Source organism: Papio anubis, chromosome 4 (assembly GCF_008728515.1).
Source record: "Papio anubis isolate 15944 chromosome 4, Panubis1.0, whole genome shotgun sequence".
NCBI classification, from domain to species: domain Eukaryota; kingdom Metazoa; phylum Chordata; class Mammalia; order Primates; family Cercopithecidae; genus Papio; species Papio anubis.
The window spans coordinates 44,893,391-44,958,119 of NC_044979.1; the positions used below are offsets into that span (position 1 = coordinate 44,893,391).

A 64,729-nucleotide genomic window follows, 5' to 3' on the forward strand; every position below is an offset into this window, starting at 1 on the left:
ATTGAGTACACATGGACACAAAGAAGGGAACAACAGACACCGGTGCCTACTTGAGGGTGGAGGGTAGGAGGAGAGAGAGAATCTAAAAACTACTGGCAGGGCACGGTGGCTCACGCCTGTAATCCAGCACTTTGGGAGACTGAGGTGAGCAGATCATGAGGTCAGGAGTTTGAGAACAACCTGGACAACATAGGGAAACTCCATCTCTACTTAAAAAAAAAAAAAAAAAAAAAAATTAGCTGGGTATGGTGACAGATGCCTGTAGTCCCAGCTACTTGGAGTTGAGGTAAAGAATCACTTGAACCTGGGAGGTGGAGGTTGTAGTGAGCCAAGATTGTGCCACTGCATTCCAGCCTGGGTGACAGAGTGAGACTCCATCTCAAAACAAACAAACAAATAAACAAACAAACAAACACAAAAAACTGCCTATCAGGTATTATGCTTATTATCTGGGTGATGAAACAATCTGTACACCAAATCCCCATGACACGCAACTTACCTATAAAACAAACCTAGACCCTTGAACCTAAAATAAAAGTTTAAAGAAAGAAAAAACCTCACATTCCTGACCACTTGCTAAACTTCCAGTTAAATGTTTAATGAAATAAATATTGTATGTAGGCTGGGCACAGTGGCTCACACCTGTAATCCCAGCACTTTGGGAGACGGAGGCAGGCTGATCACGAGGTCAGGAGATCAAGACCATCCTGGCTAACACGGTAAAACCCCGTCTCTACTAAAAGTACAAAAAATTAGCTGGGTGTGGTGGTGGGCGCCTGTAGTCCCAGCTACTCAGGAGATGGAGGCAGGAGAGTGGCGTGAACCCAGGAGGAGGAGCTTGCAGTGAGCCGAGATCACGTCACTGCACTCCAGCCTGGGCGGAAAATGCAAGACTCTGTCTCAAAAAAAAATAACAAGTATTGTGCATAAAAAATATGACATACATTGGAACAGAATGGTCAACTAGATGCAGCCAGGTGGAACAGCTGCCGCTAAGGGACTGGGACTACTGGTGCACTCCTAACAGATCTGCAGAGGGAAGGCACTGAGAGTGCAGGGAGGGAAGACACAGAAGCTGGGCTGAAGGGGAGGAAGCTGGGAACCCTGCGAGGGGCCACCTCGCACCAGGACTCCTACCTGGCCCCCACTGACTCTGGCAGAATGGGTGAGTTGAACTGGCAAGGAGCAACCTGCTCTCATTATAGAACTCTGGAATCCTGGAAGGAGGACACCCCTTGACCACAATGGACACTTCAGCTGTCAGGGAAAGCTGCTTAGAGAAGTCTTAGGGGTAGCACATCTGCCAATGCAGAGCCACGAGGGTTTGGTGTGAGAGCATCTGTAATAAAGCATGGGTAAGAATGCTCATCCCCCTAGGCTCCGCTTGCACCCATAGCAGACTTCGGTCCTAGGGAATCTGTCAGACCTAAGCTCTGCAGGGCAGTCTTGCTCATCAGACGACGCCAGTCCTACCTGAGCAATCCTTGGTCTGCTGGCCTTTCCCAGGGCCCCAGCCTGTCCATGCCTGCTTGCATTGTATCCTCAGGTGCCCTGGGGGCCCACATCATAGCTCCTAGGCTGGCAGACCATGCCTATCCAGCAGACAGCTCCAGCACGGCAGCCAGTCTACAGTGTCATGCACCAGCCTGCCTGCTCCCTCCCCAACCTGCAACTCCCTTGGGGGCCCATGGCCACCCCCCACATCACTTTGCTGGTGTGTGTGCACACACAAAATTTGCCTTCCCAGTCCTGCCAGCACATGTATGTACATACACCATGCCCTGCCACTGCTGCCAGTGGAAATGCACTCTGCCCCTCCTCTCCTGCTGTACTGCCATTGCACTTGGAGCCTTGGTGGGCACAGAGCCTGACAGACCCAGCCCCACCAGCACCTCACCTCCACCAGTGCCCCACCCATAGAGGTGAAACTAGGCACTGGAGAACAGAGGACACTCCCTCACCCTGAGTGGCCACCCCCACCTGCATTAATGCACGGAGAGGGCACACACAGGCCTGCATCTGCCACTGCTCTGCCCCTGTGCTAACACCACCACCAGTGTGACTACATGCAAAGTTACCAGTGGAGACCACCAGAGCCATGCTGTCTCCATTGTTACTGTGAATGCAGGCATGGAGGAAGGCACCCCAGCACCTGCTAGCACCCTGCCACAGCTGATGAGCATGTACCTTGCTGTGTTACCACTGCTGCTGCTGGCACATGTGAATGAGGACAGATCCTGCTGCCACCACCCCATGAAACACTTTGTCTGGATGGTACCCATCAGAGGGTAGTGGCCAGTGGTCCAGGAGCACCTTGACTCCACTGGTGCAGTGGGTTCCTAACCTCGAGGAGATGGAGAAGAAAGTCAGGCCTGTCACAAGTCCTTCAGAGTTAAAGCATGCATCCCAGGAGATGGGATCTGAGTCTTGGTCCCTAAAATCTTCCAGAAACAAAGCCAGTCAACTGAACCCATCTTATACCACAATCAAACTCTCAAGATCATCAAATAGGATAAAGTGGAAAAAAAAAAATACAAAGGACAGCAACTTCAAAGATAGAAGGAACATCAGCCCACAAAGATAAGAATGAGCCAATACAAGAACTCTGAAAACTCAAAAAGCAGACTGCATTATTTCCTCCAAATGACCACACTACCTCTTTAGCAAGCGTTCTGAACTGGGCTGAGATGTCTGAAATGACAGATAGAATTCAGAATATAGATAGGAATGAAGACATTGAGATCCAGAAGTATGTTGAAACCTGATATGGTTTGGCTCTGTGTCTCCACTCAAATATCATCTTGAATTGTAATTCCCATGGTGGGAGGTGATTGGAACATGGAGAAAGTTTCCCCTATGCTGTTCTTGTGATAGTGAGGGAGTTCTCATGAGATCTGATGGTTTTAAAAGTGTCAGTTTCCCCTGTGTGCTCTCTCTCTCCTGCTGCCATGTAAGATGTTCTTTGCTTCTGCTTTGCCTTCTGCCATGATTGTAAGTTTCCTGAGGCCTCCCTAGCCATGTGAAACTGTAAGTCAATTAACCTCTTTTCCTTATAAATTACCCAGTCTCGTGTAGTATCTTTATAGCAGTGTGAGAGCAGATTAATACAGAACACAATCCAAGGAAGCCAAGAATCATGAAAAAATGATACAGGAGATGACAAAAAAAGAATGTAACTGATCTGATAGAGCTGAAGAACACATTACAAGAATTTCATAATGCAAGTATTAATAACAGAACAGAGAAAGCTGAGAAAAGAATCTCAGAACTTAAAGACTGGCTTCCTAAAATAAGATAGCCAGACAAGAATAGAGTAAAAAGAATAAAAAGAACAAACAAAACCTCCAAGAAATATGGAATTACGTAAACAGACCAAATCTATGACTCATTGATGTCCCTGAAAGAGATGGGGAGAATAAAACCAATTTGGAAAACATATTTCAGTATATTATTCAAGAGAACTTCTCCAACTTAGATAGAGAGGCCAACATTCTAATTAAGGAAGTGTAAAAAAACCCAATAAGACCCCTCTTAAGAAGGCCATCCCCAAGACACATAATCATCAGATTCTCTAAGGTCAAAATGAAATAATAAAATGGTGAAAGCAACTAGAGGGAAAGGTCAGTTTACTGACAAAGGGAAGCCCATCAGTCTAACAGAAGACCTGACAGCAGAAACCCTACAAGGCAGAAGAGACTGGGGGCCAGTATTCATCATTCTTAAAGAAAAGAAATTCCAATGAATAACTTAATTTCCAGCCAAACTAAGCTTCATAAGCAAATGATAAATAAGATTGTTTTCAGACAATGCTCAGGGAATTTGTTACCACCAGACCTGCCTTATAAATGGTTCTGAAGAAAGCACTCAATATGGAAAGGAAAAACCATTAGCAGCCACTACAAAAACACACTTAAGTACAAGATTAGTGACACTAAAGGAACACACAATCTGCATAATAACCAAATAACATCATGATGACAGTATCAAATCCACACGTATCAAAACTAACCTTGAATTTAAATGTGCTAAATGCCCCTAATTAAAAGACATGAAGTGACAGGCTGGATGAAGAACCAAGATCCATTGGTATGCTGTGGTCAAGAAACCCATCTCACATGCAGTGACATCTGTAGGGTCAAAATAAAGGGATGAAAACAAAAATCTACCAAGCAAATGGAAAACAGAAAAAAGCATGGGTTGCAATCCTAATTTCAGACAAAATAAACATTAAACCAATAAGGATTAAAAAAAAAGAAGGCTGTTACATAATGGTAAAGGGTTCAACTCAACAAGAAGAACTAACTATCCTAAATATATATGGACACAACCCAGGAGCACCCACGTTTATAAAGCAAGTTCTTAGAGACCTTCAAAGACTTAGACTCCCACACAATAGTGGGAGATTTCAACATTCCAGTGACAGCACTAAACAGATCAAGGCAGAAAATTAACAAAGATATTTAGGACCTGAACTGAGCACTGGTTCAAATGAACCTGATAGATATCTACAGAACTCTCCATCACAAAAAAGCAGAATATACATTCTTCTCCTCACCACAGGGAACATACTCTAAAATAGAACACATAATCAGACAAAATGCTCCTCAGCAAATGCAAAAGAACTGAAATAACAACCACTCTCTGGGACCACAGCACAATAAAAGTAGAAATCAAGACTAAGAAATTCACTCAAAACTATACAATTACTTGGGATTCAATAAACTGTCCCTGAATGACTTTTGAGTACATAATGAGATTAAGAGAGAAATCAAGAAGTTCTCTGAAACTAATGAGACAGGACATACAACATGCCAGAATCTATGGGACACAGCTAAGGCAGTGTAAAAAGGGAAACTTGTAGCACTAAATATCCACATTAAAATGTTAGAAAGATCTCAATTTAACAACCTAAAATCACAACTAAAATAACTATAGAACTGATTTGATTTGGCTGTCTCCACTCCCAAATCTCATCTTGAATTGTAGCTCCAATAATTTCCATGTGTTGTAGGAGGTACCCTGTGGGAAATTCCCCCATACTGTTCTTGTGGTAGTGAATAAGTCTCACAATATTTGATGGTTTTATAAGGGGTTTCCCCTTCCACTTGGCTCCCATTCTATCTTCTCCGCCACCATGTAAGACACAACTTTTGCCTTGTGCCATGATTGTGGGGCCTCCCCAGCCATGGTTTTTATTTATAAACTACTCAGTCTCAGTTATGTCTTTATCAGCAGCATGAAAATGGACTAATACAGTAAATTGGTACCAGGAGTGGGTGCTGCTGTAAAGATACCTAAAAATGTGGAAGTGATTTGGAACTAGGAAACAGGCACAGGGTGGAAAAGTTTGGAGAGCTCAGAAGAAGACAGGAAAATGTGAAAAAGTTTGGAACTTCCTAGAGACTTATTGAATGGCTTTGATCAAAATGCTGATAATGATATGGACAATTAAATCCAGGTTCAGGTGGTCTCAGATGAAGATGAGGTACTTGTTGGGAACTGGAGTAAAAGTGACTCTTGCTATGTTTTAGCAAAGAGACTGGCAGCATTTTGCCTTTGCCCTGGAGATTTGTGGAACTTTGAACTTGAGGGAGAGGATTTAGGTTATCTGGTAGAAGAAATATTTAAGCAGCAAAGCATTCGAGAGGTGACTTTGGGGTCAGGCACGGTGACACATGCCTGTAATCCCAGCACTTTGGGAGGCTGTGGTGAGTGGATTACGAGTTCAAGAGATCAAGACCATCCTGGCCAACATGGTGAAACCCTGTCTCTACTAAAAATACAAAAATTAGCTGGTTGTGGTGGTATGCACCTGTAATCCCAGCTACTCAGGAGCCTGAGGCAGGAGAATCACTTGAACTAGGAGTCAGAGGTTGCAGTGAGCCAAGATTGCTACTGCATGCCAGCCTGGTGACAGAACGAGACTCCATCTCAAAAAAAAAAGTTCAGAAAATTTGCACCCCGATAGTGTGATAGAAAAGAAAAACACATTTCATGAAGAGAAATTCAAGCTGGCTACAGAAATTTGCATAACTAATGGGAAGCCAAATGTTAATCACTAAGACTATGGAGAAAATGTCTCCAGGGCATGTCAGAGACCTTTGTGGCAGTGCCTTCCATCATAGGCCTGGAGGCCTATGAGAAAAAAAATGATTTCATGGACCAGGGCAGTGCCCCCCTGTGGTTTGCAGCCTAGAAACTCAGTGCCCTGCATCCCAGCTGCTCTAGACATGGCTTACAAGGGGCCAAGGTACAGCTTGGTCCATGGCTTCAGAGGGTGCAAGTCTAAAGCTTTGGCATCGTCCACATGTTGTTGAGCCTGTGGGTCCACAGAAGTCAATAATTGAGGTTTGGGAACCTTTGCTAGATTTCAGAGGATGTATGGAATTGCCTGGATGTCCAGGCAGAAGTTTGCTGCAGGGGAGGGACCATCATGGAGTATCATTGCTAGAGCAGTGTGAAGGGAAATGTGGGATCAGAGCCCCCACAAAGAGTCCCCACTGGGGCACTGCCTAGTGGAGCTGTGAGAAGAGGGCTACTATCCACCAGACCCCAGAATGATAGATCCAGCAACAGCTTGCACTATGCACCTGGAAAAGCCACCGACACTCAACTCCAGCCCGTGAAAGCAGCCAGGAGGGAGGGCTATACCTTGGAAAGTCACAAGGACAGAGCTGCCCAAGACCAGGGGAATCCACCTTTTGCATCAGCATGACCTGGATGTGAGACATGGAGTCAAAGAGGATCATTTCAGAGCTTTAAGATTTAGCTGCCTCACTGGATTTTGGAATTGCATTCAGCCTGTAGTCTGTTAAATTTTGGCCAATTTCTCCCATTTGCAATGGGTGTATTTACCCATTACTTGTATCCCCATTGTATCTTGTGAGTAACTAACTCGCTTTTGATTTTACAGGCTCATAGGTGGAATGGACTTTCCTTGTCTCAGATGAGACTTTGGACTGTGGAATTTTGAGTTAATATTGAAATGAGTTAAGACTTGAAGGGAGTGTTGGGAAGGCATGACTGGTTTCGAAATGTGAGGACATGAGATTTGGGAGGGGCTGGGGCAGAATGATATGGTTTGGCTGTGTCCCTACCCAAATCTCATCTTGAATTGTAGCTGCCATAATTCACACACGTCATGGGAGGGACCCCACGGGAGATAATTGAATAATGAAGGTGATTCATTACTACTGTCCTCATATTAGTGAATTAGTCTCATTAGATCTGATGGTTTTATAAGGGGTTTCCCCTTTACTTGGCTCTCATTCTCTTTTGTTTGCCAGTGTTTAAGATGCTTTTCACCTTCCACCATGACTGTGAGGCCTAACTAGCCATGTGGAGCTGTGAGTCCATTAAACCTCTTTTTCTGAATAAATTACCCAGTCTCTGGTATGTTTTTATCAGCAACATGAAAATGGACTAATACAAGAACTAAGAGCAAACTAACTCCAAAGCTAGCAGAAGATAAAAAATGGCCAAAATCAGAGCTGAACTGAAGGAGATTGAGACATGAAAAACCGTTAGAAAGATCAACAAATCCAGTTGGATTTTTGAACAAAATAATAAAATAGACCACTATCTGGAAAAATAAAGAAGAAAAGAGAGAAGATACAAAGAAACAGAACAGAAATGATGAAGTGGATATTACCACTGACCGCACAGAAATACAAATAACCATTAGAGAATATTGTGAACACCTCTATGCCCACAAACTAGAAAACAGAGGAAACTGATAAATTCCTGGACACATGCACCCTCCCAAGACTGAATCAGGAATAAATTGAATCCCTGAATAGACCAATAATGAGCTCTAAAATTAAATCAGTAATACATAGCCTGCCAACCAAAAAAAGTCCATGTCCAGATGTGTATTAGTCAGTTTTCATGCTGATGATAAAGACATATACAACACTGAAAAGAAAAAGAGATTTAATTGGACTTACAGCTTCATATGGCTGAGGAGGTCTCAAAATCATGGAAGGAGGTGAAAGGCACTTCTTACATGGTAGCAGCATGAGAAAAATGAGGAAGAACCAAAAGCAGAAACCCCTGATATACCCATTAGATCTCGTGAGACTTATTTACTATCACGAGAATAATATTAAGACTGGCCCCCATGATTCAATAATCTCCTCCTGGGTCTGTCCCACAACACGTGGGAATTCTGGGAGATACAATTCAAGTTGAGATTTGGGTAGGGAGACAGCCAAACCATATCATTCTGCCCCTGGGCCCTCCAAATCTCATGTCTTCACATTTCAAACCAATCATGCCTTCCCAACCATCCCCCAAAGTCTTAAGTAATTTCAGCATTAACCCAAAAGTCCACAGTCCAAAGTCTCATATAAGACAAAGCAAGTCCCTCTTGCCTATGAGCCCATAAAATCAAAAGCAAGCTAGTTAGTTCCTAGATACAATGGGGATACAGGTATTGGGTAAATACTGCCATTCCAAATGGGAGAAATTGATCAAAACAAAGGAGTTACAGAGCCCATGCAAGTCTGAAATCCAGTGTGGCCATCAAATTTTAAAGCTCCAAAATGCTCTCCTTTGACTTCAGGTCTTACATCCAGGTCACGCTGATGCAAGACGTGGGTTCCCACGGTACTGGGCAGCTCTGCTGCTGTTGCTTTGCGTTGTACAGTCCCCCTCCAGGCTGCTTTCACAGGCTGGTGTTGAGTGTCTGTGGCTTTTCCAGGTGCACAGTGCAAGCTGTCAGTGGATCTATCATTCTGGGGTCTGGAGGACGGTAACCCTCTTCTCACAGCGCCACTAGGCAGTGCCCCAGTGGGGATACTGTATGGCGTCTCCAAACCTACATTTCCCTTCCACACTGCCCTAGCAGGAGGTCTCCATGAGGGCCCTGCCCCTGCAGCAAACTTTTGCTTGGGCATCCAGGCATTTCCATACATCTTCTGAGATCTAGGCAAAGGTTCCCAAACCTCAATGGTTGACTTCTGTGTACCTACAGGTTCAACACCACATAGAAGCTGCCAAGGCTTGGGGCTTCTACCCTCTGAAGCTGCAGCCCAGGCTTTATGTTGGCCCCTTTCATCCATGGCTGGAGTGGCTGGGACACAGAGCACCAAGTCCCTAGGCTGCACACAGCACAGGGACCCTGGGCCCAGCCCCACAAACCACTTCTTTCTCCTGGGCCTCCGGGGCTGTGATGGGAAGGGGTACTGTGAGGGTCTCTGACATGGCCTGGAGACATTTTCCCCATAGTCTTGGGGATTAACATTAGGCTCCTTGCTACTTATGCAAATTTCTGCCGCTGCCTTGAATTTCTCCCCAGAAAATGGGTTTCTCTTTCCCGATGTATAGTCAGGCTGCAAATTTTCCAAACTTTTATTCTCTGCTTCCCTTATAAAACTGAATGCCTTTAACAGCACCCAAGTCACCTCTTGAATGCTTTGCTGCTTAGAAATTTCTTCTGCTGGATACCTAAATCATCTCTCTCAAGTTCAAAGTTCCACCCCTTTCTAGGGCAGGGGCAATATGCTGCCAGTCTTTTCACTAAAACGTAGCAAGAGTCGCTTTTGCTCCAGTTCACAACAATTTCTCATCTTCATCTGAGATCAACTCAGCCTGGACCTTATTGTTTGTATCACTATCAGCACTTTGGGCAAAGCCATTCAACAAGTCTCAAGGAAGTTCTGAACTTTCCCACATTTTCCTGTCTTCTTCCGAGCCCCCCAAACTGTTCCAACCAGTTCCAAAGTCACTTCCACATTTTGGCATATATTTCAGCAATGCCCCACTCAAATGGTACCAATTTACTATATTAGTCCCTTTTCACACTGCTGATAAAGACATACCTGAGACTGGGAAGAAAAATAGGTTTAATTGGACTTACAGTTCCACATGGATGGGGAGGTCTCAGAATCATGGTAGGAGATGAAAGGCACTTCTTACATGGAGATAGCAAGAGATAAATGAGGAAGAAACAAAAATGGAAACCCCTGATAAACCCATCAGATCTCGTGAGACTTATTGACTATCATGAGAATAACACTGGAAAGACTGGCCCCATGATTCAATTTACCTCCCTCTGTGTCCATCCCACAACAAGTGGGAATTCTGGGAGATGCAATTCAAGTTGAGATTTGGTTGGGGAAATAGCCAAACCATATCAAGATGGTTTCACAGCTGAATTCTACCAGATGTACAAAGAAGAAACGGTACCATTCCTGCTGAAACTATCCCAAACAATTGAAGAGGAAGGACTCCCTGCTAACTCGTTCTATGAGGTCAGCATTATCCTGATACCACAACCTGGCAGAGATACAACAATAAAAGAAAACTTCAGGACAATATCCTTGATAAACATTGTTGCAAAACTTTTCAAAAAATACCGGCAAAGTAAATCCAACAACACACCAAAAATCTTATCCACCGTGACTGAGTAGGTTTTATTCCTGAGGTACAAAGTTGGTTCAACATATACAAATCAATAAATGTGATCTAAACAGAACTAAAGTCAAAAACACATGATTATCTCAATAGATGCAGAAAAGACTTTCAATAAAATTTAACATCCTTTCATGTTAAAAACTATCAATAACATAGGTATTGAAGGAATATACCCCAAAATAATAAGAACCATCTATGACAAACCCACAGCCAACATCATACTGAATGGGCATAAGCTGGAAGCATTCTTCTTGAAAACTGGCACAAGGCAAGGATGCCCTCTCTTGTCACTCCTATTCAACGTAGTATTAGAAGTCCTGGCCAGGGCAATCAGGCAAGGGAGAGAAATAAAAGGCATCCAAATAAGAAGAGAAAAAGTCAAACTATCACTGTTTGCAGATAACATAACTCCATATCTAGAAAACCCCATAGTCTTGGCTCAAAAGCTCCTTCAGCTGATAAACAACTTTAGCAAAGTTTCAGGATATGAAATCAAGAAACAATGATTATTAGTATTCCTATACACCAACAACAGTCATGCCGAGAGCCAAATCAGAAATGCGATCCCATTAACAATGGCCACAAAAAGAATCAAGTACCTAAGAATACAGCTAACCAGGGAGGTCAAAGGTCCCTATAATGAGAACTAAAAACCACTGCTCAAAGAAATCAGAGATGATACAAACAAACAGAAAAACATTCCATGCTAAAGGACAGGAAGAATCAATATTGTAAAAATGTCTGTACTGCCCAAAACAATTTACAGATTCAGTGATATTTCTATCAACCTACCAATTACATTATTCACAGAATGAGAAAAAAACTATTTTAAAATTCATGTGCAAACAAAACAAAGCTCAAATAACCAAGGAAATCCTAAGTGAAAAGAACAAAGCTGAAGGCACCATGCTACCTGAAACTCTAGTATAGGGTCAAACTCTAGTATAGGGTTACAGTGACCAAAACAGCACGGTACTGGTACAAAAACAGACACATACACCAATGGAACAGAAGAGAGAAGCCAGAAATAAGGCTGTACACCTACAACCATCTGATATTTGACAAAGCAGACAAAACGAGCAATGGGAAAAGGACTATCTACTCAATAAATGGTGCTGGCTAGCCATATGTGGAAGTTTGAAACTGGACCCCCTTCCTTACACCATATAAAACAATTAACTCAAGATGGATTAAAGACTTAAATATAAAACCCTAAACTATAAAAACCATGGAAGACAACCTGGGAAATACCATTCTGAACATAGAAACACTCTGTACATTTGTTTAAGTTCCTTATAGATGCTGAATGTTAGATCTTTCTCAGATGCATAGTTTGCAAATATTTTCTCCCATTCTGTAGGTTACTCTGTTGACAGTTTCTTTTGCTGTGCAGAAGCTCTTGTTTAATTAGGTTCGATCTGTCAATTGTTGCTTTTGTTGCAATTACTTTTGGTGTCCACTCTGGACAAAGATTTCATGACAAAGACACCAAAAGTAATTGCAACAAAAGCAACAGTTGACAAATAGGATCCAATTAAAGTAAAGAGCTTCTGTATAGCAAAAGAAACTATAACAGAGTAAACAGACAATCTACAGAATGGGAGAAAATATTTTCAAACTATGCATCTGACAAAGGTCTAATAAAGAACTTAAACAAATGTACAGAATAAAAGCAAACAACCCCATTAAAAAGTGGGCAAAGGACCTGAACAGACACTTTTCAAAAGAAGACATAACATGTGGCCAAGAAGAATATGAACAAAAGCTTAATGTCACTGATTGTTAGAGAAATAAATATCAAACCCACAATAAGACAGCATCTCACACCAGTCAGAATGACTATTATTAAAAAGCAAAAAATAAAAGATGCTGGCAAGGCTATGGAGCAAAGGAAATGCTTACACACTGTTGGTGGGAGTATAAATTAGTTCAACTATTGTGGAAAACAGTGTGGCAATTCCTCAAAGACCCAGAAACAGCAACACCATTCAACCCAGCAATACCATTACTGGGTACATACCCAAAGGAATATAAATTGTTCTATTACAATGATACATGCACACGTATGTTTATTGCGGCACTGTTCACAATAGCAAAGACATAGGATCAGCATAAGTGGCCATCAATGGTAGACTGGATAAAGAAAATGTGGTACATATACACGATGGAATACTATGTAGCCATAGGAGAGAATGAGATCATGTCCTTTGCAGGAACGTGGATAGAGCTGGAGGCCATTATCCTTAGCAAAGTAATTCAGGAACAGAAAACCAAATACTGCACGTACTCCCTTATAAGTGGGAGCTAAATGACGAGAACACATGGACACATAGAGGGGAACAGCACACACTGGGGCCTACCAGAGGGCAGGGTTTCGGAGGAGGGAGAAGATCAGGAAAAATAACTAGTGAGTGCTAGGCTTAATACCTGGGTGACTAAAATCTGTATAACAAATCCCTAGGACATGAGTTTACATGTATATATAACAAACCTGCACATGTACCCGTGAACTTAAGATAAATTAAAAGACATATGCATCCAAAACATGAGTCAAAATATACATTGTCTAAATGTAACTATTAGAAATAATAATTTTAAGTTTAAATTAAAATTAATCTTTTGATAATTCATATTAACATAAATAGAACTTTAAATTTTGCTTTTCCCCCTAATTGCACAAAGTAATGATTCTAGGCTATCTGTATCATACCAGGGGATATTTGACTCTGGTATGGACTCCTTGGTATTTCTTGGCTGATGCATCTAACTAGAGTGAAAGTGTGGGATAAACAAATTAGCAGAGAGTTTTCAATTAGCATGCAAGCACTTGAGTCCCTGCCACTGAATGGTTAACAAAATCAACAAAGTAAATAGTCACAAAAGTCATTATTTGCAGGTTTTGAAGTCCAGACTTCTTTGGAATAGTGATGGATGGTCCCTGGCTGCTAATAAAAAATTGTAAAAATCTGTCTATGATACAAGAGTCCAATTCTAACATAATAAAGAGGAGACTGTGGGCAGAACCCCTAAAGCCAAGTTTATGATTTCCCAATCAATAACTAAAGCTATTAATGCAAGGAAGTGAGATCCATAATGATGGAGAATTTCTGTTGTTCCCTCTCTCCATTAGATGCTAGGGTATTGAGAACAGATTCCATATTTTATAACTTACTTTGTAAACTTAGGATCTAACACAGTGCCTGACACAGAGTAGAAGTCAATGTATGTTTGCTTCACAATTAAATGACAACTTCCTTTTTTTAAAAAACAAAAATCTATTATACTTTAAGTTCTAAGGTACATGTGCACAACGTGTAGGTTTGTTACATATGTATACATGTGCCATGGTGGTGTGCCGCACCCATTAACTCGTCATTTACATTAGGTACATCTCCTAATGCTATCCCTCCCTACTTCCACCACCCCACGTCAGGCCCCGGTGTGTGATGTTCCCCTTCCTGTGTCTAAGTGTTCTCATTGTTCAGTTCCCACCTATGAGTGAGAACATGCAGTGTTTGGTTTTCTGTTCTTGCGATAGTTTGCGAAGATGGTTTCCAGCTGCATTCATGTCCCTACAAAGGACATGAACTCAACCTTTTTTATGGCTGCATAGTAGTCCATGGTGTATATGTGCCACATTTTCTTAATACAGTCTGTAAATGACAACTTTCACGATAAAAGGTTCATGTCTCTGCAGATTTCACAGTTTTGAAGAGATTTTCAGTAATATTCAGACATTTACACAAAGAACTTAAATGATTTCCAAGGTCACAGTTTCTTAACAATAAGCATGGCTCTAGAACTTAGGCCTACTTACTTCTAATACAGTGCGCTTAGCTATATTTTTAAATATGAAAATGCATATACTATGAACATAAATTTTATGGGTCAATTAAAAATTTCCTAAGATATTATTAGATGATATCTGCCTTTAAGCTTATGATATATTTTCCTTCTAGGGTTAATGCTGGAATCACACACACGTCAAGGAAGAATCCACTTGACCACTGAAATTTCAGTTTTCTTAAGTGCAAAATGAAGAGGTTATCTCTGATGTGTGCTTGCTAAACATCTTAGAGATCTAGATTTCTGACTATATATTTATGTCTTTATTTTGGTCAAAATTTAAAGCACATTATACAATCCATATAAAATAAGCCCTTGGTGCTTGAGTATTATACTAGTTTATCTTTCATAAATTAAGCTAAACAACCTGAATGCTGCCTTTGGTGGCTAAACTCTTCTGCTATAACATGATCAATTATCTATATTGAATCATTCAACTATTGAAGAAATAAATGACACAACCCTTTACAAATGTAGTGACCAGCCTGGGCAACATAGTGAGATCCCCATCTCTCCCAAAAAAAAAAAAAAAAAATAGCCGGGTGCGGTAGCATGTTCTTGTAGTCCCAGCTTCTAGGGAGGCTAAGACAGGAGAATTTCTTGAGCCCAGGATGTCGAGGCTGCAGTGAGCCATGGTCACACCACTGCACTCCAGCCTGGGCAACAGAACAAGACCATGTCTCAAAAAAGAAATTACCTATATCTTGCAAAGTTTCCATTCTGTTCTGACTTAACTGTGCATGCCCTATTGGTAGATATGAACATTTTCAAAGAAAACTTTTCAGTGACTGACATCTGAAGAACAAATCTGTGTCTCAAACTATGTTTGAAGTGATATCCTTTCACTAGTACTCTTTTAAAATAGTAAATATTAATTTTAGTTCTAAGAGATTACATAATTCATTTTTATAACTTAGATCAGTAATTCCCAAATAGAAATATAGCAGTGTCTCTGAGGGAGAGAGAGAACAGTATAAGATATTAAATTTATTAAAGGGGGCATAAGCTGGAAAAGGTTGAGAGAGCTTGTCACAAAGAAAAATTGTCTGGACACCCCTGGAGATCTTTCATCAAATGGAAAAAGGAAAGTTCACAAAAGTTAATTGATTTAAAAAAAAATAAATGAAATCTAGAAGAGATTAATTTTAATGACTATTTTCAAAGAATGATTAATTTGTTAATTATGAATTCTAAAACTAGAAGTTGGCATATGTATGGAATAATATGAACAATATTGGACTGAGGGCAAGAGAGAGCTGAGTTCAAGAGAGCTGAGTTCAAGTCAGCTCTCTGTCATTAGATAATGGAGTCCTTCATTATTCTGAATTTATATTTTCTTATGTGAATATGAAGGGACTAGCCTAGTTGATTGCTAAGTGACGTTAAAGCTCTACCCAATTCTTGCTTTTTTTTCTAAAAGCATTTTATAGCACCCCTCCCACACTAAAAATAGCACATAGTACATATGTAGAGGGATAATAGCTACAACCATTTTCATAACTAGAACTTAAGCCCCTGACTATGGCAGACAGACTAGGAGATCATGCCTTTCCTTTTCTTTTTTTTTTTTTTTTTTGAGACCTAGTCTCCATTCTGTCTTCAGGCTGGAGGGCAATGGCGCGATCTCAGCTCACTGCAACCTTCGCCTCCTGGGTTCAAGCTATTCTGCCTCAGCCTCCTGAGTAGCTGGGACTACAGGTGCATGCCACCATGCCCAGCTAATTTTTCTATTTTTAGTAGAGACAGGGTTTCACCATGTTGGCCAGGATGGTCTCAATCTCTTGACTTTGTGATCCGCCCGCCTTGGCTTCCCAAAGTGCTGGGATTATAGGCATGAGCCATTGCACCTGGCCGGAGAGCATGCATCTTAACCAAGTCTATATATCAGAATCACTTGTGAAGCAACATCCTCTTGGAAAAGCTTATTTGAACATCTCTCCTAGTGACTTTTGACATCTATCTCTGGTTTTAAAAACTCCAGTTCCAGTTTGGGAGGCCGAGACAGGTGGATCATGAGGTCAGGAGATCGAGACCAGCCTGGCTAACACGGTGAAACCCCGTCTCTACTAAAAATACAAAAAACTAGCCAGGCGAGGTGGCGGGCGCCTGTAGTCCCAGCTACTCAGGAGGCTGAGGCAGGAGAATGGCGTAAACCCGGGAGGCGGAGCTTACAGTGAGCTGAGATGCGGCCACTGCACTCCAGCCTGGGCGACAAAGCGAGACTCCGTCTCAAAAAAAAAAAAAACAACAAAAAAAAAAACAAAAAAAACCTCCAGTTTCAGACTATCTCTTGACAAAACGTTTCTTTAGGTTGCAAAAACCTATGCTAACATGGGAAACAAATGCAAAGTCATAATTAATTTCAAAATAGATAATTTCTTTCCTACCCATTTGTGAATAAACTCAATCTGTCTTATTTGTAATTCTCACCAGATCAGAGCTGACAGACCTTAGATATTTTACCTTTTTTTTCTTGAACCCGTGACAGTAGAAGATCGGGTAATAGAAACTCAGCTGGCATTGAGATGGAGTATGTATAAATAAAGAGGAACACACATATGTATTTTAAGTTATATATGTATATATGTTATATATAATAATATTTGCATATATTTCATATCTCGTATCTTCTGTTTGCTCCTCCAAATCCACTTGCCACCCTTTTCACCATTTTCCTCCCTGTTTTCTGCTGCAGGAGACTGACCTGAATGAACTATAATAGTTCCCATGCCCTCTGGCCAATAAGTAACTCTGGTAGGACATCATAAAAAAGGAGGAAAACGAATTCAGTTTATTTATGCTCCTGGATCACTGGCAAAGTCGTCTTCAACTGGCTGTGTCCCTTGACCAGGTCTCCAGTTGGTAAACTCTTTATGGCACTCTTTGCTTTCAAGTTCTGGTAAGTGTTCCTTTCCCTTATCCCTTGAGGGATGGTAAAAGCTCTGATGCAACTGACCCCAGTTTGTCACACTAGTTCTTGTGGCTTCTCTGCATTTACACTTTATAAATAGACCCTTGTAAATAAACCCTCCTGGAATTATCTTATTTGAGCATGCCATCTATTTCCTATTTGCTGGGTTCCTGACTGATACTGTTTTTTTGTTAATGGTGCCTTTGAGAATATTTGATTAATACCAAAAATTGTGGAATGCATGGAGACTTGAGCTTTAGTTTGTAACAACAACAACAACAACAACAACAAAGCAGAAAGAAAAAGCTGCAACTCTTCTAAAAACAGTATACCTTAGTGGCTGAAGAAGAGTGTGATAAATTGTGTTGAAATTGAGGTAGTAGTGGATATGAGAAAATGGGATGTTGGTCTAATCCGTGATATGGAAATAAAGCAAGGAAATGTGAATTTTAACTGAATGCAAACACCAAGTCACAAGGCTGAGGCTGTTAGTATTTCTTTTCATGCTCCAGAGACACTTGATCTGTAATATTGCATTCATCTGGGGGCAGCTCATTAACAGAAAAATATAGGCAAGCTGGAAGGAGTTCATAGAGGAGTAACAAAATGATAAAAAGCACTGGAGGATTGACATGTGAGAAGAGATTAAAAAGATGAAATCACTCTGCTTTAGCTAAGTGGTGACTAAGGGGGAACATGTCAACTGTCTACAATTATGTGAAGGTTATAAATTCCAAAAGAAAGGCAGTGATTACTACAAATTAAGGTAGTGCTCTGTGTAAAGAGACACATTAACAAGGGAAAAGTTTAGATCAAATAACAGGACCATTTTCTAATGTCTAGCTATATTATGTCTTATAAAGCTAAGTGTTACACACTATAGCCTTTGAAAAAGACAAAAATAAAACAAATTACAAATCATTTCTTAATGATATATATGTATTCTCTATAGCTAGATTACATACCTATCCATCTATCTATTGATATATCTTAGAAATCAGCCTTTTACAAACATATATCAGAATTAAAATAGTGACTTGTGCTATTACTATAGGTTTTGTAGTAGACACATTTAACAAGCATCTTGTTTAATTTTTAACATTACACTTTGACAACTAAGGCAACTGTGGATTAGAACATTTGAGTAATATTCAGAAGGTCATTCAACTAGTAAGCAGCAGAGCCAAGAAATGGACCCAGGGGTCTTCATTTCCACTCCTTTGCTAACTAAATCCTGGATAGTTAAAATATTTCAGTACATTATTATATCTTAAATTTTCATTATCCCATTATTTACATGGCTATATGAACTATTTTACTAATTTCCATAAAGCATTTTGTTACTGATTTCCTTGACTACATAGCAATATATTTTAGGTACCTTGAAATACAGCTACTTGTGGTCATCAAATCTGCAAGGCACAGACATTTCCACAGCCATTACCCATTCTTAAGCAATCCATGTGGTCACTACCCATTCTAGCTATGTGAATGAGATAAAGCTCAAATAATTTCATTTCTTTATCCTTCAAGACTCTATAGTCACTTATAATTTTAGAAAATAATTTCTCCATCCACTACTTATGCAATTCAAATTACCTAATAAGTTATACCACATTAATGAGGTTTTCATTTGAAAGAAATTATGCTATTGGGCTCTTTTCAAAAAGAAAACCTAGTCAGTCACCTTTCACACTTTATTTATTTTTTCAGTTTAATTAATAGATATTTGGAAAGAAAACCATGCTCACGTGTAACATTTCAAACAGTACAGCAGACTATTAAGTAAAATGAATAGAGCCCCCATTCCGCTGCCATCTGTAAGTTTTGTGGATAGAAGTAAATACTGCTAACATTGTCTTTTGTATCTTTCCAGGAATTTTCTATGCACATATCTGTACACATTTTTTTTCACTTAGCCATTTATCTTGCCTATCTTTCCATATTAGCACATAAAGTGCTACTTTATCCTTCTAAAACATTCTATTGTATGGGTGTAATGCTATTTATCCAATGCTCTTTTGAGAGGGACATTTAACAGATTTGTAGGGATTGTTAAACACACAATTCTGTTATGAACATAGATCTGTATTTATCTTTGTATATTTTCCTATGCTGATAGAGCAAATTTTTAGCTGGGGGCATTTCTGGGTCAAATCGTGTGCAGTTAAAATTTTTACAGTTTTTACAAAAATTATCATCCCCCAACTTGGGTTTTATGACATTAAAAAACTGTGACAGTTTAAGCAGGCTGTTCATACTTTAAAACTCATATCAAATTTCAAGGTGTGATGGTATCAACTTGTGCTTTGAGGGCATAAAATGGCCATTTGCAAAAGAACGTTTTATTCTACATAAATGTATAAGTCCTGGGTCAGGCTTACCTTAGCCCACTTATATTTGCAAATCAATAACACATATCTTGTCTGTATTTTCCCATGGCTTAATTAAAATGACTGTACTAACGTTCAAAATAATGAATTTGATTACTTCTTTGTTCTAGGTTTTTGCTTGGGCTATTTCTTCTACTTGGACAATCTACCTTGCTCTAACCTTGCATGTCTAAATTCCACCTACCCTTCATACTTTATTTAAAATGATACCTTCCCCATCTGAATCATGTTTCCTTCCTCAGAACCTTCAGCACCTTTATTTAACCCTTTTGTAATAAAAACTATACATTTATAAATCCCTGAAAATGATAGGTATCATTATTAGTAGGCTCTGGATCTCTCTAGTTCTAAAAATGTTCTTATCTTCCTCTGTTTGCACTTACCTGCTCCATGAATTAATTTAGTTCAAACTACATATTCAGTACTGTGATATTACTTTTATTTTATTTTTAAAAATCCACATTTCCATTTTTTTATGCAGAAAGATGTTTATCACAACAGTTTTTACAATGGCAAGAAGTGAAAGCAATCTCAATGTTTAAATATAAAGGAAAGTATACGTAAGTTTTACTGTATACATAGGATAAAGAAACTACATAAAAGGTTTTGATGGTGTGGAGAAACGCTTATGAAGGAAGTGGAAAAAATCAGGATACAATACTGCATATAATCTCAAGTATTTCCATTTTTAACATCAACTAATTAAAATAATATTTTTATCTTAAAGTTCCAGGATTTCCCATACAGCAGAACATGATTTATAAATACCTCTTTGGAACTTAGCTTATAAACAAATGCAACTTTAAAAACTGTGAGTTAAATCTGAAACATACTGGCAGGAGTAGCATGGATGCTATCATATTCAAGGCCTTTAGAGGCAGGCTAGCATAGTTTGCAGGCTAGCATAGTTGACACGCCATTGGACCTATTTATAGAGCTGACTTCTTTTTGCAATGTCAACTGTAACATTATACTTATTTTAAGCCTCAGTGTCTCAAATGTCAGCCTCTACTAGTGGAACAGTTCTCTCTTATTTGATATCAGAGAGCCCAATGGAGCCTTCTGAAGTACCTAGTCAGATTAGCAAAGATAATTTTTTAGAAGTTCCTAATTTATCTGACTCTCTTTGTGAAGATGAAGAAGTTACTTTCAAACCTGGTTTCTCCCCTCAACCGAGTAGACGAGGTTCTGATTCTTCTGAAGACATATACCTGGATACCCCATCTTCAGGTACTAGAAGAGTTTCATTTGCTGATTCCTTTGGATTCAATCTCGTGTCTGTTAAAGAATTTGATTGCTGGGAATTACCGAGTGCTTCAACCACTTTTGACTTAGGGACGGACATTTTCCACACAGAAGAATATGTTTTAGCCCCACTGTTTGACCTGCCTTCTTCAAAAGAAGATCTTATGCAACAACTCCAAGAACAGAAAGCAATACTGGAGTCAACTGAGTCTCTTCCTGGGTCTACAAGTATCAAGGGTATTATTCGAGTTTTGAATGTTTCTTTTGAGAAGTTAGTATATGTACGAATGTCTTTAGATGACTGGCAAACACATTATGACATTTTAGCAGAATATGTTCCTAATTCATGTGATGGTGAAACTGACCAGTTCTCCTTTAAGATTTCATTGGTTCCTCCTTATCAAAAAGATGGCAGTAAAGTTGAGTTTTGTATACGTTATGAAACTTCTGTTGGTACATTTTGGTCAAATAATAATGGCACAAATTATACATTCATTTGTCAAAAGAAAGAACAAGAGCCAGAGCCTGTAAAACCATGGAAAGAAGTTCCTAACAGACAAATAAAAGGCTGCTTAAAGGTAAAATCAAGGTGAGGATATATCTTACATACTTTATTCATAATCTTAATGTTTTTATGTTATTCTTTATTTCATGTGTTGTAAGAAAGTCACTCTTTAAAAATATACTGCTTGCTATGTAAAAAGCAATGGTGCCAGGGTTTAACAAGGTCAAAGCTATTCAAATGATAGCAGTGGGTTATCCTTTCTACAAATGTGAGAAAAAAAATATGGGAAGGGGAACATCACACACCAGGGCCTATTGTGGGGAGGTGGGAGCGGGGCGGGATGGCATTGGGAGTTATACCTGGTGTAAATGATGAGTTGAAGGGTGCTGATGAGTTGATGGGTGCAGCACACCAACATGACGCATGTATACATATGTAACAAACCTGCACATTGTGCACATGTACCCTAGAACTTAAAGTATAATAAAAAGATATGGCTATAACACAATAGGTTGGGAGAGAAGTGCACTGTGTATATTACTTGCCTAATGAGTTATAAATTATTCCTGTTCAAACCTTAAAATCTAGATTATTCACATACAAAATTATTTACTTTGATATTTAAAGTACATTTATTTTCAGTGGTTTTTAAATGTCTATGTTTTACTTTGAAACAGTTTTGATTAACATAAAACTATATTTCAATTTGTAAACTTCTCCCAAAAGCTGCAAATAACTTCTTAATAACGGTTTGAGTTATACAGGGATGTTTGAAGTGATACATGTTAATTTAAATTATAAAAGAAATGACCTTAATGATTAACAGAAAGACATAAGTACATGAGTCATATATGAGTTACACACACAATTTCATTAATTATAACCAAGGATAACATTATGGAACACAAATTAGTATAATTTAGTAAAAGTCAATGGAGCAGAACAAAAAAATGACCCAAATATAAATAGGGATATTCAGCTATATAGATTAGAGATTTGGGATGTGACCCCTCATTAGTAACCTTGCTCTCTTGTTAATGTGAAAAATAAGAAAAACCGGCATTCAGCTGTCTCGATAGTACATAGCTGGCTAATTTCTGTGACACTAGGTAAGTAGATAAAACGTTCATGAGAAGTGATACCCCTTCTTTCCTCAGTATCCCAGAGGGAAAGTCTACATTGCTCCAGCCACAGGCAAATGTTTGATCATCCTCTGAGTGCTCCATCCTAACCGTCCCTAAACCCAAGGATTTGGTAACTGTACCGGAAATAGTGTAATATAGGAAACAGGAAAGGGAACTGTATTTGGAATCAAGACACCCAGATTTAATTCTCTAAGGGGAATTTAATACAAGGCATAAGATATGATATTGGGAAATTTTTTAAAAAATTATGCTTTAAAGGATAAATAATAACTACTAAATGCATTGTTCCAATGTATTAATAAACTAAATGCAGTATAGGTGGAAGCAATTCAAACATACACTTTATGTTTATTTTCATTTTCCTTTAAAGTCATTTGAAATATTGACTTAATAAACTTTGTGAATTAGGCCAACTTTCTTGGTCTAAATTAAACTTTCTTTGATTTTGACTGATGCTGTTAGGAGAGACAGTTTAATAATCTCTACATAGGCTAAAATAATAATTTAGATGTTTATGAAATTACTCTAACACATTAGCTACACAAACAAAATAAGTTCAACATTATTTGGCAAACTAATTTATATGCATAAATATATACCTATTAAATACTTTAAAAATAAGCTAATCATCAGTGAATATCTGTTAAACACACTGCAACTTGCTGTATATGTTAGAGAAAACAAAATTTAGAAAAGGTGCAGCATTATTGTCTAAAAGCTCATAAAAGAGGCAGTGTTGAACATAGTGGATTTTTCTGCAATTTAAAGATGCAGTTTTAAGATTACAAGCAATACCTACTGAACTGTGGTTTGGCTAGGGGATTCCTTTGATTTCTTTGACAGGCCAAACTTGACTGATACCAAGACAAAGAGTCGCCAGCTGATAGGCCTCATCTTCTCCCTTGGGCGTGATGTTTTTGGAACTTTTCCTAGTTGAAGATACGTAGAAATATATGTGTCCACACATACATTTGTATTCAGAACAGTAATCACTGGATTCACAGCGGACACCATTCAAGTTTTAATATTGCTTTGGGGAAAAAACCTGAGAAGAACTAAACCACAAAATGGTCTGAAGGCCTGTAAAGTTTCCTAATGAGTTATAAAAATGGAAAAAATCTCTCTCCCTCAAAACCACAAATACATTTTCTGCACTTCTGTAACTTAAAAATGACCAACATAATTCAAACCACATTTTGAAAAAAGCATTTGCCTCTGGAGGAGGCTTTTTGTGCTGAGTTTCAGTCCAACATGAATTTTTACATCTGATTTATATACCACTCAAAATGGAGTGTATAAAGGAAATCCTGACAGATCCTTAGAGCAGCATGTGCCATAATAGAATATTTATACAGCTTTTCCATGATATAATTTATATGCAATGGGGTTTCAAATATTCCTAAAACTCATACAAGAGAGCATTATCAAATTTCTAAATGAATATTGCAGTTGGATTTTATTGTGAAGAGTTTGGTTAGAGAAAAATAGCACACCTTATTGGTGTTATTTTACAAAATGTGTACTTGGTTAAAATAAAAATGAACTAATACTTATTTGATCAAAAAATTATAGCTACTAAAATCTCCTCCTCTCTCCAAATAGTTAAAGAATCTAAATGGGTCATTTTTGAGCATTTCTACACTTCCTATGTAGCTTAATTTGGAGGTTATTTCTTTCAGAAAGTAAAAACAGAACATATATACATATAAGTATGATTTTTTTTCTTTATACCTGCAAATAGATTAGTAATAGTGTGTAATATCAGTTATAGTTAAAATGAAAATCAGGCTGCCCTAGTGTAGAGAATAACAGCTAACTTCAATTCTTCTTAATACAAAAGTTAATCTGCTATCAGGGTCCCTGAGATTGTATCTTCTCAAAGTGTCAATAATCCCTTCTAATAAGTATGGAATGAATGAATGTGGGAATACATTTAGGTAGGATTTCTGTTAAGTCAATCACCCACCCAGGCATTATGTTTTCTCTGTGGAGATTTTTCTCATGTTAGAGTTTGCAAATCTCCACATTGGTGTGGGTTGTCTATTTTCTTTTGATGCCTGATAGTCTATACACTTTGGACAGAAAGAAATATGTAGAGAGAGGGGGAGGTAGAGCTTGTAACTCATAGGCATGTGATTGAGAGTGACCCAAAGATATTTAATTGCACTGACAGGCATGCATCATGAGATACTTGTTAAGCATCACCACATATCCTAGCAAACTAAGCAGATTTCTGATATATCTGATGGGTTTTATTTTAAAATCAATGATAAAGATGACATTGATATAAATCACATTAAATGTACATAGACAAATGAGCTGAAATAGCATACAAAACAATATAACCTCAAAGTTAAGATTTTAGGCTTCAGAGTTGAAGATACCTGAGTTTGAGTCCAAGCTCTCCTGCATGCTAGCAATGTGAACTTGGGCAAGTTAAGCTTGTTTTTCTGATATGTTAATTGAGAATAACCATAACTCTATCTCATAGGGGTTGAGATTTTGGTGAAGTAATACATATAAACTTTTAGCACAGCGTCTGGCACATAATAAGTTATCAGTAAATGTTAACTGCTGTAAAAAGACAATGGTAACTTCATTTTTGGTTGTGTCTGAAAAACTGTAAGGCTCAAGCTGCACCAAAGTTTTTTTCCTCTTTCCTTTCAGGGCTTCTAAATTTTCAGCTTTGGAGAGCCATTCCTTTGTCTCTTGTGAGATTTTAATCAACAAGGCAAACTAACTGAACTGTAAATTTTCTTTAGATATGTGTCAACTTATATATGAATTATCTTAAAGCCGAAAGAGAACTTAGTGAATGTTAAAATTTCCACATTTAAGAGAAGAAAAAATGAAGAACCAGACCAAAAGGGATAAAAAGGCATTGGTTTAGGATTGAACAGACATGCATATTAATTTCAGTAAAGTTTACACTTAGTAGCTATGTGGCTGTGGGCATATTACTTCACAGCTCAAAGCCTATTTATTCACCTGTCAAATAAGGGTCATGATGTCTAGCGTCACATTGATTAAAATAACTTTATATACTTAAAACTTTTCATATAGCATGTTAGACACACAAAAGGGTATTGTCAAAAGCCCAACATCATAATTGTCCCTATTATTATTAAATCTTGTTCAGCTAATTTCCTGACTCTTGAACTTGCATTATTTCTCCATACATCATAGGTTTCCTTGTTTCAGGCTCCAAAACGTATTCAGCAAATGTTTACTAAAGAACTGTATGTCAGGTTCTGAGTTGTTAGGCAGCAGTATCTAACTGAAAAATGTGGCTGGAGACAGCTGCCTGTGAAGACAAGTAGAGGCCCCAAGGGAAAAGGCCTTGAAAAGCAGAGAGAAATGAAGGGGAGAGAGAAAACAGCAAAACCAAGTTCAGATTCTCTGGGTATACAATAGAAGCCATAGATAAAAAATGAAATAAGAATTATTTCCACTTGAGGTTTTCTAGAATACATGACCTAGAGCTGACATTGTGTACTTACTGGCCTTGGGGGTGGTCTCCTTTCTCAGCATCTTGGCTTTTTTTCCCCACTGCCTGCTAAATGTATGTTCCTAATGGCTGGGTACACCGGTTGACTTCATCTGGTTTTGTATTTTATTAAGTGAAACCAATTTATTATTTTAAGTAAAGAAACTGCATGATATAGGTGTTTGATGGTATTTATAACTTGGCCAGGTGAATGCAAATAAAGTTCTAAATGACTTTAAGGCCAAAGGAGAAAATTGATTAGTCCTTAATTTTTGTACTGTAGGAAAAGAACCAGGTACGTTCAGGAATAGGAAAGAGAGAAATCCTTTCTAAAACATAATTTTAAGAATACAGAGGGTTTATCTTTCAGGGTGGTAAAATTGTGAAAGTGAGGCCAAGAAAAGCATTGGGAAATGGGGCATAAGATATGGCTACGTTATGTGTTTCAGTCAGAGCTGTTGGATTGTGAGACTTCCTTAATTTACACATACAGTATAATCTGGGGTCCTGGAAATAGTCCAAAGAGGTGTAAATAGCCCCACGAGGCCTTTGGGACCTCATGTATGCCATAACCAACTCGTTTTGAGTCCACACTAATTGTGGAAGCTGGGTCTGTTTAAGGGAGGGACCTCTGGCAAGGCCACGTGGAAACATAAAACACAGCTGTGCAGGGCCCATCAGGAGGGTGTTTGGAAGCAACCAGCTGGTTGACAGCAAGGCGCCAACTGGCTTCGCATTTCCTTGGAGATCCACCAAGGTTTCATGGCTTCCTGGTTTTGTGGAAGTACATATCCCATCCTAGACTTTCCCTAGCGTGGTTTTGAAACTTTTCTGAGAGAAGAGGAACAAAAGGGTATCCTCCTTCAGGGTGTCTCTCAGGCTCTGGCTGAAAGGAGTCGCTATGCATGCCATGCCTCAAATGGATCCTCTGGGATCTCTGGGAGCCTATCCTCCCCACCTGAAGCCCATCTGCAGCCTGTGAAAATAAAGCAGGGCCCACTATTTCTGAGCCAAAAATCCTCCTGGCAAAAAAAAAATAGAAAATAAAAAAGGAAGAAAAAAGAAGATGGCACCGTTATGAAGTGGGCCAACTTAGTTTTTCACCTTCCTCCAGTTCTGCTAACTGTGACTCTCATCCGTATTCCAAGTTTTTACCCCAACCCCTCAACAGGAATAACTCAGGGTTAAAGACCTCAAGGGAAGATATCTGAAGTGGATCTGATTGCCCAAGGCCCTGTCAAACTTAAAAAATCTTCCCTAGTCTGACACCTCACTTTGTAACCTTGCCTAAAATTTACATATATGTGTGTTTGTGTGTATGTATGTGTGTGTTGTATGTTTATCTATGTATGTACACATGCACACGCGTGTATGAGATTTTCCTTCTTAAATGCAGACCCCTTGAGGGTGGCAGGAGCTCTCTCAATCTTATACCCATTGAGGTCAGTTGCACAGAGGCACTTTGAGTTTGGATTGAGAAAATGGAAATGCCTGATTTTAGAGCAGAGAGCACTACAGAGTACAAGGCAGATTTAAGTATGTTGTGATACGGGTTCCGTAGTAGTATGAGACTCATGGGGTCTGAAGTACATGTGTGTATGGAGGGTTGTGAATTCCAAAAACATTGAAGCACAATGGAAACAGCAAGGGCTTTAAAGTAAGGCAAGGCCTTGGGGTTTTAATTCTAACTAATTACTATCTGCTTGTACTTGGAAAATTATATTTTGTATCTATTTTATTCAAGTGTAAAATAGTGATAATAATTTCTACTTGGCAGAGTTGCTATGAGGACTACATTAGCTAACACATACAAGTATCTATTCCAGTTGCTGACATTTTGTAGATACTCAAAACGGTAGTATTAATGACATTCCTGTGATAAATTCCACAGTTTCCAATCCTGTGTAGTACTTGGCTAGTACTGTGCTCAAGATTAACGGAGAAATGCTGTTTTCCCTCATTATCATTCCTGCTACCAGGACCCAGACTAAAACAAATAGTTTCAAAATTAATCATGTTATGGTTCAATAAGTCTTGGAGGACTAGCCAGGGAGACTAATATTTATGGCGTTGCTTCTGTGGGAAAATGATTTCCAAATTATAGCATCTTCTGGGTCACAAAGAAAACTTTGGAACATCACCTGTTCATAAATTGGAGGACATGTTTTTTTCTTAAGATAGCTCTTCTGAAGATGGTTCTTTTGGACTAAATAACTGAGTTTATTGCACACAATTCACCTTATTATCACTTTATGCCTATGAATAGAAGATGAAATTGAAGTTTATATAATTCTCTTCTTCTAAGCAAATACATTATACATCATCAAATTTCGGTCATTCCTCTGTTTTAAAGCATTGTATGTACCCCACAACTATATGAAAAGGAATATATCTCTTTTCAGAGTATATCTCTCAAATCTTTTCAGATATCTATTCTGCTGCTTCAGTAACTTTGCTAGGTTAACTAGCATGGTAGTGTTTTTATCTATTAAATAAAAATAACAACTGGTTTTCAAGCCTTAATCATGCCATCCTGCTGTTTGAAGATTTTATGATAAAAAGATGAAAACAAATAAGTTGCTAAATTTAACTCTTATGCTGCATTGCTCAGGGACAGAGACCAATTGTACATTAAACAATTGGTCTCTTAGGAAATTCTAAAATTCCCTCACACACCAAGTTACTCTGAAAATGGTCTGTGTTGTACATCAGTGCTATTTGTCACAACTATAAATTGAATTTTAATATTGTAAGGTAATTGGTGTCCTATGTGTAGTCATGGTTTTGATTTTTATTTACACCTTTTGAAATTTGCAGTAGTAAAAAGGATTCAAATACCCTCCCCACTGATATTTGTAAATTATACTGAATAGTGAAAATGCTTTTCCTAATTATGTGAGAACATTTCTTAGCCTATTGACACCATCAGAATACCATCCATGGTATTTAGAGAATTAAGCCCTGGTACAAACCTAACCTATTGACTCTAAATCTGTATGAATAACCTCCAGCTGATTTTCATTTCTAAAAATTACTGTGGATGTGTTAACACAATTACAAATCACATAGAATTGCTAAGATAAATTTCAGTTTCATAAACTATATTTGAAATACAAAATATATTCTATCAACCTCACCTTTTGAAGATTCATATTTATAAATAATTTTATACTATATTAAAACAACTTAAATCTTGTAAGTACTTACCAATTGAAAAATTGAAATTTTGAAAAGTCACGTTTAGGTGCAGCAGAAAATAGATTATATTGTTCACATATAATCTTAAGTAGGTGCATAAGATTATTGTGTTTATTGTATTTAGTATTTAGTGTAAATATAGTTATAATTAGTTTCCAATGTTAATACAGTACTTGATTTCTGAACAGTTTTTGTTGAATCCTTTTGTAGAAAAGACCATCTAATTCTATCCTTTGCTTTTAACAGTATTCAGAAAACACCCAGATTAAATGGTTATATAGTTTCTTCTTAATCATCTTGATATGGTTTGGCTGTGTCCTCAGCTGAACCGTACCTTTAATTGTAATAATCCCCACGTGTCAAGGGTGGAACCAGGTGGAGATAATTGAATCATGGGGGCGGCTTTCCCCATACTGTTCTCGTGGTAGTGAATAAATCTCATGAGATCTGAAGGTTTTATAAATGGGAATTCAGCTGCACAAGCTCTCTTGCCTGCCGTTATGTAAGACATGCCTTTGCTTCTCCTTTATCTTCCGCCATGATTGTGAGGCCTTCCCAGTCATGAGGAACTGTAAGTCCATTAAACCTCTTTCCTTTATAAGTTACCTAGTCTCAGGTATCTCTTTATTAGCAGTGTGAGAACAAACTAATACATATCTCTTGGGAAGATTATGTTCTTCACTAATGTGTTCTATCAGAAAGTTCCATGTCTTTAATGTAGCCACTTATATTGTTCTGTCTTTAGTCATTTATTTACTCTTTCAATTGAATTAAATGTTGGAATTCCTATCCTTATACATTAAAATTAAGCAAAATTATATTGTTTCTCTCAAAGATTTCTATTTTCCATGTCAAATAACCTCAATAACTTTTTCCCTTGAGATCTGAATTAGTTAACTAGAAAACAAGTTTGTAGTGTTTTAATGCATACGCCAGAGAAGAAAAAACTCCATCATCAACTGAATTCTCATAAGGGGTGAATGATATCATTATTACCAGGACCATACACTGCCAACACTGATGGATCAGCAATAACCCAGTTGGTCAACAATAGTCTAACTAAGGCGTTCTCCAAACCCTGCCTTCTTTATGTTTGAATTCTCAGTGTTAGAGGGACTATTATTACAATATTTCCTCTGGGAATCAGAGAAAGAAAGGAAACTTTATTTTACAAAATTAGAAAGTTAAAAGGACTTCAGAAGATCGCTTCGTTTATTCTACCTTACCTAAAAAGATAGCTATATTAGAATTTTTGAAAACTGTGGACAAATAATGAGAAATTTAGAATTAAAGTTACACTATTTTCTAGATACCTAATTTTAAAATAACATTTCATTCCAGAATGTAAATGTATAAATAAGATGCTGACCATAACTTTTTAGCCTTTATTAATTTCTTTTTTACATTTTTATTTTATTTTAGATTCAAAGAATCCATGTGCAGGTTTGTTATATGAGTTTATTGCATAAGGCTGGGGTTTGGACTTCCATTACTCATCGTAAATGTAGTAACCATGAGGTGGTTTCTCAAACCTTGCTTCCCTCTTTCCCTTCACACTTCTATAGTCCCCTGTGTCTATTGTTTCCATCTGTATGGCTATATGTACCCATTATATATCTCTCACTTATAAATGAGAACATGCAATATTTGAGTTTCTATTTCTATGTTAATTCACTTAGGATAATGGCCTCCAGTTGGATCCATGTTGTTGCAAAGGACACAATTTCATTCTTTTTAATGGATGCATAGTATTCCATAGTGTATATGTACTTTTTCTTTAATCCACCATCAGTGGACACTTAGGTTCATTACATGACTTTGCTATTGTGAATAATGCTACAATAACATCTACCAGTGTGTCTGGAAAAGAAATGTTGAATAAATTTATAAAAATAAAATGCAGTTTAGACCCACTGAAATTTAAATTGGTTTACATTGTATCCCTTTGTTTTAAAAAGGTTAATATTGAGTCTACAAGCAGAAATTATTTGAATATATGCTAAATTTCTTGACTGTGTGTGTATGTATAATTTTAACTAAAAGCTATTTGTTCTAGTCAGTGAATATATACAGAATTTTGGTACAGTCATTCCACCTGATAATTTATTTAGGAAATTAAACATGGGGAGCAGTGTAATACTGCCCAGTTATGGTCAACTCACCCTTGATGCGCCACTTTTTTTCTGTGGAAAAAATACTCACACAAACACATGTGCATGCACATGTGAGCTTTTCACTTAACCTGATCTTTCTTATGTGTGTGTATAATCCATATAAAAAAGACATTCTCCAAAGAGTTCATATGTTAGCTAGTATTTTATATTTTCTATATTGGTAACATCTCATTCCAAGTTAACTTTGGTAAACTGAGTTAAGTTTTTAGACATTGGCAATTATATGAACATTCAAGGCATTTGCTTGCAAATCTCATGAAACCCATTCAGTTCAACAGGACTCCTAGTGCTACTGTGTACCCATATTATGAAACTTGCTTTCACCCCTGATTACTTTTTTTACTTTCTTTAATTTACCAGTATTTCTAGCAACATTTTCCCATGAAATAGCTACTTCTAGAGCACAACTTTTCCTAAATAAAAAGTTGCTGTTTGTCACTATTACATCTGATGCAATTTATAGGCAAAGAAATTAACACCTAGCAAAGGACTTACCAGATATTTTTGTGTCTGGAAAAAATAGAACCTTTGCTACACTGCCCTCTATATCAGTTTAGTCAGCATGTTTACAATGTTGGCATTTCTAGGCAGTCTCCAGGTACAGTCTGTTTTTTTCAAACCATAACATTATATTTTATCATTTATAATTTTTTTATTTTAATAAGTTTTATTCCCTTGTGAAAAATCCAAATATTACTTTATTGTAAATCACTTCAGTCAATTCTTAGGCTACTTTCAAAGGTCATTTATTACATTTACACCATTTTTTAAAAACAATTATGAAACTACATCCTGCTGGCCATAACATAGGCGGGGTGATGGGAACAAATATTTTGATTTTTTTGGTTAAATTCCAGAAATGTATTCCTTTAATCCCACGAAGTAGTTATAGATGAAGAAACTGAAAGTCAGACTTTTCAGATAACCCTTGATGAAACTAGGATTACAGCCACTTTTGATATCAAAACCACCTTACCCTTCTCTACTAATGCTGCCTCATTAGGTAACCATTTGTGAACAGCACAGAATATTAAATCTCAATAAAGTAGTGGACCCTCAATATGTTGAAATGTAAATATTTAGAAAGCTCCTCCAAGTTTATGAGTACAGTGTAGTGACTGTAATAGGGCTTTCCTGGTTTCTGATAGTATTGATGAGCAGTAGTTATAAAACAATACATTATGGCGTTTAACAATCCTATTAATAATACAAGATTCTGATTTACAGGTAAACATGAATGCAACCAAAGATATGTTTTTAGAGCTTTCCATTATGTAGACATTACTTCCACTTGTGTTCACAGTTTCTATTCAAGCCAGTTGCTTGCTTTGAAAACATTTTTTTCCTTGTCTCTTACTCTTCCATTTCCACCACAAGAACCAGTTTAATTTTCCCTCTTACTTGAGGCTTTCCTAATGTCTCTAATTATCCAGATCCTTCCTTTCTCTAGGCCTGGCATTTAACGCCTACATCATTCATCTGGTACATGTCAAATGTTGCCTATTTCTGCACTTAAGAACTCGTACGTGTGACCTTCTTCCCAAGTTCTTTGAGGTCAGGAATGGTGTATTAGTCTAAGTATTAGTCCCCATGTGACTAACAAAAACCTTTGAAAAACTATTAATGGCAAATCGTTTTCTCATTGATAACTCTGAGGCCTAGTAAAATCCAAAAAGACTTCTGAATAGTTAAGTAATGAATTATGTTAATTATGGTTTTAATGATGAGTGTATTTATTGGTTTCATAGTTTTTAAAAATCAGATGCGCCCTGTACATCTCCAATGGAATCTCTTAATCATTGTAACTATCATTTTTTGTTTCAAAAAGTCTTGATTAACTTGAATATTAATTTCTAGTACCATGCAAGTTAGATACGTTTATGTAATTTAGTACTTATAAGAAGAAAATTTTTTTATAAAATTAAGAGTATATATACATATATAATTATATATGTATATACTGTATAAGTATATACTTAATATACTTATATAAGTGTACATACAAGTATATATATCATTATACATACTTGCATATATCATGTATAGCACTGTATATATATAAAAAATCACTATATAAACATAAAATGCTATATACACACAAATATACATTTTTGATATATGTCATATATAATATAGTATATACATACTATATATGTAGGATATCAATATTTTATGTATATTGACATATATAATGATATATGTATAAATCAAGCAAACCATTGGAAAGTGATGATTCTGAAAGACGGCAAGTGTAATCTTTCAAGTACCTTCACTTATATACCATGTTAGGAAGAAAGAAAAGACCAGAATATATGTGGTTATGGTATTTTTATATGAAATATTCTCTTACACATAATAAACTATAAACACATTAAACTATCAGCATTATCCATGAACTTGCATTTAAACCATTATATTGCAGTTCTACCTTCTTCAATAACTGTCGCTTTATTATTTTCACCTCAAGACTCTGATTGTTTATTTTATGAGATACACTTTATGGTACTTGCTAATTGGGCAACTCACTACATAGTACAACAACTGGAAAACATTTTGCTAGCCCAAGTCTAAGTCTTCATAAACATGATCAATTTTGTAATAAGCAGAAGTTGTTAACATAGAAATGATTAATGTTTCCTACCCAAAACAACATCTAGGCTTCCTTTCAGTTAAAAAAGTAAATTTAAATTCACTGAAGTATGGAGAGGTAATCCTCATGATGAATGAAAATTAATTGTTTTACAGACTTAGTAGCAGAAGTGCAATCCATATACAACTTATATTAATGCTAGCATGTTTGATTATGCATGCCCCTTTCTTCCTCACTCCTCTAGAAAACCTTAACAGAATATTTTTACTAAAGGACTTAATTTCACATTAACCATACCTTCATATAGTAAAAGCCAGTGTAAGATAGAAGTGTAAACCGTTGCTTTTCAAAACTAGCTGCACATAGCAAAGGGAAAAAATAAGGCGCCCACACGCAGATCCAACTAAAAAGACTGTAAGTTAATTGGTCTGGGGTGGTTGCAGGCTTGGTATTTTGAAAAGATCTCCAGACTATTCCAGTGTGCACAAAGGTTGAGAATGACTGATGTAAACCAAGGACATAAATACTGGTGTTTTGAGTTATAATTTAAAAAATAATGAAAATCTTATACCTAGTCACACTATCCCAAAATAATAATGCTATTTAAACAAATAAAAATAAGTAAATCCAAATAAAATAACACTTTAGAAAATGTGGCATGAAGTATTTTTAAGTATTAATAATAACATTAAGGATGTGGGACATTCAGATACAAAGGATAAGCTTTATATATTATTTATTAAATATACTTTGCTGCTTCAGTGATGACTTGGAAGAAAAGGGAACATGTCTTTGGGGAAAAAAGGTACATCACACAGTGTGGCAAAGTTAATTTTCATTTAGAATGAAGTAAACTTTTAGAAAGAATTCATTTTTCTTTTTAAAGACATTGAATGAAGTGGTAAGGACAGATTTTAATCAGTAATACACTATTGCAATAAGGAAGTGGGTCCATCATGAACTGAACTCCACTTGAGTTGGTACAGAGGTGACTGGGTATTTTTAAGGGAGAATGAAGGAGTAGAGAAGGGGCAAATAGGATCTGAGTGAGTTCCTGACTCTTAATAGAGTCGGAAAACCGAAAAATTGCAAAGGACTGGTCTTTATAAATGCTGATTAGGCTAGCCAGTCTGTTAGCTGGAAATTCTAGTTAGGATTCTATCCTTCCACAGACTGGGAAATAGAGACCCTATCCTTCTTGATGATTACATTTTAGTGAAATGGCTTTCAGGCCCTGGAAAAAGACAATACTGAATTGTAGGACATACATATACATCTTAACACAGAGAGAAGGGATTTGCACTTGTAAGCCCTTTTTAGTAAAAGCTCTAAGAAATGGTGGTCAGGGCCCTATCTTCAGGTGTTGGCTGGAACAAACAATAAACTCTTTTGGCAGCCTTGAGCTTTCTCAAACAGACACTTTAAATATGACTAGGGTCATCCTAGAAATATGGCCTTGAGCTTTAGAAAAGATGTTAGTATTTACTTAAGTCTTTTATTGTGGGGAAAGGAGGAGGACAAAACCATTTGTGTTGAGAGGCTGTAGTTTGTGTAGGCCAGGTTTGAGGCCTAGTCAAGAACATGGGCCTGAAGAGCCTGGCTAGAGTTTGGTTAAAGAGAAAATTTTTATCATTATCTTCGTCACTAAGATCTAATTGTACTCATCTTTTACCTGTTTTTGTTGGACAAATATCTCTCTCACTGCCATGCCCCATTATATTCCATCTGCCTGGAATATTCTTCTGCACTGTCTTCTTCATCTCAATAGTCATACTAAGCCCTCAGGACTCAAACAAAATGCTCCCTCTGCCAGGAGGCCTTCCCTGGCCACCTCTATTCTGAGTTTGACTTCGTTCTCTTATTATTTTCTTCTATAGAACTCCATGCTACCCCAGTCAGCAAGCTTACAGCTGTGATTTTAAAGTGCTGTTTTGGGTTATCCTTCATTAGACTGTAAACTTTATGAAGGCAGAATTTGTTCAATGTCAGCCTGAGCTAGTAGTTTAACTTCTAGCCCAATACAAATTAAATACTTGTTGAATGAACACATGTTGAACTTTATCCAACATTATTCTGAATTGGTATCATATTCAATAGGTGGATTGAGTCCTTTAAACCCACTGGGCAGCAGTGTCTTTCCAAGTGTTGACTAATGTCCTGTGCTTTGTTAAAAGCGTGACACTTTGGGAGGCCGAGACGGGCAGATCACGAGGTCAGGAGATCGAGACCATCCTGGCTAACACGGTGAAACCCCGTCTCTACTAAAAATACATTAAAAAAAAAAATGAGCCAGGCGCAGTGGCGGGTGCCTGTAGTCCCAGCTACACGGGAGGCTGAGGCAGGCGAATGGTGTGAACCCGGGAAGCGGAGCTTGCAGTGAGTGGATATTGCGCCACTGCACTCCAGCCTGGGTGACAGAGCAAGACTCCGTCTCAAAAAAAAAAAAAAAAAAAAGTTAAAAGTGTGACAGAGATCTCCATCCTTGTCAACATAACTGCATCTCCGCAGAGTTTGGCTCTTGCACTTCACTCCTTTAGCAATCCCAGTGCGTGGTCCATTTCCTCAGTCACCTGATGTTTGCCTTTCCCCTTTTATCTGGTTCTGAGCTTGACCTTTCCAGAACACCATATTGCTCTTATACTAATCTTCAACGGTAGTCATCCTAGTGAACCCTTCTCACTTCATCTTCTTAGGATTTTCTGGTAATAAGTTCTACTCATTTAATCAGGGACCCAAAAGCCTTCAATGGGGCAAGGTATCTTGGCACTTATAAGCTCATCCTGACCTCCTTCATCCCCTCCAGTGGGTGGCTCCAGTGAATATAAGATGATGTCTCTACTGTAAGTTTCTAAGTTTCCTATATCATTTTCATAATTTTTTTTTCCTTTAAGAGACAGGGCCTCACTCTGCTGCCCAGGCTGGATTGCAGTGGTGGGATCATAGCTCACTGCAGCTTGGAACTCCAGTAACTATTTGATGTTTTCTGGCATTTAATATTGAAATTAACATTAGCCAGAATAAGAAGTATAATTAGCTGCTTGTAATAAGCATGTTAATAAGCATAATTTATTCTAAAACATATTACCTCATGTTTAAAGGGTTTTAATCAAATAAAATCTATGTAGGATCTCCTCAAGACAGTGAGGACCTTAAAGCTAACTTAAAAATTATACAAATTAATTTATATGGAGATAGAATTATTTTATAATCAATAAAAATAGACTTCTGTAGACCCACTGTAGTGTTTAGGATACATGGAGTTTACAAGTAAAGAACTAAGGATCTGTGTCTCCTGAAATTTAGAAGAGAAATAGTAATGAAAGATTGTATTGTATTTTAGATCAGGTTAGAATAATAAAGTGTCAAGAAAGTGAATACAAGCAATATAAAAAGTCTCAGATGAAAAGTTATACCATAACATATTTTCCGTAACACGGCATATGAATAGGCTTCAAAAAGTACTTGAATACCTTTCCATGGATTCTGTAGGTAATTCTGTTGCAGGAATGTAAGTTTGATTCCCTTTTTCATAGACTGTTAGTTCAAAGACTGAACAACTTTTACTCCATATGTTTTTTTCTTCATATTTTTTCAAAAGGGAATGTGTCTATTCACTTTTTTGCATAAATACAAAATGCCAATATAATAATAATAGCAGATGCTTCCTGCTTGCTTGCTCCATGCCAGACATTGAGTGGTTTACATCCATTTCCTCATTTACTGTGTTACATTGGTATCAAATACTCTTACTTGATTTAATTGCATTCTTTTTTCTGGTATCCTCTCTTGTGCCTTTCTCTGCTCTTTTTCGGTATTCCATTCCACTATGTTTTCTCCACCCACCTTCAGTCCAAATTATTCAACTGCTAATTATGCTACTCACGTTTCATCGTTTCATTTTTAAAAACAAGTGCTTTCTTCACTTTGATGTGTCATTAGCCAAAAACCAATTTCACATTGGAGAAAAATATAAAAGCAGATTTTATATTTTTCTGAATTCGACTGGTTTAGTCAAAATGGTGCAAGCAAGTGGTATGTATGTATAAACCAGCCTTAAGTAAAAAACATCAACAACAACAAAAACAAAATAAAACATGAGCTGAAGAGGAGGAGTTCTCTGAATGTGAAGTGGTAGATTCCATATCAGTATAGGCTCTTTTGTGAAGAAATCTGTGACAGAGGATGGAAGAAACAAAATAGTTCACAAAAGGTGTGGGTGAGGGGTTGACAAAGAAAATGTGTAACACAAAATGTGGACATTTGTGAGGTATGCCTCAGTGCTTTGCATTCATAATTTGCATATTAAGAAGTCACGCATCTGCACGTTAATGAATCCCCAACTAGTCTCTGACACAATAGACTGATAGTCCCTGGAGGAGTCATTATGGCCTATCATGTCAATGATCCGCATATTAATGACTCTTATATGCTCATCAACAGGTAGTGTAATAGGCTTCCATTGAGTTCTTTTTCATTTGCTTTATAAATATATCCTCTCTTCTCTTTTTTGTAATACTATTGTGAAGAATTGACAAAAAGGTGCATTAAGATGACTTTAATGTGTGACGTAAGCTCACCAAAGCATTAAATTTAGAAACAATGCTTTAAGACTTACTGAATCTGCCTAGAAAACTTTTCAAATGCTGTGAAATACAAATCCGGTGTAATAATAGGGTTCTTGTTTGGATTTTAATGCAAACTCATCCAATTTACTGTATTTCTATTTTTCCTGATACATAAATTTATGGCATGATTAACATAAGTAGAATAATTTGAAAATATGTAAAATGGAATTGCTTGAAAATAAGTATTCCAAAAGATTTCATATCATAGAGGCATCTAACCACTTATAAAAACTATAAAGCAGTAACTGATAATATAAACAAAAACATAGAGGAAATACTAGACATATATTTGACTGCATAGCAATCCAGAAACATGCCCAGGGTCTAAAAAATGACTTCATATCTTTTAAAGTTAACATTTAAATAAAAGTATCACAACAGTGCAGTATCTTAACATTCTAACTTGCTTTGGCATGCTTTAATTTTGTTAGTCCTAATTATTTAAGATTTCTGATTTTTTTAAACAAATGTAAAAATCTATGATTTACCATAAAACATATTGAAGCATTGCTTTTCCAGTATTTTTATTGAGTTATGCATCATTTCACCTGATTTACTCTCCAGATAATGGGAGGGCTATTGACACACATTTGAAATTCTTCGTCAAGAGCCAGGAATGAGATAGAAGCTAGGAAAAAAGTTGAAGTTTGGTACTTTTTTCTCCTTAAAAAATAACAAACAAACCACATGAAAACATCTCATCTTGGGGAACATTAGAGGTCACACATGCTCAGGTCACACACACACTGCAGTTTGATGCTGTGAGCTCACACCTGCCACCCTACTGGGTAAGATATTCCTCTCTTGAGCGCTGTCACTTCTGAATGATTTGATTTCAAAGTTCAGAAGTCTCATCCCCTCCTGTATTCGTTCCTTCTCCAAACCCTTCCAAACATATACTGAGAATATTGGTTTACATTTAAGATCACCTTTTCTTAACAACAGTTTTCAAAATAATATGTTAATTCAAATACAGTAGAGTCTGAAGGTTAGAGCTCAATATTTAACAAATCAAGTGACTTAGGTGAAGTTTACTGTAGATTCCATGGAAGAAACAGGTTTTGTTGAACTGGAATTAGTTGACTCAGTGGTCATGACTCTAATAATGATTTTTTATACAACCACAAAAAATTAACAACATTATGAAGAAAATAACGCCTGAAATTTAGTATCCCTAGGAAAAAAATACACATAACAACACACTGATTATTTTTGAAGGCTGTAGGCGTTATAAAGCTGTCAGCATATGTTGTGAGGAAATTGTGGAGATAAGACTTCCGAGGTGGCAAGACTCTCAGCTAGACAATCGCTACTTTCTTGCTACCCACCTGTTCCAAGGGTGACTATTGCTTCATTTAAGAACGCAGGTAAAATAAGGACTTTAGGCCAATAAGTTTGAGATTTTTTTTAAATGGTATCTCTCTGAAGTATATTCAGTTGTTCTGGTATCCATCACTGAAAAACATTTGATTTTTCTCTCAATTGAATATGATTGGCAGATTGTAATGGAGTTCTTTGGACCAGGTTTATCTGTAAGTCTTCTTTTACTTATGACATATGAATTCTGCTTGTAATTAGATCTCATTCCAAAGCAACCTAAATGTTTTTTGGTTCGCACTTAGACCTCCCAGATTCTACTTGGTTATGCATTAGATCCTGAAAATTGAGTGCCCCTTTGGAGAGTACACAGCTACAGAATTGCACATGGTGCCCAATCCAATCAGAGAATTAAGTCTAAAATGTCTTTTTCCCCTACTTCCTTTGGGGTAAGCTAGAAAAAACACTGCCACCTACCTCTTTGTCACGACAAAGCAGATTTAGACCGGTTATCCTTGGTAGGAACTGAAGAGTTAAAAAATGAAGAAACTTTTGAAGAGAGACTTAGCAAAGAATTCTCCAATAAGATTGTTTTTCCGTCGCTTTTCTGTCTGCTGTTGAAATTTCCTGGATCAATAAGGCAAAGTACCTTTTGTTTTCAGTATGTTCTCAAGATCAAGCTCCGAGGTACTGGACAATGTTCTAACTTAGATATTGAAATAGAGAAGATTTTTAGAAATGCAACAATTCAGTTTTATGCAAAGAGGAAGATAATTCAATGAAACAATCTGGTCACAAACATACTGGTATGTTCTAAGTTACTTGAATGCTTGAGCAGTTCAGTACAGTTTCCCCAATGGGCTGGTGGTTTTACATGGTTTATAGTCACATTTTAAAAGTAATAAATTAGCTTATGTAATAGGTATATTCAATGTATTGTTTTTCTTAATCAATTATAAATATTGGCAATGTTTTACTTTTGTAAAGGTTTTCTTTTCCATAAACAAAATATGGAAATACACCATTCCATTACATGTAGTAGAAATAATATAAGATTAGCTCACAAACTGCACGTGAGATTTCTGTGGTATTAAATTTAAACCGATAATACAGATCATATGATTTACTTGACAATTTATCCTTGGCTATATTGCAATTTTAGGTTGTCAAGAAAGTGAATACAAGCAATATATAAAGTCTCAGATGAAAAGTTATACCATAACATATTTTCCATAACATGGCATATGAATAGGCTTCAAAAAGTACTTGAATGCCTTTCCATGGATTCTGTAGGTAATTCTGTTGCAGGAATGTAAGTTTGATTCCCTTCTTCATAGACTATTAGTTCAAAGCTTGAACAACTTTTGTTGTTCAGCATTTCTCCATTTCTTATTGGAGAATTGATTCTACCAGTATTTTTGTTTTTGAAAAATATTAGGAATTTTTCCAATTAAACACCTCTAAATGATACTCAGAATACTCCTATTAGTTATACAGATGTAGAGCTCTTAAACTGCAAGGCATGTTATTTAATATTAAAGCTGAGAAGGCAAATTGGTTCCATTTTGAGCAATGAAGGGGTTGATGGGTAGTGGCTGCCTAGCCGTGTAAAAGAAAAGTAGTGGGGCTCAATATGGCCACAGCAAGGAAGTTCCTTTATCTGTTATCAGTGCTTGCCATGAGTGTTAGAAAGGTCAGCATGAGTGTATTCTATTTGTGGTCTTCTAAGCTAATCCAGAGCTTTCACTTTACAGATAAGAAATGTGATGCCCACCAAAAAACAACGTTTCGGTCAAAACCAAAACAAAACGATGTACCTTACTGTGTCAGTTATTAGTTTCCAGATTCAGCATAGAAGAATATAAAGACATTTTTAAAATTCTCACTTTTTTTCTTGAGATTATTTTTTGGCTTTTTTCAATGCCTGTTAATCATGCCAGACTGTATTCATTTTGTTTTCATTTCTGGCATTATGAAGAAACTGAACCTAATGCATCTTTTCATCCTTAATTCCTTCTGCATAGTTCCTTAAATTTGTTTTTCCTCAGGCACTTCTCTTCACAGTTAGACACTGATCTCTCTTTTAACCAAATGTTTCTCTTCTGCTTTTGGTTTTATTCCTGATCAAGAGAAGACTAGCCAGTACTGTAACACCAAAGGAAAATATATTAAGCTGTAGTAGTTGGGTAATGTATTATGGATTTTGCCTATTGTTAAGTATAAGCCTTTACTTTCTTCCTTTCTTCAATATATGAGTGGCTATGAAATGGCAGAATTCTAGAAAGTCAATTTTTAGAGAAGCTGCAACATAATATTATGAAAAGAAACAGTCCACAATACACTATATAATTATTTATCCTTGGAAAACCTATTCCATACAAACATTTCTGTATGTGTCCACTTAGTGCCAATGATGATATACTGTTCTTGAATGACTTTTTAAAGTCTCAAAGGAGGCTCATATTATTTCTGATTTTAAAGGTCATTTATTTTCCTCTCTTTCATGGGGGTGAAGGAGTATGAAAGAAAAAAAAATGAGATCACAAGCTTTGAATGAAGAGGGCTGGTCTGAACTTGAGTAGTTTCACATTTAGTTTTTAGTTGTTTATCATAAAGAGAGGTGATGCCTAAGAATTCCAAGTTTGGTCCTGTTTAGAAAATTCTGAGCACTTTCAGGCTGAGTATTAGGGGGACACAAATACAATATTCATGATTCACTTTGGAAATGATCCCTTTTCATGCCAACATTTTGATTCCTCTTGGAGCAGAATTAGGCTTTGCTGCTTACAACCTAATCCTGCCATTCACCTTAACTGGTTGGGTAATTCCATCACATCAGACTTAGACTTTGTGGCATAGATCTTTAAGAGGCTTTGCTCATTTTTTAAGAGACATATGGGGTTTTAGCACAACGGCATCATAGGACCTTTGGAAAAACTATATTATTATACTAAAAATGACTACATTTTGACAGTGTTAAAATTAATTGTAACTCCAGAAGCAAAAGTGGAACATATCCAGAAGCTGCAGTAATATTAACATGGTGCCTAAATCCTGGTACTGAATAAATCAATTGGGTAATGAAAGAAGGTGCAAATTATCATGCCAGTGTACATTATATTTGGAGAGGATACTTTTAAACAAAAGGTTACTGTCACCGAAGATCTAATGAGTTTTTTTTGAAGGGTGCTCTTCTAATAATAAGGGTATATTTAAATGGCTGAGCAAGTATGCTATCAAGGACTGCACATTTTACTCTTAGAAGTACCATGCATATTAAATATATGAGAGAATATGGTAAGCATTAAAATTATAGATAACTCAGCGTAAAAGAAGCAGCATATAAATTTGTTTTTGTGATAATTAGAATTAATGATCAGTGTGCCATTTACTACATTTCCTAATAAAAATAATAATTTAGTAAACACTTTCATGTGTTGGAAACTATGCTAAATAATTATTCTGTGTTAGGAGTAGGCAAGATTTTGGAGAAAAATTAGACGCAGAGAGGTTGATTAAGTATCTTGACTGCAGTCACATGGTGAGTAATTGACTTAGTAAGTGTTAAGTAACCGGAAAGACTGGATTTGCATGCAGGTTTTTTTTTTTGCTTTTTTTTCACCACACATTGACCCTTTATGGAAAGAACACTAACATAATGACTAAGAAACTTAGAGCTAGTTATGGATTTGCCACTAGTTGGTTAGTATGACTTCTGCCATATTGTTTAACTGGCCTTTAGTTTTCTTTTCCCTATAAAATGATGGGATGAGACAATCCAAGTATGAGGTCTCTTACAAATCTGAGAGGAATTTGGCGTAAAAAATAAAATAAACTTTCTGTAAGTTGCATGGGGCTCAGAGGTAAAGAGTCTGTAGAACTCACATTTTTGAATGATTAATAGCTGACTTAGAAACACAATTTTTTTTTTTTTTTTTTTTTTTTGCTTATTAGATAGGTTGAAAATGTCCATCAATTTCTACCCCATTGATGTTTCATTATTTTATTCTGTAAGTCACAGAAGATGATTGGTCTATTCTTCAATGTGTTTCTTCTTTTCTGGGTACATATGAGATACACAAACATTTATTCTTTTGTGCACAGAACTATAGCTGTAGCATAATTGTGGGTAACTTGCTGGAAAAGTTTGAAACATAAAGAGGCACTTTGTATACCACATTCCTGGAGTCTGAGTGTTTGCCTGCAGATATTCTTTTTCAATATGTGTAGTTAGACAAGCAGTAGTGCACCTCAGCTAACTCTGAGGTTCCAGTTAAAATGCAGATTCCCACTGTCCACTCAGAGATGCTGATTCAGTAGATCCGATTTCTGGCCCTGAAGCAGCATTTGTAGTAAGTACCAGGTCATTTTCACATAGGAGGTCTGTGAACCACATTTTGAGAGGTACTGTTTGGGTTTAAATTTGTGTCTCTTAAGCTAGTTGACTACCAATTGGTTGGTGCCCTGGGCCTTTAGTCTTTCATTTTTACTAAATTGTGTCTTGGATTACTTAAGAAGTTGAGAATAATTCTTTTTTTACTTATAAGGTTTTTGAATATAATGCCTTAAGCTTGGAATTGCTTCTCTTCTTTTCTCTAGCTAAGGCTTCTTATTTAGGTTTCAGCTTATGGGCCATGTCCTTCTAGAAGGTATTCCTACCCCACTCTGTTCGTCACGGAGCTCACAGTTGTCGTACCCTGGAGCTGCTGCTTTATGTACTTGTCCACTCTCCCCATTGGCTTGTGAGCCTTCTGAGGGCAGGGACGTCTTGCTTTTTGTGACAATCCAGTGCAACATTTCGTAATTGGTGGGCACCCACTAAATATCTGTTAAATGATGATGGATTGAATGAATAAATACAGATTGCTATACATTTAAAATTGCTACTACATGTTACAAGTGTAACTATTGCCTGGAAAACATTAATTTGTTATGTTCAGCACATATTTAATGTCTATTAGAAGTCATCACATAAAATTTAAATATGATGTCTCACCTCTTTGAAGTGAGGGAAAATTTGCCTTAACTTATAAAGACAGTGCAAGCCTGTGTGCAATGATACTGTAAGGGAAAAAGGAAAAATGTCAATCTGGGCATTTTTCATTCAACAAACACTAGTTTTTACTTCCCAGTTGGTTGAAGAGTTTACAAGTTTAGCACATATCCTTTAATAAAACTTATCCTCTTTCTTTCACCCATGCTTTTCCTTTTAAATCTCCACATCAAATGATGGTGGTTCCATCCTTTTAGATCTCCAAATTAGAAGCTTCTGCACAATCCTTTATTTCTTGATTATCTTAAGAGTTATGTAAATAGTAGCAAACCATGCTTTAAACTCATATGAAACTAGTAAGAAGCAGGGGAACTGGATTTGGGGCCAGGAATTGCAACTACAGGAATGACTCTCCCACCTGCCTATCATCTAGGAAGGAACAGTCTGCATAGCTAAATCCAGTGGGGCAGGGAGATATATTGTTGTCTACACGAGGAATTTGCAAATCTGGCCTCACATCAAAATCATTTTAGGAAATTTTTAGCACCATCATTCTCTGTGCCCCAACTTTACCTCCATATGCAGGTCTATATTAATTTAGATTTTACAGAGGTAGGGCCTGAAGTTTCTGACATGAAAGGCAATTCTAGGAACTGTTGTTGTATTTGAGATCTATTGTATTTATGAGAGAGGGGAGAGACAAGGTAACAGGGCTTCTAAACAACTGAGATATTTAAAGTTCCTCTGTGAACTTGATTTCTAGTTCCTTAGAAATTCCTCCAGTAGAATGCCCAAGAGGGCATTCTAAAGGTTGGTAAGAACTCCTTAGAATGTTAGTCACCCAGGTGACTGGTGTGAATGAGAAAACATTTTATTTTCCTCAGTGAACGACTGGAATAAAAATCAAAAACCTAGAAATAACTTGCTGGTTTACCATCTAGACATGTGTACCAGAGATTAGGGAGGAACCCTGAAAAAGGTGTCCACATGAACTCCTGGGAAGCAAGTCACCCAGCACATAAAACATCAAAACCAATCTGCAGACTAATTCAAGACCTTGCTGACCTGTAGTGCAGGATCCCTCAGTTAACCGTCTTGGCCTAGGTCTTAGAAGGGGCAACAGTGTAGATTTCTAATTCTGATGAATGCGACCGAGGTTGGGTAGAAAAGGACTTTAAAAAACATCTATGTACAGCATATTGATCAAATCATATTAATGCTACATCAAAAATTAAAACTCACATTTGGTTCTTTTTCTCTTTCTTCATTAATAGTACCCTTCGCCCTTATTTTGTGCCTGAAAATGTTTCAGGAGCCTCTGATTAGTCTTTCTGCTCCATTGTGGCTCATCCCATCCAGTTTCTCCTGTACATTACCTCCAGAAATAGGTTGGTAAATGTAAATGTGACCACGTCTCTCTCCTGTTTAGCCCTAACCCCCCATGCCACTGGTTAAAAAGTACCTAAATAATTCAACCTCATTTTGCCTGCTATGCTAAGCCCTTTACAATCTGGCTTGAACTAACTCTCATTCTACCCCTTGGCATTCTTTCCCCAAACAGAGTCCAGCCCTTTGAATATCTCATTGTTTCTAGATGTGACTTTTTCTTTTGTGCTTTTTTTTTTTTTTTTTTGAGATGGAGTCTCGCTCTGTCTCCCAGGCTGGAGTGTGGAGTGCAGTGGTGTGATCTCAGCTCCCAACAAGCTCCAAGCTCCACCTCCTGGGTTCACGCCATTCTCCTGCCTCAGCCTCCCAAGTAGTTGGGATTACAGGTACCCACCACCACGCCTGGCTAATTTTTTGTGTCTTTAGTAGAGATGAGGTTTCATTATGTTGACCAGGCTGGTCTCAAACTCCTGACCCTCATGATCCGCCCTCCTCGTCCTCCCAAAGTGCTGTGATTACAGGCGTGAGCCACCACACCTGGCCCTTTTGTGCTTTTTTAGTCTTGTCTTTGGCCACCTGTTGTTCCCTCTGCCTACAATGACTGTATTCTTCTCTAATTGGGAAACTTCTAGTCATCCCTAAAACCTAAATCAGAATGTTAGTAACTTTGAGATAAACTTCCTGATTCCTCTAACAGTCTCCTGATAACTTCTGTCCTTTCTCCTTATTTCTAAGAGAATATCATATACCATTGTTTATTATAGTACTTATCACTTATAGTAATTATAATTACCTGTTGATATGTCTATTTCCATCTTCACATTATAGATTCCTTGAGATAAGAAACTAGGGCATATTTATTTTCAATTTCTCTGTGTTATAATTCATGACACGTGGATTATTTTAAAATATCTATTAGAAAAATAGAGACCATGATTAAATAATATAGATGACTATATTATATAATTTAAGGTAGAGTGGAAACAAAGTATTGTTCCATTAATTAATTTTTTACTTTTTAATTTCTAAAATTATAATAATTTTAAAATTATGTTTAAATCTTGACTCATTATTGACTCCATAATTGAAAACATTGTCCTGAACTCTAAAGGGGTAATACTTTAAGTCTTAGAAGATAAACAAAAATGTACATATTTTAAAATATTAGATTATTTTCTGAAATTAGACGAGGAAATAAGAGAAGCACACTGTCACAGTAATGTTGGCAAAAGGTAAAGAGGAGAAGGGAGGATGGAAAGGATGCTGTGCAGTTATTGACTCAACAGCATTTATTATGCCACTATTATGTTTCAGGCACTGTGTTAGCCACTGTGAATACAGAAAAATACGAAACTCTCCTTTACCAAAAAGAACTCAAGGAACATAAAGGGGAAATGAGAGATATTCAAAAGTATACTTTCTTCATGTCACAATTTTCATGGTTCTGGGCCCTATCATCATCAACCATCAAGTTCTTTGTCTTTTTTCTCAAATGTTCTAAAGCTCTTGAATTCAACTCTTTAGATGTAATTAGTCATATGACTGGCACTTTGAATTTCAGAGTGGCATTTTATTAATAGACATCCTCTAATGTGGGCCAGAGAGTAATCCATCTAGCCTCATAAATTATTTGAAACTAGAATTGAACTATTTAGATATTTCAAATTATTAATAAGCACCTGCAAAACAACCACCCAAAACAGTGACTGAATTCTCATTTCCTGATTCCTTCCCCCTAATTTGACCCACCTGTATTAGTCTGTTTTCATACTATAATTTACAAAAGAAAGAGGTTTAATGGATTCACAGTTCCACATGACTGGTGAGACCTCAAAATCATGGCAGAAGGCAAGGAGGAGCAAGTCACATCTTACATAGGTGGCAGGAGGCAAAGAGAGAGCTTGTGCAGGGAAATTCCTGTTTTTAAAAACATCAGATCTTATGAGACTCATTTACTATCATGAGAATGGTGCAGAAAAGACCCACCCCCTTAATTCAGTCACCTCTCTCTGGGTTCTTCCCAAGACACATGGGAATTGTGGGAGTTACAATTCAAGATGAGATTTGGGTGGGGACACAGTCAAACCATATCACCACCTGATATATCCATATTATCATAAAAATCAAGTTATTTTTAGTGTAATTGTTTATTATAAAATTACTTATCACTTGCTATATAAATGTAATTTATAATATATAACAAACCATAGAGACATACAACAGTATGGATAAATCTTATCAATATAATATTAAATGAACAGTTCCAAAGTATTATAACAGAGGACATTCTTATTAAGCTAAAACTACACATATGTAAATAAAATTACTTGTCCCTTGCCATATATATTATAAAGTTATATTTAACTATATATAACTCTGTAATTTATATAAATATATAAAATATTACATATAGGTATATATAGCTATAACTGTATAATTTATATTATAACTGTATACAGCAAGGGACAAGTAATTTTATTTACATATATAGGTAGCTTTTAGCTTAATAAAAAGAATGTCCTGGCCGGGCGCGGTGGCTCAAGTCTGTAATCCCAGCACTTTGGGAGGCCGAGACGGGTGGATCACGAGGTCAGGAGATCAAGACCATCCTGGATAACACGGCGAAACCCCGTCTCTACTAAAAAATGCAAAAAACTAGCCGGGCGAGGTGGTGGGCGCCTGTAGTCCCAGCTACTCGGGAGGCTGAGGCCGGAGAATGGCGTGAACCCGGGAGGCGGAGCTTGCAGTGAGCTGAGATCCGGGCACTGCACTCCAGCCTAGGCCGCGACAGAGCGAGACTCCGTCTCAAAAAAAAAAAAAAAAAAAAAAAAAAAAGGTCTTCTGCTGTACTTTGGAATGGAATGGTTCATTTAAAATTATATTGCTAAGATTTATCCATATTGTTTGTCTCTGTGGTGTGTTAATTTTGAGTGCTGTATCATAATCCTTTTTGTGATATTAATAGTTTTGTATCTATTCTGTTGATTTGGGTTGGTTCAAGACTTATACAGCTAACAATGACACCATGAGCATTCCTTTAGATATCTCAGGTAATATATGCAAGAGTTTCTCTTGGGTATACACCTGGGAGTGGAAGTAGTGGTCATCATTTATATAAATGTTGAATTTTGAAGATAATGTCAGTCAAATTGTTTTTCAAAGTGGTTTTACCTATTTATTCTCCCATCAGCAATGTATAAGAAAGCCTGGGGGTCAGGTATGGTGGCTCATGCCTGAAATCCTAGCACTTTGGGAGGCTGAGGCAGGTGGATTGCCTGAGCTTAGTAGTTCAAGGCTAGCCTGGGCAACATGGTGAAACCTCATCTCTACTAAAATACAAATTAGGATGTGGTGTCGCGTGCCTGTGCCTGTAATCCCAGCTACTTGGGAGACTGAGGCACAAGAACCTGCGAGGTGAAGTTGTAGTGAGCTAAGATTGCGTCACTGGACTCTAGTCTGGATGACGGAGGAAAATGTTGTCTCAAAAAAAAATTTTAAAAAGCCTACAGCTTCAGTCACCTTCAACTCTTGGTATTAATATATTTTTAATTTTTTATGAATTAAATGAGCATAAAATTATAACTCTTTGCAGTCTTGATTTCATTTATTCTCTAACAATGCTGACCGTCCCATTATGTACTTATTGACCATGTGTTTCCTCTTCTCTGATATGTCTGCACCCTTGATCCCCTACACACAGTGAATTGTTTGTGCTTTCTTGTTGATTTGTAGGAGTTCATTATGCATTCTTGATGCTTATTTGTGTTGATTTTGTGTAATGAAAGCATCTTCTCCCACTTTGTAACTTCATTTTTACTGCATAGTCTCTTAATAAACATTTTAAATTTTACTACAGTTAAACTGACCAATTTTTTAAATCTTTTTTTTTTTCTTCTTTCTTAAGAAAATATTTCCTACTCTTAGGTCCAGAAGATATTCACATATATTTTCAACTAAGAATTTCAAGGTTTTTGACATTTAAGATCTAAATCCAACTGGTAGCCATTTTCTCTGTCTCAACTTACTGAAAAGTACCATATTTCCTATTGTCTGACATACTATGTTTGTCATTTACCAAGGTTCTGGATATACCATTTGTCATATACCAAGGTTCTAAGCTCTCAATGTTGTCTTATTAGTTTGTCTGACTCTACCAATATAATACTACCTTAATAAATAAATCTTCATTAAAAATACTTAATCTGATAAAATTCCTCCTCCCTGCTATTTCTCAGAAACATTTTAGCTATCACTTGCCCTTTATTTTTCTTTTTAGAATAATATTTTCAAATTCTATAAAAAATGTTTTGATGTTTTGATTAGTATAAAATTTGTAGATCAATTTGTGAGAGAATTGACATCTTCATAATATTTTCTATCTATGAACATGGTATGTTTATCAACTTTTTGAGGATCTTCTTTAACACTCTTTGATATAATTGTATTACTTTCCCCATAGAAATGTTACACATTTTCTGTTTTTTTAATAAATATTCGATATGATATTTAAATTGCATTTATTTCTACTTTTCTTTGTACTTGTCCCTGAATTTGAAGTTTTTCTCCTGTATTTCTATATTTGCATTTTAAGACACTAACATAAGAATACATACTTGAATACTTATTTTATCACCAAATAAGTTAAAGCAGGCTCCTGTCCTTTTGACTCGATGATTTTTTTAAGAATTAAACTGTTTTAGAGAATTGAATTAGAGAAGTGATAGATAGCATTTTGATTAGGTAAAACCAACAATCCTTGACTATTTTTCTTCTACAAATAATACTTTCAGTATTTTTATGGGAAGAGAGATGAAGCAGGAATAAATAAATGCTGTTTAATGGTTTATATATTTTTAAGCACATAAACATTATATACATGGAGAAGGAAAGATGTGTCAGTCTGCTGTTAGATTTCATAAAAATAAACTTTGGCATAGTTTTTGACCTCATTAAGCAATATGGGTTTATAAATTAAGTCAGTATCAATTATGCAAACAGTATATTTTTCTAATAAAATTATATTTATATGGAAGCATTATGTTCTATAAGTGGGCTCACTAAAGATACCGAATGTTTTTAGTAAAGTTAAAATTATGAATCATAAAAATATATAAAACTGAATTATCTTCTTGCATGGTCAGGATGGAAGAATTTTCAATTTCTCATGATTTGTGAATATAAAATTGGCCTTCCTGGGATTTGGATCAGAACTGCTCATGCAATGAAGGCTAGACTCTTATTACACAAATTCATCAGCCATTGCCAACTTTCCAGATTTCTTTTGTTGCAGAAAAGTGGTTGAGAACAGTCACCATAAGGAAATTCAGTTGAGACAGTACAAGAAAATGTGTATACTGGGCCAAATATTTCTTATAAATTGACTTGTGACAACTATACACAAAGTGGGCTTTTTTTTAACCAACATTTTTCCTACTGAGTTTCATGGACAAATCTAAATTCTAATGACTCCACAAATACAACTACAAATAGATTACATTTGAAAGAAAAAGGTTTTGTCTTTTATAATCAGCATGCAGGGTGTGCTAGAAAAGGAAATGTAACCCAAATCATTTTAAAGAAGGAAAGTGTATGCTTGCATATAAATGATCCAAAGTCTTGCTTATAAAATTGGCCTGTGGCAGTACATATATAAAGTCTTTTAACTGAGTATAAGTTTAGCTGCCTTTCAGTTTTTTTCGCTTGTTTCTTTCTTACTTTTACTTTTGGTGGTTTTTTTTTTTTTTTTTTTTTTTTTTTGCTTTTCTGGACAGAGAGTTAATGTTACTCCAACTGGAAGAATTTTGAGTAAAATGGAACACAAAAAATTAATTGAAATGTTAGCAATTTCCGTGACCACAAATGGACTTTCAGTTCATAAAATGTTATCATTAAGCCATGAGAAAAACATTCTCATTTGAAAAGATGAAATCCATTGAAGATAGAATAATCTACATTTACATGTATTTTTACTTTGGTTATATAAGTTTTAATATGAGAAACATACTCTGTTTAGAAATATGGCATGTTTGAATTATTTTTAAATTTTTCTACAACCAATACTTAGTATTACGTCATTCCAAAAAGATCATTTTTATTTTTAAAAAATGCGAAGTAATATAGGAAAATAAGAAAGTTATATAATGTTTATTTGGCTTGTTACTGATTGAATTTCCCCCTGAATAGAAATACTTAGAAGATGCAGTCCCAGAAAAACATATAACATTTTCTTTTAAATTTAACAGTAAAGAAGAATCATCAGTAACATCAGAAGAAAACAACTTTGAGAATCCAAAGAATACAGGTAATATTCTTCATTAATTTTAAAACCAAATTTGTCTCTTTTGTTAAAGTCTACAATTAAAACAATCTCACATAGGCACAATTATATTAACTTTTCAGATACCTCTATCCCGACAATCGTTTGTTCTCATGAGGACAAGGAAGATTTGGAAGCCAGTAATCAAAATGTAAAAGATGTAAACAGGGAACATGATGAACATAATGAAAAAGAATTAGAGTTGATGGTAAGTGTTCTGGTTGCCACGGTATTAGAGAAGATGAATCCATTTCTGCTTCAAAGATGCTGCAATGCCTGTCTTTCAATAGCTTCAACTAATATAATTTGCAAATGTGAAAGCACAGCCTATTCTGTCCTTGCATCTCTAGCTTGATCAACAAGGCACTTTGATTTCTGTATGTTGCTTCTGGTCTCTGCAGTGGTAAATTAATGACATTCATTTCTTATCTATTTACCAGCGGCTCTGAGTAATAGTTTGTAGGAATTACAGGAGAGGTAGCACTATCCTGATGTGCATTTCTAATCTTTGTGACAAGTGTATACTTAGCACAAATTCATCTATAAAATGAGAGGGCTGGACTAGAGGATTGTTAGTGTCCTGTCCAACTCTATAAGTCTTTGATTCTCACATGTAACAGCATTTTTTAAAATTCCATCCTTGTGAGAATCTCCAAGTTCTATATCATTGTAGAGTATTAAATTACCAAGTAAAAAGAAAATAGCCTGTGCCATAATTTTAAAACAGGAAACAAATTCAGTACTATACAATTTAGTATTAAATTTGTTATAAATTTCATACTTGGTGAGCATTCAATCTGTTTGGAATTTTTTGGGGGGATGGTTTAGATAGCACTTTTATCACAAAGGAAGAAATAGGAGTAAATGAGTCACATAATGCAATTTACCCTTTACTGTATTTGGATGGACCTCATATCATTGGAATACATGGATTCATAATCACCTAAGATGAAAATGACATTTGCCTCTTCAAGTGTCAGTGCTGAAACAGGAAAGAAATAGAGCTCATCTATTTCCCCACATATTCCACCTTTTCTATAGTGATATGGGAGCTGCATCACTAAAGTATGCAATTTACTTTGCTCCAACTTTAAGAAACTACAAAGTTGTCACCCATTGTGAGAATTCTCACCAGCTGAAAGTTAACATCGCCATTTTTTTCAAACCACAGAATATAATGAAAGGGTCCTGAAAAATCACATACTTCACCAATACATCTCATTACAATGAGCAGGCTCAAATATAAAAGTTTGTTTAGAAGTTACTGAGATTGTACATCCAATAAATGAACAGGGAGCTGTAATTTAGATGCTAATTTGCTCCATGCTGACGTTAATGCATAAAACAAGCTCTATAATAGATGGAAATACAACCAAATCTGCGGAACCCACAGGCATTGGCTTACAAGACAGCTGTGCAGTTGACAAGTAACATGAGCCTTATGTGAGAAGAAGGGGAAAACGTAAGATTTGCATATAATTATTGAGATCATGCAAATGTCAGTTATGAGGAGGAGAAAAAAAAACCAGGCATCTCACTGTTAAATCCTGACAGTTGGCATCACTGAAGAGCTCAAATACATTTGAGTACCAGTTGGCAGAGGGTCATTAAAACAGAATTTGCAGAGACATTAACTCCCTCACTTTTCTTTGAGTGACGTTTTGCTATTAATAGTTTGCAGAGGCTTTGCAGAAAACATATTAATAAGAGAAACTGTAATGGGGGCACCTACAGCAAGTGTAAATGCAGCAAGGGGCACCCAGGAAGCTGCTCTCTAATTGATTAGCATGGAGCTATCAATGTGTATAGCCTAAGTGAGGAGAAAGTGCAATGACAAGCAAGAATAGTTGAATAATACAATGTGATATTTGGAAGCTGGGAAGGAGAATGACTAATTTGGGCCCCCTTTCTTACTAATCTCATTCCCCAGTCATAGCCTACAAGGATCTCCCCAAAACATCTGGCTTCCAGAGTTTATATGAAATCCACAAATGAAATCAGTCAAAGAAATCTACCAGATAATTACAAGCCGAGTTAATAAAACCTATCTAATTCACTGCATATTCAAAATGATCTTATGGTCATTATTTCTTTGTTGTTTTTATCCCATAAGATAAATCAACACTTAATAAGAAACAGAAGTACTGCTTCCAGAGATGAAAGGAATACATTTTCAACAGATCCGGTCAATTTTCCAAATAAAGCAGAGGGTTTAGAGAAGAAGCAAATCCATGGTGAAATGTGCACTGACTTGTTCCAAAGGTCTCTGTCTCCAAGTTCATCGGCAGAAAGCTCCATAAAGGGAGATTTTTACTGCAATGAAAAATATTCCTCAGGAAATGACTGTACACATCAACCTTTAGAGGAAATTACTTCAAATATGGGAGAAATCAGGCCATCATTGGGAGATACTAGTAGTGATGAACTAGTGCAATTACACACTGGCAGCAAAGAAATCCTGGATGATAATGCTAATCCAGCCCGTGGCAATGGCACAATGCAAATACCTTGCCCCTCTTCAGATCAACTAGTGGCAGGAAACCTTAATAAAAAGCATGAAGGAGGAGCTAAAAATATTGAAACAAAAGATTGGGGGTGTTTAAGAAGAGATTTCCATTCGGATATATCTGCACATCTTGACAAATCAACAGAAGAAGGATCTTCTAAGGAAGATTATGGCAATGGTAAGGATGATGAAGAACAAAGCATATATTTAGGCGTTAATGAAAAACAAAGAAAAAATTTCCAAACAATCTTACATGACCAAGAAAGGAAGATGGACAACCCTAAAATAAGTGTGGAAGGGATTGGAGCTAGTAACAGAGACCTGACTGCTCTGCTGAGCGAAGATACCACAATCCCCACCCGGGCAATCACAGCAGACATGTCTCATTCACCAAGGACAAATGTAAGTTGGGAAGAAGCTGTGTTAACCCCAGAGCATCATCATTTGACCAATGAAGGCAGTGCTTCAGAAGGGATAACTGGTCAAGTTTGTTCACCAAGAACTGGAAATGTTTTGAGGAATGATTATCTGTTTCAAGTTGAAGAAAAATCAGGTGGGATTGATTCTGAAGATAAGGATAATAGTACACAGCATAAACAAAGTTGGAATGTTCTGGAAAGTCAGGGAAAAGCAAGAGAGAATAAGACAAACATAACAGAGCATATCAAAGGACAAACAGATTGTGAAGACACGTGCAAAAAAAGGGATAATACGAGGAGTTTGAAAGCTACTACGGAAGAATTGTTTACCTGCCAAGAAACAATGTGCTGTGAACTGTCTTCTCTAGCTGATCATGGTACTACTGAGAAAGCAGAAGCAGGTACAGCCTATATAATTAAGACAACATCAGAAAGTACTCCAGAAAGCATGTCTGCTAGAGAAAAAGCAGTAATTGCTAAGCTACCTCAAGAGACAGCACGAAGTGACAGGCCCATCGAGGTAAAGGAAACAGCGTTTGATCCACATGAAGGGAGAAATGATGATTCACATTATACCCTTTGTCAACGAGATACAGTAGGTGTAATCTATGACAATGATTTTGAAAAGGAATCACATTTAGGTATTTGTAATGTACATGTAGATGAAATGGAGAAGGAAGAAACCATGTCTACGTACAATCCTAGAAAGACACATGACAAGGAGAAATGTGGCACTGAAAATATAACATCCGTGGAAGAATCCTCACGGGTCATTACAGAATATCAAAAAGCAACTTCAAAACTGGATTTACAGTTGGGAATGTTACCAACAGACAAAACGATATTTTCAGAAAACAGAGATCATAGGCAAGTTCAAGAATTATCAAAGAAAACAGACTTGGATACCACTGTGCATTCTGCTTTTAACTCAGACACCAATAGAGCTCCTCGGAATAGCTCTCCTTTTTCCAAACATACTGAAATTTTGGTGTCAACTAATGAGCAGGCAATTGCTATAGAGAATGCAATTACTACCATGGCTAGCCAACCTATTTCTACGAAATCAGAAAGTATTTGTAATTCAACAAGAGAAATCCAGGATATTGAGAAGCACCCTTATCCTGAGTCTAAACCTGAAGAGGTTTCCAAAAGTTCAGGAATAGTGACGTCAGGTAGTAGAAAAGAAAGATGCATAGGCCAGATTTTCCAATCAGAAGAGTGTAGTGTGGAAAAATCTCTAGGGCCAATGATTTTAATCAGAGAACCTCTTGAGAATATGGAAGAAGCAAGGCGTGAAAATAAAGGATTAGTAAGCTCTGGGCAATCACTATGCTCTTCAAGTGAAAAAGAATCTGAGAGCTCTATTTCTACTAGTCTTCCTGCTGAGGAAAGTCAAGCTCAAAGCAACGAATCTTTGTTTTCAAAATATACCAACTCTAAAATACCTTATTTCCTTTTGTTTCTGATATTTCTTGTAACTATCTACCACTATGACTTAATGATTGGCTTGGCATTCTACCTTTTGTCATTGTCCTGGCTGTCCTGGGAAGAGGGTAGACAAAAAGAGTCTGTCAAGAAGAAGTAACCCCAGCACTACTATTCTCTCTTAAAAGATAAGCTATTTAACCCCAAACATTTGGATTGGTGAATGGGACTATTCATTGTTCAAAGATCCAGTGCAGTTTTTCTCTTGAAGGATCATTTAAAAAGGAACGCGAATAAGTTTGCTCCTTCATATAAGTAATTATTCTATATAGGACCATTATGTTTGGATCATTAAATACCTATATGAATATGAGATCTGAAGCACGTCAAGTTGAAATTAGGTACAGCTGTTGCTCCTTAGCAGGCTATGAAGTTGCAATGCTTCACATCTCTTCGCTACCTAAAGTGCTATTTCTTACATTCATTTCTCTCGCAATAAAGCTTCATTTTTTTTCCCTGAGAGTATATAGTTTCCCCTACGGTTTTAAAAAACAGATAAAACATGGACAATGGCAGAAGACTTTTTTGATCTTTTAGTATTGAACATGAAATTTGTATTTAACACTATCATTTATCAGGATTCATTGATCAAATATTTCAACCTTTCATATTTTTAAGAAAACACCCATATACATTGAAATGTAAACTTAAACATATTCTGTTCACTTGAGTGTGACACTGGATGTGCGTGCACACACACACACACATATGTATCTTATACCTTCTTTATAGCTACAAAGTCAGGGCGTTCATAAGCAAAATCTGATAAGACTGAAACAATTGGGAGGTTATCTTTCAATTCTGCAAAATTTTGTGGGTGGCCTGTCTTTAAGCAATGCTTTTCTCCTGTGAGGGAAGACTGTAACACAGCTGAACTATTTCAATGTCAACTATTCAGAATTGAAACTGTATATTAAAAGTTCCACAAGCATTGCTTCAGAATGAATTTGCACCTATAAAGCATAAGGCATTAAATGACAATAAAAATTCCAAGTGGACTATTTGTTCCACATGGTAGTATTTTTGTCTTCAAACAAAGTTTTGATATTTTCTCATTATAAGACAATGAATTATCCCCCAAAGTGCATTTAGAAAACAGTCTTTGGTGATATTTATTATATGATTATCAGGTTGTTAGATAACTCAAAATTTTAAATAGGCAAATAGGTAAAGTGGAAATCTATTGAAGAAGAAATGAATATCCAGTATAGAAGCGATTTTGCTGTTATTACCTATAGCTAAGTGTGTAGGATAATGAAACTCATTTTAGTCAAGTAGAGGCAATGCAAAGATTTGCATAGTTTATTTTAACTATTTATGGAATGACTACTATATGCAAAACTCTGTGCTCTGTTCTGTGGCATAGCACTTCTTTGATATGCTGCAGAGCTAGTTCTAGGCATAGGTATGTAGTGTGACACTTTTGTCGTTACTGAAATTATGGAAGAAAATCACCCAGAGGAGGCCTCTTTGGTTGGTTCTTTTTTCATAGGAACTTCTTTCATAACACATGTAACACTGATTTTCAGATAGAAAAAGCAATCTGTTTATTTACCTAAAAGGGCAAAGTCAATGAGTAAAACTTGAATATGTCATCCCATAGAGCTAAGACATATGCATTGATGGGAAGACAAAATAAGAATGAAACATTTATACTGACTTTCATCTGGTAGTAAATGATTTACTTAATTTTTATTAGGTACATAACTATTTTCAAATCCTCTAATTGCATACTACTCTCAAGTCCCATTGAAAATGAATGCTTGACTTCATCTTTTTAGTTGACCAAATACAAACATCCTGAAGTAGAACTTAGGGCAAATATTTGATTGAGAGGGCAGAATTTCATTCACTACAAGAGAAGTACTGTAATCACTACCTAGAAATAATCTCTAAAATTGCTATCCTGATAATTTTGTTGACAGGTCTAAATTACAATGAAGTTAAGGTTAGGATTTCCTTAGTTCTTAATGGCTCAGTTTTTGAATTCTACCTTTAAGGGTTTTAGTCAACATGCCATATCTCATTTTTGCAGAGAACACTACATTATGAACACAGGTGTCTTAACTAGAATTATTCTCTTAAAAGACAACATAACTTCTTTTATGTCTTTTATTTAACTTTTGGTAATATTAACTTACCAAATCTCCTATACATTTTTAATATGACAAAACAAATTTTAAAAGATTCGAAATACTTGTGTATTTCTCTGAATTCAATGAAGAAATAATTCATGATTCAACTGCATCTCCAAACATTACTTATGACCTTGAAATAAAATAAGAATCTATGAAACTATTGATATCTGAAGAGATGGATTATTGCAACCTGTTTTGGTCACATCACTATGCCGAGCAAGAAAAGTGGATCTCGGAGTACTAGCAGCCCCTGGTTAATGGAGATCTGCCTGTGAAACATGATGGCAAGGGTAATCTTTATAAGCATAGCTGCCTGCACTGTGTCTCTCCAAGTACCAGTTAAGGCCCAAATGAGGGCATGGCAGGAGATTTAGAGAGGTGCATCACACATCTGCTTCATATGTTGGGTAAGAAACATCACCTCATCTTTCATTTTGCTGGGCTCCTGACTCTTAGAAACAAAATTCTGAATATTTGCAAGTCAAGTAAGTATGGGTAGCAAAAACAATTATCTTTTTAAAAAATCACATCGGTATAGGCCATCAATATCACAACAGATTTCTCAAGGTAAGAGAAAATAAGCCCATGAGATGACAGTCACCCTTCAACATAAAAGAACATTGGGTTAATGCAGCCATGGTATCCTGCTGAGCTCCAGTATTTTGATAGTGAATTATTTCAAATAATATATGTCTATCATTTTATTAAGCAGGCCCATCTTTAACGTGTTATCTCAAACCAGTCTGCTGGTTAAATGGAAAATAAAAATATCCATGCCAAATTTCGGAAAATATTTTTCCCAAATAGCATTTATAATACTTAATGTTTTTCTCTAGTCACGAGTATTATTTTGTAACACCAGCTCTTTATCTTCATTAGACTCATTCTTTGTATATAAATGAACCAAAAAAGCAATGCAAAACAATAAACTAGCAGAAGAACTAGTAAAGATACCAGCAGATTTATCTACTGATTTCTGTTCTTGTGATCTCTCACTTTCAAATTTTTACTGAGAATATAGAAATTGAATTATGCAATAAGATCTTATTCAGTTATTTGAATCTGTCTTAGTTCCTGTAGAACTGAGAAATAGGATTGACTCTGATTCCACAACAAGATCTGAAATGAGAAGCCAAACTCTTCAAGCACCTCTATCTCTGTACTCTTATACGAAGAGAACAGTAAAAAATTACTGGTATTTATTTGGTTAAATTCATTTGCTTATTTTTTTTCTGTTTTTGGAAATAATTTATAATAAAAATCATGGCAACATAATTCACTTTTCATCTTTTAAATATAGATTTTGCCATTAATCCAACATGTTTCCATCACTTTACCAAAACCTATTTAAAACAACGAATTAAATTTTCACTAGGTTTGAATGATCATGTTTTATAAGAAATGTCTTTATTTTAGCGTGTTAAAACCTTATTAAACAAACAACTCTTTAAAAAGCATAACTTTTTTTGTGTCACTTCTATATTTGTTAAATGCATTCATATTACTTTCATTTTTCAAATATGAAACAAATGTGAAAATTTGATGAACTCCCTTTGTCCTAACACACTCAGTTCTTTGTATTAATGATAATAAAAAGAGGCATAGGTAAAACAATAGATTATAGAAAAATTACCTTAATTTAGCTATGATGCCTCCAACATATGATTTGCAGCAGATTTCAATGCCTAATTAAACTACTGGTCTTGGTTAGAATTGATGCATCTTCCTACTCACACCCCTACTGAAACCATTCAACCTTATTTCCCACTGCTCCCTGTCTCTACCTTAGTCAGTGACATCATCCCCAGAACACGCCACAGGAATCTGTTCCTCCATGACTGCTCTTGTATGCCTCCCTGCCTAAAGGACGCTTTCAGCTATCTCTACTTCTCTCTTCCTATCCAGTTCTGCACACTTTGCTATGGAAATTCAACACCCTGCCTTTTAGAAGTATCCTGCAGTTTGAGTCAGTAGGATCTCTCCATTTTCATATCTCTGACTAACCTTCTTGCATGCACTAGGGATTTGACTCATTATTCTAACTGGACTGTCTGCTTATTCAAGACAGGGACAAGGTTTTCTATCATACTGCAAGGTCTAGTTTGTAGGAATATTCAGTCAATACTTGTAGATAGAATTGAATTGCTGTGAGGTCTTTATCGAAATGCGGACAGGATACTCTGAGGTCTGATTACAAAGGAATAAATTTAACCAAATCAAAACTAGAATGCTTTAGTAAACTACCAAACACAAGGCTGAAAAAGGCAGAGACATGGAGGAAAAAAGGACAGAATGGTACAATGGATTTGGGAGGTAGGGAGGAAAGAAACATCCTTCTCTCTCCATTTCTGTTAAGAATTAAGTTGATTTATTATATTTATAATTTTTTTCTAGCACACGAATCATTCCCTTTATTTCATGGAGAATAAAATACCAATTATATGTTAAAGGAACAGTAACGCAAACTTGAATTCACTGGCTAAGGTGAAAATAGAACAAGACATGTTTTCAGATAAAGTAGCTCAGTAGCTTAAAAACCAACAAACATCACAAGACATAAAGTGTAAGAAACTCAATCTTCTTAACTGCTGCCATGCCCTTTGAAAATGGCTGATGTTACAGTTTTGCACCTGTTCTGCATGTCAACTTTTAGGGTAAACAGAACAGCCAGAAAAAATAATCAGTGGAGTTTTTAAAAAAAAGAAAGCATTTTCTTGATTAATATATGAGCACCCACCCACCAGCATACACACAAATGGCAGTGAACACAATCTACTAATACTTCGTGTAGTGATGCATGTAATGTGTGGTGGTTCATTTTTGATGAGATTCACAGTATCAGACTCAGATATGAAATTAAAATGTTAATACAAAGACATGCCTAATTTTGAGGTAGAGTTCAAAGGAAAGAAACGTAGCCTAGAAATGTGGTAGCATGTCATGTAACAGCTTAAGACTATTGGCAACTCGTATCTGAAGGTTCAAACAAAAGTCAGAAAAATGTCTATTATATGGTAGAATTCAATAATCCTGTATATGATTGACTTGGTTCTGAGTGGAAGCAGACTTAAAATTTCCTTAAAGACAAACTCTATAAAATTAATATCAAACAGGAGAGAGATGGTGCTTAAAAATCATTGAGTTTAGAAATTCTCTTTGTAAACACTTAACCCATAACCTACTTTTAGTAATTTTATGTAGGAAGCTTTTATGCTAGAATTTGTAAACATTTTTAGCATAAAGTGTTTATAGAAATATACATTTAAATCATTTTATGCATACACACTAAAAAGATTATATTTTTCTACATATTAAATTGATTCCCAATTAATAAATATTTGGAAAATCCAATTGTCCTTTTTTCATGAGGCAAATACAATTTGTTTTTTTTAATTTTTTTAATTTATTTATTTATTATTATTATTATACTTTAAGTTCTAGGGTACATGTGCATAACATGCAGGTTTGTTACATATGTATACTTGTGCCATGTTGCTGTGCTGCACCCATCAACTCGTCAGCACCCATCAACTCGTCATTTACATCAGGTATAACGCCCAATGCAATCCCGCCCCCCTCCCCCCCTCCCCATGATAGGCCCCAGTGTGTGATGTCCCCCTTCCCGAGTCCAAGTGATCTCATTGTTCAGTTCCCACCTATGAGTGAGAACATGTGGTGTTTGGTTTTCTGTTCTTGTGATAGTTTGCTAAGAATGATGGTTTCCAGCTGCATCCATGTCCCTACAAAGGACACAAACTCATCCTTTTTTATGGCTGCATAGTATTCCATGGTGTATATATGCCACATTTTCTTAATCCAATCTGTCACTGATGGACATTTGGGTTGATTCCAAGTCTTTGCTATTGTGAATAGTGCCGCAATAAACATACGTGTGCATGTGTCTTTATAGCAGCATGATTTATAATCCTTTGGGTATATACCCAGTAATGGGATGGCTGGGTCATATGGTACATCTAGTTCTAGATCCTTGAGGAATCGCCATGCTGTTTTCCATAATGGTTGAACTAGTTTACAATCCCACCAACAGTGTAAAAGTGTTCCTATTTCTCCACATCCTCTCCAGCACCTGTTGTTTCCTGACTTTTTAATGATCGCCATTCTAACTGGTGTGAGATGGTATCTCATTGTGGTTTTGATTTGCATTTCTCTGATGGCCAGTGATGATGAGCATTTTTTCATGTGTTTGTTGGCTGTATGAATGTCTTCTTTTGAGAAATGTCTATTCATATCCTTTGCCCACTTTTTGATGGGGTTGTTTGTTTTTTTCTTGTAAATTTGTTGGAGTTCTTTGTAGGTTCTGGATATTAGCCCTTTGTCAGATGAGTAGATTGCAAAAATTTTCTCCCATTCTGTAGGTTGCCTGTTCACTCTGATGGTAGTTTCTTTTGCTGTGCAGAAGCTCTTTAGTTTAATGAGATCCCATTTGTCAATTTTGGCTTTTGCTGCCGTTGCTTTTGGTGTTTTAGACATGAAGTCTTTGCCCATGCCTATGTCCTGAATGGTACTACCTAGGTTTTCCTCTAGGATTTTTATGGTATTAGGTCTAACATTTAAGTCTCTAATCCATCTTGAATTAATTTTCGTATAAGGAGTAAGGAAAGGATCCAGTTTCAGCTTTCTACTTATGGCTAGCCAATTTTCCCAGCACCATTTATTAAATAGGGAATCCTTTCCCCATTTCTTGTTTTTCTCAGGTTTGTCAAAGATCAGATGGCTGTAGATGTGTGGTATTATTTCTGAGGACTCTGTTCTGTTCCATTGGTCTATATCTCTGTTTTGGTACCAGTACCATGCTGTTTTGGTTACTGTAGCCTTGTAGTATAGTTTGAAGTCAGGTAGCGTGATGCCTCCAGCTTTGTTCTTTTGACTTAGGATTGTCTTGGAGATGCGGGCTCTTTTTTGGTTCCATATGAACTTTAAAGCAGTTTTTTCCAATTCTGTGAAGAAACTCATTGGTAGCTTGATGGGGATGGCATTGAATCTATAAATTACCTTGGGCAGTATGGCCATTTTCACGATATTGATTCTTCCTATCCATGAGCATGGTATGTTCTTCCATTTGTTTGTGTCCTCTTTTATTTCACTGAGCAGTGGTTTGTAGTTCTCCTTGAAGAGGTCCTTTACATCCCTTGTAAGTTGGATTCCTAGGTATTTGATTCTCTTTGAAGCAATTGTGAATGGAAGTTCATTCATGATTTGGCTCTGTGTTTGTCTGTTATTGGTGTATAAGAATGCTTGTGATTTTTGCACATTAATTTTGTATCCTGAGACTTTGCTGAAGTTGCTTATCAGCTTAAGGAGATTTTGGGCTGAGACAATGGGGTTTTCTAAATATACAATCATGTCATCTGCAAACAGGGACAATTTGACTTCTTCTTTTCCTAACTGAATACCCCTGATTTCTTTCTCTTGCCTAATTGCCCTAGCCAGAACTTCCAACACTATGTTGAATAGGAGTGGTGAGAGAGGGCATCCCTGTCTTGTGCCAGTTTTCAAAGGGAATTTTTCCAGTTTTTGCCCATTCAGTATGATATTGGCTGTGGGTTTGTCATAAATAGCTCTTATTATTTTGAGGTACGTTCCATCAATACCGAATTTATTGAGCGTTTTTAG

General features: G+C 36.5%; 1 protein-coding gene across 1 annotated transcript; it reads left to right on the plus strand.

Annotated features, from left to right (window-relative positions):
- Positions 1 to 20,550: 20,550 nt before the first annotated feature.
- On the plus strand, positions 20,551 to 60,711 carry PPP1R3A (protein phosphatase 1 regulatory subunit 3A). The gene is made up of 4 exons (XM_003896500.5): positions 20,551 to 21,400; positions 52,474 to 52,532; positions 52,631 to 52,755; positions 54,661 to 60,711. The coding sequence occupies exons 1-4, from the start codon at positions 20,565 to 20,567 to the stop codon at positions 57,055 to 57,057; spliced, it is 3,417 nt and encodes a 1,138-aa protein (XP_003896549.1). The 5' UTR covers positions 20,551 to 20,564; the 3' UTR covers positions 57,058 to 60,711.
- The last annotated feature ends 4,018 nt before the right edge of the window (positions 60,712 to 64,729 follow it).

Bases quoted from the DNA above. Each gene is read 5' to 3' on its own strand.
- PPP1R3A (XM_003896500.5), top strand. From the start codon at position 20,565: ATGTCAGCCTCTACTAGTGGAACAGTTCTCTCTTATTTGATATCAGAG. The intron at 52,533-52,630 runs GTAATATTCTTC...TTAACTTTTCAG, and splicing joins TGAGAATCCAAAGAATACAG to ATACCTCTATCCCGACAATC. The intron at 52,756-54,660 runs GTAAGTGTTCTG...TTATCCCATAAG, and splicing joins AAAAAGAATTAGAGTTGATG to ATAAATCAACACTTAATAAG.